This window comes from Gossypium arboreum, chromosome 10 (assembly GCF_025698485.1).
Source record: "Gossypium arboreum isolate Shixiya-1 chromosome 10, ASM2569848v2, whole genome shotgun sequence".
NCBI classification, from domain to species: Eukaryota; Viridiplantae; Streptophyta; class Magnoliopsida; order Malvales; family Malvaceae; genus Gossypium; species Gossypium arboreum.
Genome location: NC_069079.1, coordinates 2,734,613 through 2,806,669, shown reverse-complemented (window position 1 = coordinate 2,806,669; position 72,057 = coordinate 2,734,613). Strand labels below are relative to the sequence as shown.

Below are 72,057 nucleotides of genomic sequence, written 5' to 3'. Positions count from 1 at the left end.
GATAGGGCACGATTCTCAAATCGCCAATCATCGAACATCATCTTCGTTTTGAAAGGTTTTTAATAAACATGAGTGAAAACCTAAAGGAATATTCGATTGTTTTGAGCAAATGAGAAATCACAACCCAGCACGATAGGGCATGATTCCCGAATTGTCAAACACCGACTATTGCCTTCGTTTTAAAGAATTTTTAAATGAATACTTATAAAACTAGCTTAAAACGCATTAATTTGATTTGAAATAAGACGAAATTAATCATAAAATTTGGTTTTTATAAAACCACATTTCAAAAATCAAGTGGAAAACGATGATATGAGAGATATGTGTACGCATAAAACACGACAACGGAAGAGTGGAGGCAATACAATTTATTTAACCAACTAACAAGAACTTAAAACTAAGTAAAATTAAGGTGGAAACATAACTCAATTTCAATCATGCACGGAAAATAATTAACATGACAATATAAAACAATGAATAATGCAACGATAACGTGCATGGCATAATAAAAAGATGATTACTATTAGATGCACAAGACAAAATGCAAATCGAAGAAGCGATATGGTATAAAACTATTTCAAAACAATGATAAGTACATGACACATTCTATATGGATTGATGAATTGATAAATAAAAACATTTGTAAAGACAAGCTTAATAAACACACGCAATCATTAAAATATATATTGTAGGATGAATATTTTTAAAATACGTAATATATAAGTTGACAAATTTATGGAGGAACTAAGAATATATATAATTATTGAAAGAGATATTACAGAATCAAAGTTTGAATCCGATTACATGTAAATGTAAATGTTTTAAACACAAATTGGTTTAAAGGTTTACAAAATGTATGATAATAAAAAATGATACAAAAGAGTAATAAAAATTGCATGACCGGACATAATACCCAAAATAGATTTATAAAAAAATATGTACATATGAATTTATAAAAAAATTAGGTTAATAATAATATATATAAATTTTAAGCCAGTCTAAAAATCATACATATCCTTATATCAAAACATTTAAAATGATAGACTATACAAACACCAAAGCAACATAATATATATAGATATACTCAAAAATAATAATTTTATAATTACACAAAAAAAAAGGAAGTTTCAAAATTATTTCATATATGTGTAGAGAAAATACTTGGTAAATCACAAAGCAAAAATTATTTTAAAGTGAAAAATTCCATTAAAGTAATAAGTGTATTATATATATATATATATATATATATATATATAAGTTTAAAAGTGAACACATGCCAAATTTATATAGAAATGATAATATGTATAGGTTTAATAATGTATATAAATCAAATGTGTGTACTAATATAAGCAAATAGAAAAATAATTTTATACAAAACACATATACAAAACACATTATCATAACGAAATTATATGTTAAAATACATGGTTAAAATAAAAACATTATATGCATGAAAATACGTTAACTTTGCTACAAAATGTGTATATGTATAATAATCTAAAGGAGATAAACATTTAAAGTATACAAAGTATGATAATAATATTACAAGAACGAATCCACAACAATGAAGAAACAATTGTCAAAGTTGCTTAAAATACACAAATAAATAAAAAAATAAAAAAGCTATAGAAGAAGAGACCCAATTAAAATTAAGCTAAAACACATGGGATAATTAACAAATAAACAGTAATAATAATATGGACGAATATGCCATGTGCTCAAGTGCGTAAGGACCAGGACTGGAAATAATCCATGCCATAAAACGCATCACTGAAGCGCGGACCAAAACGCGAATGAGCGCAAATCACCGGGCGGATTTAAGAAAATAAAAAACCTGGACTAGACCTAATCAAGCACTAGCGCGACAGCAAGGGATTAAATGCGCAAATTTCCCTTTACCGCAGTAAACGCGCAGATCCTGAGGTTTAGGAGCTGGGTCGGGTCGGGCTCATCCATATGACACCGTTTTAAGCCATTGAAGCAGGCTCAAACGGCACCGTTTTGGGTTTTTTATAAAGGCCCCCTTTAGCCTATCCAGCCGAACTGATGAAGAAGAAAAAAAGAAAGGGAAACCCTAATGCTATGCGCCACCTAGCCATGGCTTCATCATCACGAACAGTGATTGATGGCCTCCGGTGGTGCTCCGTTTCTCCCCCGTTCTGAACCCGACGCATAGGTTTGCCAATTTTGGCCTCGAAGTCTTCTCAAACTTCGATGTCGACGAAGATGATTGACTTCGGTGGCTCAGATACGAAGGTAAGTCTTCGTTTTTATCTCCCTTTTTTGCAAAAAGAAAAAAAAACAAGCAAGATCTGGAGATGAAAGCGATTTTCAGAAATAAAAAAAAAAACTATGGCGTTCGAGATCACCTCTTAATATCGGTTGCCTTTTTTTGTATTGAATATGCGAAAAATAGTGTCTGTATTGCCTATTGCGTGTGTATTGCTTGTGTAAAAAAAAGGAAGGATTTACAGTCGAAAATCATCGGCTTTATAGCCGAATAATCAAAAAATAAAGAAAAATGCAATTTTCTCTTTGCTTTCGTATTGGCTATTGCTCTGTTTGTCTTCTTGTAGGTACGGGTGTGCGCTCGGGTACGAGGCCGTACGGAGGCGTGGAGGTTGGGACTGCTGCGGCGCAAACAAGCTGCTAGGGTTCTGCCCTAATTTTTGAATCTTGGGCCACTTGGGCCGATATAATTTGGACTAGGTTTAGTATTAGTTTTGGGCTATGGGTCATGTAACTGGGCTATGGGGTATTGGGTCTTCTGTAACCTTAGCGTTTTGGGCCTGTTGGGCCTATTCTTGTAGTTGGGTCACTAGTTTCTGTAATTGAACTGTAAGGACTGTTTATGACGTGGTTTTTATATTTATGTTTTTTTTGGGGGGGCTTGTTTTGTGTTTGCATAGGCCCGGGCCAAAATTGGTCATTACAATAAAAATAGTCATTTTTTTTGTCTCAGATTATATTTTACTCACTTATGTTTGAAATATTATATTTTAGTCACTTACGTTATTGTTTTGTTACGAAGTGGTTATTCTATCGTTAAGCTTCGTTACCTTCTTAACAGCAATCTTATGTAGCAATCCAAATAGGTTTTAAATGCCAACTTGGATGTTCAACTAGGATAAGAATAGGTTTTTAATTAATTAAAATTTAAATTAATTACATCTTGAACAGGAAAAGAAAAATCGTGGTCTCATTTTTTTTTTAGTTTTCTTTTCCATTTTGACAAAAAAAATTATTCTCATCCTAGTTGGACATCTAAGTTGACATTTAAAAACTATTTAGAATGCTACGTAAGATTACCGTTAGGGAGGTAACGAAATTTAATGATAGAGTGACTAATTCATAATAAAACAATAACGTAAGTGACTAAAACATAACGTTTCAAATATAAGTGACTAAAATGTAATCTAAGTCAAACAAAAGTGATTAATTTTATAGTTTACCCTTTTCTTTTCTTTTTTATCTTCAAGTAACTTCTCACTCTTTTTTCTTAAAAGTTTTTAATCTTGAAACACTTTGAATATTTGGTAAAAAAAAATTCAATCTAAAAGATAAAAATTTAATCTAATAAATTATAATAATATAAAAAACATAATGAATTAAAAATTGATAATATAAACAAATCTAAAAATTAAAATCTAACCTTGAAATAACTTTAATATAAGTGAGAAAGCTCCAAGAGAATGGATGAGGGATGTCTCGAAAGCTTAAATTACAGTGCCATGAATCTTTTAAAAATTGGAGTGATAAATCATTACAGAATACTGATGTATGTTTAACCTTTTGAATTAGCATTGGTTTACATCTTTCACGGATGTCCTCGAGACCTGTCCCATTTACCGACAAGTATCACGGGTGAGACTCCTGTTAAGTGTGATTCACTTCTAAGATTCTTGACAAGAGACGTACTGGCCATGCTTTACTAATCTTGTGTCTGCCTTGTAATCTGCACGTTTGTCATTGTATGGATGCTGTAAGGGCCCCTCCGCCTCTTTGCCTGCTTAGTCAAACCCATTTTCCAGACAATTCTCTCGCCTCTTTTCAGCATTAAAAAATGATAATCTCTTCTTTGATGGGAAACATCCTGGCTTGGGAGAGACTGATTATTAAGAGTTTTATTCAACAAGTGAAGTATTATTTTTTTTAGCATATGGTCCCTGACGTCAAGGCATCTTGTTAATTAGGTAGTAAACTAGAAATTTATTGAGTGGAAATCCGAATCAAGCACATTCATATTTAGCAGCATTTAAAAAACCCTAGTGGTGAGCTGTTTAATTTTGTGGTTTCGGAGCAAGGAGAGAGACTTATAGAGAAAATAAAATATCCTTCAAATTCAATCATTTTGTTTCCTTTCTCCCTTTGACTAAGTTAGGGTGAACCCAGATTATAAAATAAATGGTAAATTATATCATTAGTCATTAATTTATAGATAAGTTTTCGTTTTGGTCACTTAATTAAAAAAGTATATAATTTAGTTATTGAACTATTTAAAATTTTTTATTAAATCACTGGACTGTTAAAATCAATACTATATGGCTTTCTCTATTCGCATTACTTACACCAATCGAAAGCTCTTTTTCTTCTTCTTTTCTACAGTTCAATTTTTTTCATGAAATAGCTTTAGTTGTCATGAATCTACAAATCAAAATTCAAACATTTTTTTTAATTTTCGATATTAATCGTTAATTGACTTGGATTTAAGATATATTCTTCTACTTGTCGATAAGTATTAATTCACCATACCGATCGTTGAATCGTTGCTTTGCTACTTCCAGTGACTTAAATAAAAATTTTCGAATAATTTAATGATCAAATTGTAACTTTTTTTTAGTTAAGTGACTAAAATAAAAACCTATCCATAATTTAGTGACTGATAATATAATTTAGTTGATTGATGCAACTAAAGAGAGTTTCTCTTCTAATCCCACTATTGAAAGTGCTTCACTCCATTTTCTCGTTTTGTAAACAAGAAAACAATGCCAAAAGTGTGTGAGAATGGAGAATTTGGGAGATGGCATTGGCAGTGCATCATCATTCTTCTTTTTATCATTATCAATTTAACCATTTTTGTTTAACAAGTTAAGTTTTGTAAACAAGCAGAGTTTTGTTTAACAAGTAATCCATTTCAACTTCATATAGGACAAGTTTTCCTTTTGAAAATAGACAACCTATTAGTGGAGCATTAACTAATCTATTGGTAGCATAAAGCTAAATATGTAGTAAATTATTTTAGTTCCAAGGTCCCATCCCATGAATATTCCAATGAGAAACATATTTAAGAAAGGAAAATCCTGAAGTGTGAACCATGAATGGAAGCCCCAAATTCAGAAATGATGATTTTGCGTCCAAAGGTTGCCTTCTTATGCCTCCAATGGACTAATGACCAAACCTCACTGACATGATATGATATGATCACCTTTTGAAGTAGGCCCCTGATTTGGAAAATGGGTGTCCCACTCACTCTGGTGTGGTTTATTTGAACGGAATATCGTGAAGCTCAACCGCCAATGTGGTGGGCCTTGTTGTGGTGATGGCTGGGAATGAGTGATCTGATATTGGAGCTTTTTGATAATATCCCTACGGGAAAGTTCTCTAGAAAAGGTTAAATTCTGTTATTAGTCCCTGTTTTTTGTGGAAGTTTTGAATTTAATCCCTATACTTTAATTTGGTTATTTTTAGTATGTGTATTTTTTAAAGTTTAAAATTTCAATCATCACTAAACGATAACTATTAAATTCATTAAGATATACTATTTTCGAAATCTGATGCGATATTTTAGCTTGTTATTTTCACATATCACACACTGAAAATTTAGTTAATGTCAAGATTAAAATTTGAAATTTTGAAAAAGTATAGGGACTTTGAATGACAAATTGGAGAATATGGACTAAATCTATAATTGTAGGCATGGTACATAACTAGCAACTGAATTTAACCAAACAGATTTAACTGCTACTGTTTGGGTCGGGACTTAAATTTTAAAACTCAAAAAGTACATAGATTAAACTTAATCAAATTAAAGTAGAAGGATTAAATCCTCATCTTTTGCAAAGTACAGGGACTAATAGCAGAATTTAACCCTCTAGAAAACAACTTGCATTTCCCTTGGTTTATGTAATTCCATGTGCTGTACCCCCCCCCCCCCCCCAACCTTCCCCCCAAAGAATTCTGGTTTCCATACGCCAATTATTGGGGGAAAAAAACATTTACTCTTTTATTTTGTTTAGAGCACCCCACCTTCGAGGAATCGACTATGAAACTGGGTTTATTCTGAAGGAAAGTCTGCTGTCAAGATTCAGGCCCCCTTGACTCTTGTCTTGTAATGGCAATACCTTTGGTTTGGGTATCCTTGTATGAGTTGTCCATCACATAGCCCATTGGTCCCCCTACTATGAAAAATATATATATACATATTTGCATGATTACCTCCCTTGTAAGCATTAACCATTCCAGAATTTAGGCCAAATCATCAAACACCAGTCTCTTCCACAAAATAGTTATATGATTGCTTCCCACTTTGTCAATCATAATACACATGTTCCATTATCTCCAATTTGGTTACACCTTCTCTTTCCATTAACTAAAAGCAGTGTTTTTAGTTTGGTTTAACTAAGTTGTTATTGAGTATTATTCAGACATCTTTGACTCTATCTGTCTTAAAAGTTTCACCTTTTGACATTTATAGCAAACACAAACTGATGTTGTTGCAGTTTCTTGGTTTTACTATATTAACTATGTCTATCTACAGAAATAGAGTGAAAGTCAAGCTAACCGTCAAAACATATACCTTTTTTTTTTTCCTTCTGTTTCTTCATTTTAACTCATCTTCCCGTGAAAGCAAAATACATTTCTAGATCTATATAATACAAAAAGATCATACATTTTATAATGTTTTCGTGTACAGATTGAACCAAAAAAAAAAAAAAATTTAGTATCATTATTAATTATGATCGTCACGGGACTAATTTCTTCACTCAAAAAAGTCAATACAAAGGCCATGCCATGTGCTATTTTATTTTATATTATATTATTGGTTAAATGCTACAATTAGTCTCTACACTTTTATTTGGTTATTTTTAGTCTTGTACTTTCTAAATTTTAAAAATTTCAATTCTCACCGAACAATATTTATTAAATTCGTTAAGTAAAGTTATGTTATTTTAGAAGTGTAACGCCATGTTAGCTAGTTGCTTCCATATATTACTCACTAAAAATTTAATTAATAGATTAACGATTGCCATTTATGTCATGATTGAAGTTTCAAAATTTGAAAAGTATGGGGGACTTATAATGATTCAATTGGAGAATATGGACTAAATATATAATTGTACGCGTAAAACAAGATTAATAATTCAATTTAACCAAACGTATTTAAAAGTACAGAAATTAATATTGATATAGAGACTAAATTTATAACTTTTGTAAAATACAGGGACTAATAGAAGAAATTAACCTATTATTAACATATGTCTCATGACATGCAAGAGAATGTAATAGCAAAAGAAGTTTACAAGAAGCTTATGTTAAATAATAATAATAATATAATAATAATAATCTAACAGTTCGATAATTCCCCGAGAAAAATACCCTACACATCATATTATAAACGAATCCTTCCGAAATCTCCCACAAATTATTATTTGTAAAATTTAAAAAAGAGATTGTGGTCTACCTTATTCCATGTGAACCCACCAAGCAGCTTTTTTATTTATTTTTTTATTTTTTGTCCCTTGGCTTAATCGTCTCCTCTCTCTGTTTCCTCACTTTCAGTCTCTCTCATACACTTGTATATAAGCACTGGGTCTACAGACAAGTTTATTTCATAACAGAGCTTGTTTTAAAGACACAAAATCCCAGATGGGTTTCGGTTGCAAAACACTGTTGTGTTTGTTTTTCACAGTTGTGGTTGTGTTATTGCAAGAAGCAAGTGCAAGGCAGCAGCAATATTATTACAATGTGAGTGGGTTAAGAAACCGAAAGCAAGTGAGTGGATGTAATTTGTTTCAAGGCCAATGGGTGTTTGATCCTTCTTATCCTTACTATGATTCCTCGGGATGTCCCTTCATAGATGCTGAATTTGATTGCCTTAAATATGGAAGACCAGACAAACAGTACCTTAAGTACTCTTGGAAACCTGACGGCTGTAACTTGCCAAGGTACCCTTTTTTTCTTTTCCCTCTTTGCTTTCTTTTTAAAACTTCATTGTATACACTTTCACTGAGTTTTGTTCATTTTGATGGTAGATTTGATGGGGCGAGTTTTCTGGCAAAATGGAGGGGAAAGAAAATAATGTTTGTAGGTGACTCACTGAGTTTGAACATGTGGGAATCTATGGCTTGTATGATTCATGCTTCTGTGCCCAACTCCAAGACCACATTTGTGAGGAAGTCCCCTTTGTCTTTTGTTATCTTTGAGGTGAGTTACTGTCTTTTTCTTTTTTGAAAATTCAACTCAATTTTTACACTCCATCGGATTGGATTGGATAGTTCCTATCCTTCTCTTTCATTATCTTTTTCATGAAGTATGGTTCCAAGCTAGGATTTGAAGATATGGCTGCGTTGAGTAAAGCTGTGGGTTATAATAAAAATAGTAACAATAATCGATTAAATTTTAATTTAATTGATATTTAAGGAAAGTTCGGGTCACGTATTACCCACCTTTCTCATGGTTAAAATTCACAGGAAAATGGATGGGATACTGTAATTTTATCAGATATTTGTGCTTTCCAAGCCACTTGTAGTTCACCATCTTTAGTTGTTTATTAGGATTCTAAAAGAGGCAACTTAGGACTTAGGAGGGAGCCATAATGACAGGGGAAGTGTTTCCACCTATTTTGGGTTGTATTAATTTATATTTCATATTTTATTTTATTTCTTCACAACAAAATGGACTGTTTTATTCGAAGCCAGACATTGGCCTTTTTATCTTTTTAGACATTTTGACTTGGCAAACAACAAAACATCAATGCTTAAAACTTAGTGGCATGATTAGTAGGTTGATTAACAAGCATCACACATCTTCATCCATCACCGCACACCATAGACAGCTGTTTTAAGCGACCTGCCAACCTGTTTTATTATATAATATTTGACCTAATCTCATTATTTAATCTCATCATTTGAACATTGCTTACCGGCACTGCTGATTTTAATTATTTATTTATTTCATGTCCAAGAAATACTGATCCTTACTACGTACGCAGGATTATGGGGTAACACTCTATTTGTATCGAACACCATATTTAGTGGATATAGTTAAAGAAAATGTTGGTGATGTGCTTAATCTAGGCTCCATCAAAGGTGGCAATGCATGGATAGGGATGGACCTCTTGATTTTCAACAGTTGGCATTGGTGGACCCACAAAGGAAAATCCCAAGGGTGGGTTTTTTTTTTTTTTTTCATCTTATTCGTTTTATTAAAATAACCGTGACTATTATTATAACGTTTGTAAATATCATGTTTGATTAATTTATAGATGGGATTACATTAGAGATGGGTCTGCATTATACAAAGATATGAACCGTTTAGAGGCCTACAACAAAGGGCTTGCAACATGGGCTAATTGGGTCGACACCAATGTCGATCAAACCAAGACCAAGGTCTTCTTCCAGGGAATTTCCCCTACCCACTACGAGTAAGTCGAAAAAAAAAAACCTTAGAACATTACATTTTATTATGTTTATGTACTGATTGTGTTGGATCAAGCCAGGGGTAGGGAGTGGAACCAACCAAAAAAGAGTTGTTATGGAGAACAAGAGCCACTATCCGGTACCACATACCAAGCAGGGGCTCCACCAGCTGCTGCCATTGTGAACAAAGTATTGGGGTCGATGAACAAACCGGTTTACTTGCTCGATATTACGACGTTGTCACAGTTGAGAAAAGATGCTCATCCTTCGACTTATAGTGGTGACCATTCGGGTAATGATTGTAGCCATTGGTGTCTTCCTGGTTTGCCTGATACATGGAACCAGCTTCTATATGCAGCTCTTGGTATGTGAAAAGGTCCACATTGGGCAACATAGAATTTACCTCTTTTTTCTTCTTCATATGAATTATACAATATTCAAAGGTGATGAAAGTTATCATATACTACTTGTACGTGATAATTGGTGTGGGGGGTAAAGATCAAATGTAAAAGTGATTGATTTTAAATCAAAATAATCAATGCTCTTATAAATTTCATGGAGTTGCCCGTGAATTGTTATCAGTTTCACATGCTAAAACACCGTGTATAGTTAAAAAAACGAAGTTAGAATGGTCGGTACTTTTATACGTTTTCTACCAAGCAAAGTCTCTGGCAACTAAGCTATGCTTTGTAATTTATCTTGTTAACCAAACCAACACATGCATGAAATTGTCACTTATTCCCGGGACACATTACGCTCTCAAAAACAGTCATGAAAAGTACCTCAATTTCAAGTCAACACTGGTTTTTGTCTATGACCCTATAAACCCTTATCAAGTTCACGGTTCAGAAAAAAACCAAAATGTACATAGGTCAACGTCCAACTTCTGTGTACTTCCTACAGATTTAGGGAACCTTATGAACCCCACAAGTTAGAAGACGTGAGCAAAATGGTTTTTGGACATAAGTTATAAATTGCAGGTTTTTTTGGTCTTCCACGTTGAAACAATTGCATTCAAAGGCATTCTTTAAATATAATCAATAGGAGAAAAGTACGATTTGATAAGTCTTAAAACTATTTACACTAACTCCCTGACTCAAGGGGTCAAGGCACAATTACCAGCTGAAGTAGAACAGCTGGGTTTAGGTGATACAGTAAATTCCCAGCTTCAATTGCTGGCATTAAATGAATTGAATGTAGGTGGATAAATAGCAGCTGGCTCGTTGTATTCACAAACATGATGTTTCGATCTTTACAACAGAAAAACTGGTATTTTCTTTTCAAAAATCAGCTTGTTGTAGTAGACCTGCAAATGAATTTTTGCTGGTTTTGGCATTGGACATTGCATGATCTTGCTTTGTCTCTCAGTTCCTCGAAAGCCCTCATTGTTTCGACATCAAATCCGCCAGCAAACTGTCCATGAACAAAAGAAAAATGGGTTGCCTTCACTATGCCGTCTTGGTTCAAGTTGTAAAAATTAATGAGAATAGCTGTTACCTGATGTACACGGAATGCAAATCTAACACCTTGAACAATCAGTTCCTCTTCTTCAGGCCCACCAGTTCCAACTGCTTCAAGCTCTGAAGATATCCGTCTCATGTACTTCATCGCTAGTTTCACTGATGCCAGCTTGATCTGTCACAATTTATTTAAATATATTAATGAGTTGAAATAATGCACCATCTCTAATTAGTGTCTAATGTTATAGAACATGAGGGTTGAAAGCTTAAGTTACCTGGCTTACAATACCAGTTTCAAGCATCCAATCCATGGGAATTTGGAACCCCTTGTATCGCTTTGTAGCGGATTCTCTCATTCGGGAGAGATTGTAAACGCCATGTTCTAGCCTGCCATTATTCAGAGTAATAATTGAATGAGATATATATATTCAGATTAATAATTGAATGAGAACAAGCAAACAAACAAACAAGCACTGCAAACAGAGATATTCAGGATTATATATACTTTTCAAGCAGAGCCTGCATCTTCTTGAGAGCAGGACCACAAGGTTGTCGGGCATCATCACGAATCGATGCAGCCTCAGATTCTAGTTTCTTCAGATCACAATACCCAAATGCAGCCTCACGCAATGCATCAGCCTTCTGTTCCGGCCACTCGAAATGTTTCAGTACAGCTCTTTCATCCACCTAAACGAAGAACAAAACACTAATCATCAAAACAAAACAAGAAAAAAAATCCTCGAAAAAACCGAAAGGATGGAAAATGTATACCAAGTAGGAGAGCTCATCGTCTAGCCATTTAACAAAAGGCACAACATCCTCAATATCTGTAAATGCAGCATTCTCAACTTCTTTAATCAAAAACCTTATGAACTCTCCTTGTGTTTCTACATCTGTCTTTATCTGTGTATTAACCACAAAAATTATCATCAAATTCCACTAAAATCTTTCAAATAAGTGCCAGTCCAACATATTTTCCAAAAACAACACCCGTACAATCATATATTTCATCATGGGACCATACAAAAATGCCAAATTTGTACGATATTATTTGAACTTTAAGCTAGTTGGGCCTGAAATTGAAATTATAAACTATATGTTTACCAAAATTCGATTAGACCTTCTTTTCTTTTTATAATTTTGTTAAGTTCCAACATCGAATCTACATGCTGTCTTATCTGGCAAGAAATCAAATCTAACAAAAGCAATAAAGTCACGGACGACTAGTCACTTGTCACTGACACAAACACCATAGTGTGAGCCACAGTGGTATTATCGTAATAAACTGTAGAACCGGGAACCGGAAACCGGAAACTCACCGCGAGCAAATAAGATGACCGGTTCTCAATCTCCCCGATCATGTCCCTGGCATTAGCGGTTGCAGGTACAACCTCCGGCGCGCTACACCCACCGGCGGCTTCTCTTTTTGAGTCTCTCCGCATGAGCGAGTGATAGAACTCCACGACTTCCGGAACTCTCCTCACTTTCGCCACGATTGCTTTCGTCCCTTTAGGAGGCGGTGGTGGAGGTGGGGGCGCAATAGCTTTTACCGGTGGTGGTGGCGGAGGAGGAGGGGGTGCTAGTTGTTTGACTGCTGCTACTGGCGCCGGAGGAGGCGGAGGTGGTGGTGGAGGAGGAATTTGCTTCTCTGTAAAATCAGGGGAGCCATTAGATGAAATCAATGATGAAGATGAAGGTCTCGGCGGTGGTTTTGGGATCCTAGGAACGCGAGATCTGATGTTAAGAAGAGTCGACTCAGCAAGTTCGTCTGAATTACACCTCGAGTGTCTCTGTCTATCAGCTTCAAGTACCTCTCTTTTAAACTCCAAGCTCTCAACTTTTTCATTACTCGAAGCACTAAAAACAACAGTTTCCCAACATTTACTGTTACTTCTCTTCAAATTCTTAACCAGATTCGACTTCGCACTAATTTCCACTAACCCATTAAACCTCTGCGAAGACGAAAGCAAGTCCTCGTTTTCACCAAAAACCTCAGCTTTACCGTTACAAACAGGGTGCGACGTCACCATTTTCTTCAACTCACTTATCTCGCTCTCCATTTCTCTCACTTTCCTCTCTTTCTCTTTCCTTTCTTCTTCAACCTTTCCCTTCATTTCTTCTACCTCTGTTCTCAACTTTTCATTTTCGTTCCTCAAATTCTCCATCTCTTTCAAAGCTCGTTCCAGCTCTGCATTTTTAACAGCAATGTCATTTTCAAGAAGGGGAACAATGGAAACCGATTCTTTTAAAAGCTTGTGTTCTAGGAGCTCGGTTTTGAGCCTGGACTCTCGTTCTCTTAACTCTTCAACGAGTCGAAGGAGTTCGGTAACATCAGGTGGACGAGGCTGGACTTGAGCTGAGGATCGTGGGAAATAAACACCAAAGGAACGTGAAAAAACAGTTTTTTGGGAAGAATTGGTTTTGTTAGCTGAGCTAGGAGACGGCAATGGAGGTTTAGGTGGAGTTCCATGTTTTGGTGATTTTTGCAAACCCATTGCTAACCTTACCTTACCACCCACCATGATAAGGTCTGTTTTTGCTCTCTCACTCACTTACTCACTCTGGTTTGGGTTTGAGTTTTGGATTATAAAGTCCTATATCATCTAATATGTAATCACAAGGGGGAAGGGCAAGGAAAAAAAAGTTCCTTTGTCAGGTTGGGTTTGTTTGGTTCTCTCAGACAGTGTGGTCTTAAACTTGGGAGTTCGTGAAAAATTGAATAAATACAAAAAAGAAAAAAAGGAAATAGACGTTGAAAAGATGAATTGAAGAACCGTAGGTGGAGGAGAGAAAGGGGAACTAGGTCAAAAATAAAGAGTAGAGGAAATATAATAATAACGGCACGAATATCGAGGAACGGTCTTCTCTTCTCGGATCCAGTTTGAAAGAAGAAAAACAATTTATTCTTTTAAACGATTGGAATTTGGAGTACATTTAAGGGCAAACGGCATCTATGGTCCCTAAACTTTATTTAAAATTATATTTTAATCATTCAACTTTTAGATCTTATAGAACTACCACTAACGTTATCAGATTATTACAAAAATGATTATCTAACTATCCATTAAGTATCGTTAATGAGATAATGTTTATCTGATTAGGTACATTAAATATGCCACATCTCTTTTCACATATTTTATCACCTTATTATTTTACATTTATTATCATTATGGTAGAAGTCACCTAATTATATTTTCTTTGTTTTTGGTTACTCGGTTATGAAAAGTTACAAATTAGTCATCTAATTTTTAATTCTATTTCTATCTTTGTTATCAATTGGCAAATATAAAATTAGAAACACCTAAAATCCAATATAATTATGTGGCCAAAAGAGACAAAACTAAATAATTAAGTAACTATTTTTATAATTTTTATAATTAAATGACAAAAAAGAATTAATAAGACTACCATACTTTTTTTAGAAGTAACATGTCAATAAGGCTACCATACATAGGATAGGATAGTTGACTATATCAAACCCTAAAAACTTGTGAAGTATGGAACATAATAATCCACCACATAATCATTATAACAGTTCATAAAATCAAGCTTGTTCATCATCCAAACATCTATTTCCCTCTCAAAAATAAGAGAATTCAGGGTTTTTTACCCAATTGGATTAAAAAAAATTTTAAAATATTAAAATAGGGTGTCTGATACATTATTTACGGACATTGGTTGTTTTTTTGGGTCGAGCCTACCTGACAGGCGTGACCTATTTTTTTAATAATATAATTTATTTTTTTTAAAATATTATTATTTTATTATATTTTAATAATTTTTAAATTTTTAAAATTCAGTCGGGTTAAAACCGGGTCGAGCCAGACCCGGAGGCGCGACCAGTCGCTCCTGCTGCAGAGGCGCAACTCCCCTGCAGCCCGCCACGTGTCCCTGCCCCCCACCTCCCATGGCACCTGTAGAGACAGAGAGAAAAAAATAAAATTTTGTAATGGGGGACCATATAAGCACCGGTCCCCCAATTTTTTGAATGCAGCAGCAAAGAGAGAAAAGAAGAAGAAGAAGAAGAAGAAGAAGAAGAAGAAGAAGGAGGAGGAGAAAGAAGAAAAATGTTAGTAATTTTTTATAATTATTTTAAGATTAAAATGTTAGTAGTTTAGTGTTATGTGATAATTTTTAGTATTTGTAATTATTTTAAAATTAAAAAAAATTACATTTCTAAAAAAAGTAAAATATTAGTAATTTAAGAGTGTTATGTAATTATTGTGCTTGAATATAGTTTATTAATTGCTAATTTTTGTTTTTGTTTTTAATACTACTTGTCAAGTATTGCTTTATTTGTTTTTAATTTAAACTTTTTTTGTTGAATTTTCAAGTCCATGATTTTTGTTTTACTTTTATCTAACATCTTATTTTGGTGTTTTAATTTTTTTTTAATCTAGTTGGGTAAAAAACCCCATTATTTTGCCATTGATGCTCGATTTTGATAGCTTGATGGCAGCCTCCCTTTTAAATAAATATATAAAAAAATCAATATTTTGCCAGTTATTGTCCATTTCCGGATTTACTTGGAATCAATATTTTTTGTATTTTATTTTAAAAAAACTTTACTAGCATTCACTTCATTGTTAACAAAAAGTGAGAAATATAGTGGCTAATACATTCTAAAAAATAAAATAAAAATTTATACCTATGTAAAATGTATAAACTTGAGAGTTAATCTTTTCAAATATTCTTAAATTATAATTTAATTTAATTTCAAACTTTTAAAATTAATTAAATTTACCTATGTAAAGTGTTAAAAATAATTCTTTTAAATTTTATAAAATTTAATCAAAACTTAAGGAAAAAATAAAATATTTTTAAGAGTAAAATAGACTATTAATAAATTATGCTTATATTTTAACTTGTATAAAACACATAACAAGAGAATTAATATATATTAAAGAATTAAACACATTAATATAAATGATATGTTAAAATGCATTTGGCTTTATGATTGGAAGTAATGTAGTACTTTGCGGTTGAATAGATGCATAATTGACTAGTTGAAAGTGAGTATATGAGAAATAAGTTACTTTGAATATGGAAAGATGTTGAATAAACGATCTAAAGAGAGTAAGAAATAGAATTAAATAATTTTGAAGAGAGTAAGAAATTTTAATGTAATTTTAATGTAATTTTGATATAATGTAAATTTATAATTTTATTTATTTGATAAATTTAATTGCGATTTGCGACAAATGGGTTCGTTGATTGATAATGAAAATAAGGGTTACATATCGAGTAACATTAATGAGATGGTAATGAAAATTTTATTTGATAGTCACATTATTTGTTGAATGAAATTATATTGTATTAACCATTTTGTAAATATAATAATCTCAGGTCGAGTACCGCGTATTGAGGGGTCGTATTTATAATGTAGGGTTTCAGCCGGATGAACGCGTAATACCGTTCTTAGAGTTAGCGGGGTTCGGATCAGCAGCATTGATCTGGACTTTTGATCTGGACGTTGCAGTACAGCTAGGGCTCCCCATCGATGGGAACGTGGTCACGAGCGTAAGTTCGATCTCGAGGCCGGCTCGCCTTTGCTACGAGTTACTTGGACACTCCCCAAGTGAGGGGAAATTTGCCACATTGCGGTTTTCATGGCTAAAGGCCAATTTTGAGCATTGCCCAATATCGCCTTGAATTGGAGGTTATGCAGGCGCCGAGGTTACATTATGCACCTTATAGGAGGTGTACTGTGCGGATTCACACGGCGGTGAGGTCGGATTTGATGTACCTACCGCTCTTGTCTAATTTGCATAACACGCGTTCATACGGTTGAAGTCTGCGGTGTTAGCCACATTGTCTCGCGAACTTTGTCGGACGACAAATCCTTCTGCGATGGACATAGGCGGATGCCTTATACTGCTACAGTCTTGGGCATTTTATCGGATGCCATTCTTGGCATCCATTAGTCACCAGCCATATATATTTCCACTTGTTAATAGGTAATGAATCTTTACACGTTATAGCAATTAATTGAATTTTTTAGGTTATATTATTCTAACAATTTGTTTCCGTAGATGGAGCACGAATCCGGGTATCGGGAGGTCATACACGGTTCCGATATATCGTCTGATGATCGAGAATCATTCTGGGGAGGGGGTAGGTTTTTTCAATATCAATTTAATTTTATTATTTTTATCTCACTCAACTCACGTTAATATGAAAATGTTATTAACTGTGCAGTTCATTTGGATGTCGTATTTTGTTCCTAAGATTATGGCCGTTATTCCCTAGCATGCATACGTCCACTCAAACTTATAGTGTATTAGCGCACCCCTTATCCATTTTCAGACGGTGGAGTGGTATCATGGTGATCGAGTACTCCGACAGTTCGGTTGTATACAATATATCCCGACACAACCAGTACGATTGACTACAAAGCTTCATGGCATGACTAGAAGGGGGATGTATTGGGCAGATTGGGGAGATGTGCATGAAGAGTATGTTACGATGTGGAACAACCGGTTTGGTAGGATACTTCGATGGATCGTTGTTTGGATTCTGACCCTCGACACAGTACCTGAGTGGTACTATGAGAAGGGAAACCATTTTTATTTGGTGGGCGGTTGATGGTAGTTCCCCCTCATACGACACGGATTGGGCAATATTTTCTAGATCCGCATCATGCACCAGCTCCGAGCGAGCGAGCGAGAGCGAGCAGAGCCGAGGCGGTCACCGGACCAGGCGGCGGGCGAGCTCTGAGCTACACTCAGGGACTAGTTCTTATCATCCAGATTTGGCGGCCGATGACTATTTCTGCTCTTCATTGAGGATATTATTGATTTTGATATCTTCACCATCGCCACATCTCGCACTCTACTCCTCCGGCTCATATCCACCACCGTACTCTACTCCTCCTGGCCCATATCCAGTAGCCGTTTCTACTCCACCGGCTCGAGTTCATCAGTGTCATTTGAGACATTCTCACACCCCTACATATGGACGAAGAGAATGTTGATCGTCAGAATCGCCACAACGTGAACGTCGAGCTCCACAAAGATATACCCCTAGAACCACACCATCAAACCATCAATTTTAAGGGGTTTTGTAATATATTGAAAGGATAAGGTTATTTTTTACCCATTTTCACAACTTGTCGTTTCCAGTCTGCGTTCTTATAATCTCAATAGAAGTTAGCCGCGATTTGCCGTATATAGTAAACGGATCTCCATAGCACACCAAAACGCCTAATGGTGCAACTCGTATTTATTTATGTAATGAATATTTTGGCATTTTAATTAACAATTTAATTTTTTTGCATTTTTAAATAGTTAACTTTGTATTTATGTAATGACTTTTTTGCCATTTTATTTATCAATTTTATGGTTTTTTATTTATTATTTAAATAAATAAACTTTATACTAACTATGTAAGTCAAATTAGATTAACTGCAACAAATTGTTGACAAATTTGCGATTCAATCCTTTTAACATGTCATGAAACTACATCTCAATTTCTACCCGATTGTGACGATTGTCCAACATGGTAGTTTCGGAACGGGCATTTACTTCGATTATGACCGGCTAATCTGCATACGCCACACAGCTTTCCGTCGGATTTCTCCCTAATGTCCATTTCGTTACGAATTCTGGATGATTGTGGACGACCTTTCGGGTTCCTACATAACCCTTTATCTGGAACAAGCTCGAAGGTTGTCGGAGGTACCTCCCAAGTAGATAGGTCAAGAAGCACGGGGAACTCGTTCTCCCATACACGTAACGTGCGTGCAAGGGTGTACATTTCATCGATAAAATGTTCTACATTGAGTGAGACTTTAGCACAAGCTGCTACAACATGTGCACATGGATAATGAAGTGTTTGAAACCTCCTGCAATCGCATCGTCTATTTTGAAGATCAACTCCGTAGGATCTAGGTGGTATACCGGGTCGACAACCGATAGTCTCAGTAACTCGAAACGTTTCATTACGTCGTGAATATACTTCTACAGTCATTGACCTCGCCATCCGACGGTTTGCAGCAATTGCATCCCTGACATCTTCTACAAACACGTGTCCTGCCTCCATTTGGTTAACTTGTTGTTGACCCATTTTTGGCATTAAGGTAGCCAACCTGTAGAATGTAGCTGAGAAGATAGATGAAATTGGAAGATGTCGTATTTTTAACAACACAACGTTGATCCCCTCCACCAAGTTTGTGGTCATTTGACCATAACGAAAGCCCTCGTCAAAACTTTGAGTCCATTGCCACAGCTCCATAGTACCCAACCACTGTCGAAAAGATGTGTTTGTTTGACCCTCCATGTCGCTCTCAAGTCGAGTCATTCTTTGGCGAAAAATGTGTGGCTCTAACTCGTACGCTGCATATGTATTAAGAAAAGATAAGTTACAACACTGCCCTAAAACATTAAAACTTATATTGAAAAGATAAGGCAATCCTTTACCCATTCTCACAACTTTCTCTTCCAGTCTGCATTCTTATAATCTCGTTGGAAGTTAGCCGCAATGTGCCGAATGTAGTAAACGGATCTCCATGGCATACCGGAACGCCTAATGGCAGCAATTAATCATTTTCCTCTATCAGAGATGATGCAAATATTATCGTTGCTAATAATATACCTCCGTAGGTTGGTAAGGAAGAATTCCCACGATTCCATGTTCTCCTTATCGACGATGGCAAATGCTATCGGAAGTACGTTCCTGTTGCCGTCTTGAGCAATCGCAAGAAGTAGGATCTGTGTATATTTTCCATATAGCTAGGTCCCATCTACTTGCACAAACGGCTTGCAGTGGGGAAATGCGTGCACACATGGATCAAACGTCCAGAACATTCGATGAAAAATTCTTTTTCCCGATTGTAGTTGGTCATCTGGCCCGTAATAAGGTCGTGTTTGTAACTCAATGACAGTTTCTGGCACGTACTCCCTCATAGCGGCTATCCATCCCTGTAACTCATTGTACGATGCATCGAAATCTCCATACAATTGTTCCATTGCCATTTGTTTAGCTATCCATGCCTTTCAGTATGATACTCGATACTGGAATCGTACCTGTATTTCGGCAATCAGTACTGAAACTTTAATGGTAGGCATGTCTTTCACCATTGGCATGATGCACGTACAGATAGTTTTGGAATCAAGTTTTCGATGATCTTCTGTCATACGTGTTGAAGTGCATGTGTGAGGCCCAACAAATTTTCGTATCTCCCACATCTGCGACTTCTGGATAAATGTAGCTCGTATCGCCCAATTGCAGCCTTCCGCCGACCTCCAACACTCTCCAATGTATAATGTCGGTTTAGAAGTTACAACTTTATAGTCTACTGATATATTCATGCTATACTGCTTAATGGCAAAACACATTCTTCCTTATTTTGAATCTTTGGCCTCGAACAACTCCTCGTAATCGAATATCTGACTATCCGTAGCGGTAGTATTTGTGGTACTCTGAAACTCAGTGCGTCTTGTTGCATCGGGTCTATCCGAGACATGTGTACCCCAGGATTATTGTGTATCGCAATACGACGAATCTGGTTCCGGACTGAAGACGCGTTAACGTTTCTATCATCATTAACGCCTTCGTCGTCAATATCATCCGGGACCTCATCTACGTCGGGATCACTCTCACTATCGACTTCGTGATCAGAAGGATCACTACTATGGTATGCATCATCACCAACCACATCAGTCTCGGGTGTAGCATTAAGATCAATGTCAATCCCGTGTATAGTTGATTGGCTATCAACGTACGATATCGGAACCACCATACACGGCTCTTGAGCTCTATCTTCTTCACCTAATGAAGTGGGATCTTCAGTTGCCTCTATATAAGCTAACTCAGCAAATAACTGAATAGGTGCATTTTGGTTGCTTCGAGTCCCACAATAAAGAGCGACCATTGTCTCCACGTCTTCATCGTCTACGACTTCCATTTCGCTGAATTTTATGGGATCCGTCGAAACTGGAAACTTGTAGAAAAGTTTCGATATCCCTCTCCCACAACGTTTATAAATTTTTTCACTAATTTTTTCCTTCATATCATCAAACGAGATATTTTTACTAAATCTCATTGCTACTTGTTTGCGACATTCAAATATACATCCCATGGTTGTTGTCAAAATTTCTCCATCGAAAAAACACATACAAAAATTGATTCTCCATCTTCAATACTAGATCATTAAAAATTTTCAAATTTTCAAAACAGTTTGGATAGAAAAAAATACATAAAATTTTTAATGCAAATATTTTCATTCATAAGCTAACAAAATTAATAACCTAACAAAATAACTTTCAAATAATAAAATTAATAACAAAACTTTACATTCTATTTACAAAAAAAAATACTCCTCCTTGTTTTCTTCTCCTTTATTTTTTTTCTTCTCCCTATCTTCTTCTTTCCGTTCAACTTTCATATGCTAAATTTTGTGTATATGAAACCATTTGATTTTCGGGAGTATATATAGGGGAAAAGTTAAGCACGTGTGGGCCCCACCACAACCATATTCATTTGCGCCTCTGAGAAAGGCTCGATTAGTCGCGCCTCTCAAGTAAGCGTAATCTGATTCGTATTTATACATAAGTCATACTAACCCTAAAATAAAAAATAATATTTTATTTAAAAATTAATATAAAATAATCATTTCTTTGTCACGATAGGCGCGAATGAAAAAACCCAATTTTCAGTATATAATTGGGTGACAACCTATTTGATAAATAATTTTTTAAATTTATTTTAGTAAAAACCCTAAATAATTATTAAACTTAATAAATTTTTTTCTTTTCTCTCGGGTGGCATGGGAGGTGCAGGGCGGGGTGAGGCGGGGACACGTGGCGGGTGCAGGAGTCGCGCCTCTGCAGCAGGAGCGATGGTCACGCCTCTGCAGCAGAGCGATCGGTCGCGCCTCGGGTCCAGCTCAACCGGTTTTGACCGATGAATTTTAAAATTTAAAATTATTAAAATATAATAAAATAATAATATTTAAAAAAATTATATTATTAAAAAAATGGGTCGCGCCTGTCAAGTAGGCTCGACTCAAAAAAACAACCCATTTCCGTAAATAATATATTTGACACCCTATTTTGGTATTTTAAAATTTTTTTAACCCAATTAGGTAAAAAACCCAGAATTCACATGCATTCAAAAGTATTCAAAATAGTCCTACAATCATTAAGAGATGAAGCAAAATATTTGTGGAGGCTGAACCTTGAATGGGACTAGTGGCAGCACCAGAATCTAATTCCACAATTAAATGGTGATGTTCAGATTACAAGCAAGCAAGAGATGAGGGGTCATTGTTGGTGTTATCTTACAGTGATGGAATTAGAATGTTGTTATTAATGGTTTATCACCATCATACATCTCTTAAACTTTTTAGTATTATTAATTTTGTAGGCTTTTTTTTTTTTAATCTTTTATCCATTATATTTTTATGATAAAGGGTGTTTATTGTTCGGTTAAAATCGAGCGGTTAATCGATTCATTGATAATTTTAAAATTTTAGTTTAAAATCGGATAATTAATTGAATTAACCAATTAATAGAAATATTTATTATTTTCAAGACTAATGAAGTATTTGGTTGTTAACTTTTAATATTTATGTAGTATTTCTAATATATTATTTGTTGTTTTCACCTCTATTTTAAGTTTTTGAACTATTAAATAAAAAATTAACATTAGCAATGTATTTTTATATATTTTATATTTATTTTAACCAAAATATAAAAATATACAAAATTCAATTAATCGATCAAATTAATCAAAATATTTCAATTCAATTAATATACAATTTGATCAACTATTAAAATATTTGAATAATTTGATTAACAATAAATTTAATTCTAATATTAAAGACCTCTAATTATTATGACATGTAACTATCAAAACAATGGAAACAAACAATCTTAAATGCCATTTTAAATTTGATTTTCTTTAATTTGGTGTCTTTTCGTGTTTGTACTTTAACTCCTAATGTTTAATGAAATGTATTATTATTAATATTCTAGGTTGTAACACCACTAACTTTTTCGACCAATAAAATCGCTTTTTACTTTATAAATAAAAAACAAAACAAAAAACGAAGTAATGGACAAAATCTTACTCTAGCACCTAATACCGGTGAGAAAATAGGTAGTAGGTGCTCCATTACTTGGCTTTTGATTTAGATGTAAACTGAAAACATTGGGATTCTTTAATGGGAAAAATAGTAAGAGATATGTGAAAAAGAAACGTGACCAATGTTTTTCAGTTTATTTTATGTTTATTTAAATTTGGTCTGACTTAAAATGAGGGTTTAAAATTTGTCTAAATTTTTTAATGAGAAAAAGTGTTTATATTTAAAAAAAATTAATTTAAGCTTATTTTAAGCCCTCCTATAATATTTTTAATTTTTAAAATTATTTATATTATATTATTTTAATATTTAATAATTTTATATATTTTTATTTATTGAAATTTTTATATAGTTATCTTAACATTATTTTAATGTTTATATTAGAGTAGTATTATATATTTGGTATATGTTTATTTTTTAATGTGTTCTAAATTACATAATATATAAAATAACATAATATAAAATATTATAAACTTAAAAGCGGGCCAGGTTGAGTTTAAATATTGAATGTTCAAGTCTAAACCCATTTTTCAAATTTACTATTTTTATCTAAACTCTCTTAAATTTCGGGTAGACTTTCAAACTTAAACAGGTAACCCCAACTATTAACAGTTCTACAGATTTAGATAAGAGACTTAAATTGTAAATTTCATTAATGTTGTGGAATTTTGTTTTTTTCTTAACACATATAACTATAAAATAGACATAAATAATACGTTAGTTATAAAGAAAAAATAAATAAATAAATTAGAAGAGGATGCAATTCGGCTGAAGTTATTTGGATAATGTCATCACTGTCTTAAAATTAACGTTTTGTGATGTGGTCTCAAGGCCCAAATCATGATGGATAGAACGTTATAGCCCACTTATAAATCCAATAAGACCAAGCCAGCCCATTGATAGATTTAATTCAATCAAGTAATCTTTTAGACTTAAGCCTTATTTGATATTCCATATTAAAAAATAATAATCTATCATGATCGATAAATTATTTTATGAATATTTCTCATTACATTATTTATTGTCCTTTTGCAATTATTTAATGACATTTCAGTAATTTTCTCTATGTCATTGGCACATAATTTTAGTAATTTTTAAATATTAAACCTTGAACCTTGAATTCAGAACTTTAACCCTCGAATCCTGACCCCAAACCTTAAGCATCGGTCACGGTTTAAGGTTCAAAATTAGGAGTTCAAGGTTCAGGTTATGGGTAAAAAAATTATCAAAATTATGTGTTACATGAAAAAAATTACTAAAATATCATTAAATAATCAAAAGGACCATAAATGATGTAGTGAGAAAGATCAATAAAATAATTTTTCATAATGATCTTTTAAGCATACTTAATAATCTATCATTAAAAAAATAGAAGTTTTCGATAAAAATTGATAAGTAAATAACGAATTACTTATCACTTGATAAACTAAAATAATAATAATTAAATATTGAATTTTATAAGCATTGAATTTGTATTATAAATTTATTTAATATATTTGTAAAAATTAAGTACTAAATATAATTATTTTAATTTTTGAAAATTCATTATTTTATAATTTTAATATTATTAATATGATATTATTTATTTTATTTTGAATAGTTTCAGATAAAATTTAAAAATAAAATTTGATCTTGATAAAATGAGAAAATAATTTATTTCAAAAATAAGATTTTAAAAATAAAATCAATTTAATATTTTCAACATTAAGTGAAAAAAATTATCTGCTTACTTATCATATTCAATATATTTTTTAAATTTAATATTAAGTAAAAATTAATATGATTATCAAACACATTAAAAATCAATAATGATTTTTCAAACATACCCTTAAAGCGAATTGTTTCAATTATTTTTATTTTATTTTATTAACATTATTCTTTAAATAATTTAATTTAAAGTTATATTCGTCAAACAACACTTTTTTTATATACTTGATCATTCAATTTATCAAACAACATCATACTTTTCTTTTGAATAATAAAAATTAAGATATTTTAAAATTATTGTATTTGTGATTATATATTTTATTCATGTAAATACAATTTTTAATTACAAAGTAGTGTGAATAAAAGTATTTATAGGTCGGGCCAAGGCTGGATTCAAAAAAATTTCATACCTAAACCAATTTTTGGACTAATTTGACCACTTAAATAGCCCATTTTACTATTAAATAATAATAAAATATTAAAATTATATTTTTAACTGATATTTTACATACTTTTTAATTAAATTGAAAATTTAAAATTTAAAATATTTTTATTATTTAAATTAAATTTTCATCCGACCAACTCATAAAATTTTTTATTGACCTAATCAGGTCAAACCTACCGAGCTACTTGACCATTGGACGTGGTGAAGCACTCAACCGAAGGATCCAGACTAGTGCTTGCCACGACTATAGACAATATTTTTGATATTTAAAGAATATAATTATTGGGACTGATCATGCCATGGTAAGGCCATCTAGCAACACCCACGCCTCCCCTTGAAAAGCCTAGCAGCTGCCATCCCAGTAGCCAGCCACCGCTTCCGTCTCTCACTTCAGCGCCTGCAGCTATGCGAAGCAATGTAAGTATCATTATTTTTCTAAATATATTAAATAATATAAAAAATATATGAAGGTAATAAAATGATCTTTTTGGTTTAATTTTTATTTATTTTATATGTGAATTAAACAAAAAAGCTTTGAGAAATTTGGAAAAAACCAGTTTTTGGTGAAATTTAAATAATTTGATTAGTATAATATTCCTTTTTATAAAATCTGAACTTCCCTCTTTATTTCTACTCAAACAAGTCAATTTATATTTTAGAATTTTATTACGTATATATCAAATATAACCAAAAACAACATATTTTTAGCCAAATATGTATAAAAAATAACGAAAAGAAGATAGTTTTAGGCAAGGTATCCTTAAATTCAAAGGTAATAAATATTTCTAAAATTGGCTCCAGAGAGAGACTTCACCAAAACTGAAAGACTCAGCAAAGTATCTATCTATGTGATTAAGTCCCAACACTTGCCTTCTTCCTTTAGCAAGCATCTCTTAATCTCCTACCACATTTTCTCTCTTTTGCTAACTTCAAAGCAAAGTCACTCTATTTTAAGGTTTTCATCTGCTAAAACCTAATTCAAGCTTCTACCAAATGTTTGTCTATTGATGCATATATTCCAAAACATTCTGATTTTCTCCCAACTTTCGGTGGGAGGTAACATGAATTTCCTTGTCCAAAAACAGGTAAATGCCCTTCAAAGCCAAGAATATTAGTTTGAGGATTTTTCTTTTGTAATCCACGGAGCAGGTGGAATCTAAAATTTATTAAGAGTCGAAATTAAATTATAATTTTTTTGAACGCGTAATATACCTAATGTGATACTCAATACTAATATCAGAAGATTTATTAATTTCTGAAATTTATACGTGAAAGAAACATACCGTACATCTACATGGTTTTAAATTACTTGGGCTTATATTAAGAGACAAACGAAGTAGCCAGAAAATTCACAGGAAGAGAAGTTAATGTGTTTGGTTTTTCATGTAATGATTTTGACATATAAAACAAGCCGTATAAGTTTCCAATATGGTATTATATGATAATAGTATATGTGGTAGGTTGGTTGTATTTTCCTTTTCGAGCTGTCACTTGAAACATCGTAGTCTAAGTTCCTGTTGTAGTGCAATTAATTGCACGTCACTTTAAGAAAAATAAAGATAATCAACATATAATGATGAATTTACCTTTTACATATTTTTATATTGATTTAATTTTATTTATTTTTAATTAAATTTTACTTTTAATTTTAAAAAATTAAATTTAACTATTAATTTTTAAAAAGTCGAGTTGTTGCTTTTTTAATGGAAACACAAACTAAAATATTAAATTTTTAAACATGATAACATGTATAACAATTCACGATATTTCATGTTATTTTTTAATATAATATTTATTAGCATGACATATAAAACAAAAAGTATCATATCAATATAAAATATATATGAACCGTTATGCATGTTGCCAACTAACACTAAAAAAGTGGTTTAGCTGAAAAGGAAAATAATTAAATTGATAAAAATATAAACATTAAGTACTAAATTTATCATTATATATATAAAAGAATATAATTCTAACTTATATACGGCAAATTAGCATGTTAAACTTTACAAACTTATTTTGTTTGGTAAATGAAAAATCTAATCACTGATAGATTTTTTTTTATGGGCAAGAAAATTACATTGCTTGCATAATGGAAATTGGGTAGTTAATGTCGGCGCCAGTCAAGTTTTGGGGATATAAATAATCGATGAACAACAACATGAAGCATCCTTGAAAGGTATGGGAACACGATGCATTTCTAGGAAGTGGTTCGGAAAGAAAAACAAGGTAATGCGCAGCAGTATAGCAAAAAAATGGAAGGATCTAAGTGGCCAAAAGAATTGGGGAGAGCTTTTGGACCCTTTAGACATTGATCTCCGGCGTTACATTATTCACTATGGAGAAATGGCTCAAGCTGCCTATGATGCTTTCAACACCGAGAAGGCATCGAAATTTGCTGGGAGTAGCTTGTATGGCAAGAAAGATTTCTTTTCTAATGTGAATTTGGAGAAAGGCAATCCTTATAGGTACCAGGTGACGAAATTCTTGTACGCGACATCACAGATTCAAGTCCCTGAAGCGTTTATCGTGAAGCCGATATCGAGGGAAGCTTGGAATAAAGAATCAAATTGGATAGGGTACGTTGCGGTGGCTACGGATGAAGGGAAAGCAATGTTGGGAAGGAGGGACATTGTGATTGCTTGGAGAGGAACGGTGCAGACCTTGGAATGGATCAATGATTTTGAGTTTAACATGGTTTCACCTGGGAAAATATTGGGTGATCAACGAAGTGATGTTAAGGTGCATGAGGGTTGGTACTCGATTTACACCTCGGATGACCCACGTTCGCCCTATAACAAAAGCAGTGCCCGGGACCAGGTGAGAGATTCTTTAATTTATTGTTTATCAACAAAAATCTTGTACTAAAAAGAAAATTTTCCTTTAACCAATAGTAAGTTAATGATGTTGAGGAAATTTGATTTCATTAGAAAAAGTTTGAAAAAGTTTGTAAAGTAACATCTATAGGGAGTTTACAAATTTTTAATAAGTCAATGTTATTTTTTGGTTGGAGTTTGTCTCTCTACTCTATTAAGTATTTGTGTGCCTTAAGAGACGGTGAGTTTATAGGGTGAAATTTTCTTGATAAATGACAACAGGCAACGTGCATAGTTCGTCTTATCAGACACCAAACAAGGTGCTCCTATTTTATGAACCTATCATCTCTTTAAGTACTTGGCCACTTAAAAAGTTAGGAGACAAAACCTTCATTTAGACAATATTGACTCGTTGAGGGTCCGTCAACTCCCAATAAATAACACTTTATAAACTTCTTCCAACGAAGTCGACATCCTCTCAAAGCTGAAAAACATTCATATTAAACTCTTTTTTATTTATAAATTATGTATGATATTGAAATCATATGCTTGATTCCAGTCAAGTTCATAACTACCTAACACAAGTTGACTTAAAATGGTACAAGTAGCATCATCTATTATAAATAAAAATAAAAATAAAAATGGTTCTTGTCCTTGTACTGATTCTTTATAGGTTCTTAACGAGGTCAGGAGACTAATAGACCAATTCAAGAACGAGGAAATAAGCATCACAATCACCGGCCACAGTTTAGGTGCAGCCCTTGCAACTTTGAATGCCATCGACGTAGTTGCCAATGGATATAACAAGCCCCAAAACCAGTCGAGCAAGGCCGCTCTTGTTACAGCCTTTTTATTCGCTAGTCCCCGAGTTGGCGACTCAGACTTCAAAAAGGCATTTACAGGTTTCAAAGACCTTCGAGCTTTACGCGTTCGGAACGCCTTAGATGTCGTCCCAAACTATCCTTTGATAGGGTATTCGGATGTGGGAGAAGAATTGGGTATCGACACCCGTAAATCAAAGTACTTGAAGAGTCCTGGGAACTTATCAAGTTGGCATAATTTGGAAGGTTATTTACATGGGGTGGCTGGCACACAAGGTAGTAAAGGAGGGTTTAGTTTGGTTGTTAATCGTGATATAGCCCTTGTGAACAAATCACTCGATGGGTTAAAAGATGAATACATGGTGCCAGTGTCTTGGAGGGTTCGGAAAAACAAAGGTATGGTCCAACAAGAAGATGGGTCTTGGAAATTGATGGATCACGAAGGTCAAGATGATGATTATTCTTAAATGGTTTACCCTTGGTTATGCTTGATGACATGGGGTTCAATGGGGTTCAAAGATGAATTTCTCTGTATTTTTTTTATTGCACTAGGTGCCTAATGTCATGGTGGTGTGGCCGGTTTGTTGTTTTGTTATTGTTTGTTTTATTCATTCAAAGTTGAAGTGGTCAACTTTAGTCTTTACAAATTTCTAATTTTAAAATTTTAGTATTGATTTAAACGACAGTAGTTAAATATGACTAATTAAATTTTTTATTAATCTTATTATATGCGTAAAATTATATATTTATTTTATATTCTCCAATTAACTTGTTCTTAGTTCTTACACTCTTTGAATTTTGAAATTTAAATCTTGATACAAACTACAATAGTTAAATCCATAATTGATTTTTGTGTGAATAATATGTGGAAATAACAATTTAATTCAAGATATTATACATATAATAATATATGTTTGTAGCATTAAAACTTGAAAATAAGAGAATTTAGTAAATTTAAAACCACCATTTAATAAAAACTATTAATATAAAATATTTTATTTTTATAAAAATAAAAATAAATATAAAATTAGTTTTATATTTTATTATTTATAAACAATAAATCTGATGGAATTATGTCAGCCTGAATTGAAAAATATAAATTCTATTTCGGTCTAAAACGAATCAACTAATTCATGAACACCTAACAAAATAATATTATTGGTAACATGGTGTTTTGTTTTAAATTCCTCTAGCACCTCCTTCAAGAAAAAAAAATGTTATCACAATCAAACTTGAAGAGAAAATTTTTGGAGAGAGTTAATTTCGATGATTGTTCTCGAAGAACTTTATGATTGTTCTTCAAAATTCTCAAAAATGACTCCCTACTATTGTTTAATTGACCCTTAATGCAAATTGTATCAATCTAAAATTAAATTTCGACCATTGATTTGAAGCTTTATTTAAAATAAAAAAAAATATTACCTTTTATTCAAGAAAATAATAATAGAAAAAAAAATTTTGTTCATTATTCGACTCAAATTGTGTGTAGAATGATATATTGATGTAATGATTGAATATGGTAGCAAATATTGGTGTTTCGATAATCTTATGAGTTGGCTTTTATTTTTATTTTGTTATTTGCTTGATGGATTTGGCTGGGAGTGATGGTTTGACTAGGGATCTCATCTTTCTTTTGTTGCGAAATACCTCCTAGATCCGAGGCATGCATACCGATGTTGGTGACCATGATTCCTTACCTTAATTATTTGTTCCTATGAACTAATACTCTTAGTAAGCTCTGGGTTCTCATTGGGTAAGGCTAGGGTTTATGGCTCTTTGTTCTCTCGTGTTTTTAAGCTTATAGGGTTTAGGGCATTTTCCTTAGCGATTGAATGTATAAATCGTGAGGAAATGTTTAAAGCTTGGTGGTGAGCTATTGATTTGATCTAAACGTAGGTCTATTAGTGATTGAATGTGTTTTCTTTTGGAATGTTGTAATGTTAAATTTTCGAACGTTGTTCTGTTTATTTTTTACAACAGGATAAATCGAATAAAGCAAAAAAGAAGCATTTTTTAGATAAAAAGTGCTTTTGAGAAAACCTAAAGTTTTTTTGCTTTTTGAAAAAAAGACTTTTGGGTCAATTTTTAGCTTTTGAAAAGTACTTTTTCTCTTAGAAGTGTCTTGTTTAAAAATATTTTTATCTCAAAATCATTTTTTATTCTAAAAGTGCTTTTTAAAGGCATTATTAAACTAACCTTTAGAGCTGCTAATGATGCTATCAACCTTACCAAGACATCAAAAGATTAAGCTTATACCCACTTGACCAACTTTTTTCTAGGGTTGGTCTTGAAAATGGAAACCTATACCATTATAAAGTGACCAACTTTATATATGCTGCTACAAGTGCTGATGAAGTGGTGTGTTTTGGATATGTGGCGGTGGCCACGGATGAAGGGAAAACTACTCTGGAAATGAGGGATATTCTTGTTTCATGGAGAGGAACCATAACAATGCTCAACTTTTAGAACACTTTCGGCCTTTGTAGTGCTTGTAGGGGGTCTCCAACCAGTAACAATAGCTTGTCAAGCTTTCTCATCCATTATTGTGATGAAAGCTTTCTTTTCTACCTTCCAATAGGCATAGTTGGAGCCATCCAACATAGGAGGACATGCAACTAATGATCCTTCGATAACTTAGTAATAACAACACTAGCTAGGGATCACCACTAAATGTTGGACACTTTGATACCAATTGAAGATTCAAATAGTTGTTAGCTTGTTAAGTAAAACAGAGTATGAATGGAAGGGATAGCAGAAGTGGGCACTTCAGATGAAACTATGTAAAATAGAATAATAAAAAAAGAGACAATGAATTGTTTGTGCAATTCAATTTTCTTATATCTACGGAGTCTAGCTTAGTAAGAAGAATCTATTATCTTTAATCCCAATACAAGAAGTGATTTAAGTCCTATCACACTCCACTATAGCAACCTCACATTTGTATCTAAATACTAGATCTCTCACCTTTAAGTTCTCTCCATGAGAACTCAGGCTGTAAAACCCAACAACAAAAGGTTTTATTCTCTCAAACGCACTCTCACAAAAATGTTCTCAATTGACTAAATAAGTGCTTTATTAGTTTCGTTACAAAATCTATACAAGTCTCTCATTATATAAAAATTCAAGACTTGCTAACATAGTAGAGATCAATTACATTCAGTTCCATATTAAACAACATCTAAAATAATAATATACAATATAATTTTAAAGACCAATGTAAATTGAAGTGCTAGAGATAAGCCTTCCAAGTTTGTCTCGATCCAACATCTTTGATCCAAGGGATTTGTTTTGTATGATCCAACCTGAACTCATCCAATCTTTAAGATGTGTTACTCCAAATAAATTAATTTTCATTAATAGGCTTGAATACTTCCACAATATCAAATTTCAAAAATTGTCAACTTACAAATATGACAAATAAACTATTTGTCGTAGTGATAACTGGAGTAGATAAGGTTGTACCCTCTCTTTTCTTTTTTTCTTTTTTTGCTACATTCACACTGCTCAGTTGATAGGAACAAAGCAGAATAGTATCCAAAAAATAAAAATATAGCAAAAATTAAAGCATATTTCCAGCAGCAATAAAGTATTAAACAAAGCAAAATTCACCACCAAACTTTAAACATTTGAGTACTATTTACCCCAGTCAAAGCCAATGAGAACGTCAGGTCGTTTCCATTCCTATCTACCAAAGAGAAAACAATGGATCCAACCTTGCACACCAAGGTCTCAGCCCCTTGTTGATACACCAAGAAAACACCACCGCGGAGCCTACTTCAATTACCAGTGAATTAGAACACTTCTAGCTTGTCGATTCAAACACTTCGAGAGCAATTTTCACCGCTTCAATCTCAGCTTCCTCAGCAATATTTGTACCTGCAGCACCAGAGAATATCCCTCTTGCAATCCCCTCTAAATCTCTCAAAATTTCTCCACAGCCGGCTTTATCCTCTTTAGCTATACCACATACATTGAATTTTAACCATCCATATGGTGTACTCTCTATTTTCTACCATACAAAACGAAATGAGAACGACATGGATTGTTGATGTATATTTAATATTTATTTATAATATGTATAATTAAAAACAAAAATCAAATATATTAGTAAAGTTTAAACCCTAAATACCAAAATTATATAATCACAAACCCTACATCATAATACCCTAAACATTAAATCTTAAACCTTAATTAAAATTCTCAACTTAAACTCTAAAACTTAAATCTTAAACTATAAATCCTAAACTCTAATGTTAAAACCTAAACTTAAACTCTAAAATTTAAATCTTAAATCTTAAACTATAAACCTTAAAATTTAAATAATAAATTTTAAATGTCCATAATAATAATTTTTAAAATTTAGATCTTAACTTTTAAAACAAATCTAATGGTTGAAATTGATCCGTGCATTCCAGAAGGAATTATTTAGTACTCTTACACGAAATAAAATTAATAAATAAATAATTCTCTTGATTATTCTTGTGGCCAAGGATTGTTTGCCAGTAGGATTATCAGAATTCAAATTTCTAGAAAAGGAAATGAAAAGCATTTAGAAAGCACTTTCAAACGTGGTGTGATAATGTTGTCCGAGCATGTCTTAGTCAGAGTACTAACGCTTTGACTTCCTATCTATTAATAAGGAGAACCCGCGGCGTTGGCGGGCATTGTACGATGTTTATTTTGCATGCTTCAAGTAGGCCATTTGCACCATTACTTTGCTTCTTTATATGGTAATTTGCGCACTTACTTTACTGTTTATAATGATAAACATTTTACTTTTTTAATCTCAACAATAAACTCGCTAAGGATTAACTTTCCCTGTCTATATAAAGCAAGCTCAACAAAGCTACGAGTCGCATCCTCACCAAGAAACTTTAGAATTTATAAGGTTAAAAGAGATAAAATCATTATGGCAAGTTCTGCAATAGCATCTCGTTGGAGAGAACTTAGTGGTGAAAACAACTGGGAGGGTTTACTGGATCCTCTTGATCTTGAATTTCGCCGCTATCTCATTCACTATCTTCAAAGGGCTGCAGCTGCTAGTGATGCTTTCAATGGGACCAAGGCTTCAAAGGGTTATGCTCTTAGCCTATACCCACCTGACGAGTATTTCGCTAGGGTTGGTCTTGAAAAGGGTAACCCATACCGTTATAAAGTGACCAACTTCATATACGCTGCTACGAGCGATGATGAAGTTGCATATTTTGGTTATGTGGCGGTGGCCACAGATGAAGGAAAAGTAGTTCTTGGAAGGAGGGATATTCTTGTTTCATGGAGAGGAACCATAACAATATCTGAGTGGGTTAGCGATGCTAATATTTTTCGAACATCAGCTAAAGATTTGTTCGGAACTGGCTCTGTTAAGGTGCATACTGGTTTTTACAACACCTATATGAACTCAAATGCAAATTCCCCTTACACTAAAACCAGCGCCAGGCAACAGGTAATTCTTGATATACATAAATAATTGAACATATATTTTACTCACATTGACAGTTCAATTCGTTATTAATGACCGTCAGGCTTGTAAAGCGGTGAAGGAGCTGGTGGACAAGTATCAGAACGAGGAGGTCAGCATAACTGTAACAGGCCATAGTTTAGGTGCTGCACTTGCAACCCTAAACGCTATGGACATAGCTCATAATGGTTTCAACAAGCCAACAGACAACACGAATAAAGCGTTCATGGTGACTTGCTTTCTAGCTGCTAGCCCTCGTGTTGGAAACCTAGCCTTCAAAGGAGTTTGTGATAGACTTGAGAACTTCCATATCCTACGCATCGTAAATTACAAAGATCCTGTCCCTAAGGTTCCATTTGGACCAAAATACTTCCATGTGGGCGAAGAGTTGGAGATTGACACAACCAAGTCACCCTACTTGAAAGAGAAAATTAATCCTCACAATTTGGAGGGTTACCAGCATGGAATTGCAGGGATGCAAAAAGATAGAGATTTCAAACTTGAAGAAGAACTAGATTTTGATAATGCAGTCATAAACAAAAGTAGTGATGGCTTACTGGACAAATACAAAATACCAGATAACTGGTGGACTCAGGAGTTGTTCAAAAACATGGTTCAAACGGACGATGGGCACTGGAAGTTCAATGACACTGCCTATGTGCCAGATCCGCCGAGTGCTTAATTCGACCGGTCGATCATGTCAAATAAATAACATCCTTTTAAATGCAATCATATAAAACCAGTATTGTATCTCTGTCCTGCAAAGGACCTCTACTTACAGTCCAAATAGCAAATTAAATCCAAGTTGGACGTTAAGGTCGCTTGTCATACGCCCCATTGCGTTGGACATGATTGTGTTGTCTCAACTCTGTGTGTTTGTCTACATATTTCCATGAATAAAGTTAGTGCTTTTTTTTTTCCTTTAATATAATATTATTTTTGTTCAATGAAAATCGTTAATACTTGAAATTTTTGGTAGTAGTATGTGCCATGAAATTAATGCTATGCATGCATTCATCGCGGGAGGATTAGTCAGCATTAATTATAATATTCATTTCCTTCAAGTCGTACATTCATTTCACGAGTTAATCGCGAAGGTAATATTAGACATTAGAAATTTGGATACCACATGGGTAAAAATAAAAAAAAATCATAAAATCATATAAAATAATAAAAATAATAAAAGGTATTAAAAATATTAGCTTTTATCAACCACGTAAGAGAATGATAGTTAAAGTCTGACATCCCTAATAATCATGTTTTAAACAATGTTGATGTTTTTTTCCTCCAATTTGTTAAAAAAAAAAAGAAGCTTAAAACTGCAAGCCAAAAAAAATTAAATTTCTTTCTCCAATTATTGTGAAAAAATTCAATTAAATTCCTTTTAATATTTTTTTTCAGCTAATTAAGCTCTTCAACTCAAAAACTTGATCGATTGAATGTTTTGACTGTTAAATTTAACACGCAACTTTTAATTCTTAATAGCCTTTTTAACATTGGCTTTAACGATTGATGAGTAACCAAATTTTTGTTGGCATTACATCCCATGTAAAATCCACAGCTGAAGAGTGAAAATCGAAGACCTAGGGCTTCCACGGAAACATACGTTGGAGAGAGAAAAAAAAAACCAAAATGATATAATAACACAATTTTAGGTTAATTTATCCTGAAAAAAAATAAGAAAGTATGTTAATTTTTTAAAATTTATCGATCAATATTGTTTTTAGAGAGAGAAGAAAACCTGTCCTACAATTTTACAAAAATTAATTATTTTTATTTTTTACAGTTGGAAATTAATAGTTTGTAGATATATTTTTGTCCATGTTTGAGATAGACATAATTATAATTTTACGGAATGTTTGAATTTACGGTGGTGTTGTGGAGCTGAATGACCTATAAATTTCATCTACTATGTGAGTATGAAGCCATCACCTAAGAAGCCAAATTGCATTTCAACTCAAGATCTTAGTTAACGGTGATTTTACGATATAGGGTTCAAATTTACAAAGGTTATGCTATCAAAGAATGAAGCATAAATGAGCTCCAGTTGGCAGTGATTATGTAGGTACAACAACCAATTTTTCCTCGTCATAGAATAATATTTTATAAAACCCAAACAAGCCTACAAAGAAGAAAAATACAATAACCTTTTAGTATATTCAATTATTTCGATTTATCCAAATCCACCAACGCAGTGGCTACCTTTATATTTTGGTCACTTGAATGGAATCATCATTTTGGAAGCAATAATTTATGTTTTGGTCTAGTTTTGTGTGGTCTACTTTTGACTGTGGTAGTGTTGGTTTGGTTTGATGTTGCTGTTGTTTTGGTCTGTATGCTTTTCCTCTGTTGTTTAGATTTTCATTTTAAAAATAATAAATCTTGCCTATAAAAAAAAAAAAAAACTCTGGTTGATCTGGTTGTTTTAATATTCTTCATCATCTCTCTTATCATACCTTAAAAACAAATCATCTAATCCGTTTTATAGTTTATTTTGGCATAATAATTTGGTAATTTCATTATATTTTGCCATTTTGTAATTTCTATTTTAAGAAAAATTGTAAAATATATTATAATTTTTAAAATTTTAAAATTCTTATAAATTTCAAATAATTCTTACATTTTTAATCAATTTAAATTTTTAAATGATTTTCACAATTGTTTAAAATTTTTATTATTTTTTAATAATTTTACAAATTTTAATATGTTCAAATATTTTTATAATTTTAATAAGTCTTAAAAAGTTTAAATAATTTTTGCACATTTTATATTCTTAAAGTTTTTTTTAACATTTTACAATAATATCATTAATTTCAACTATTTTCTTTTCATCGTAATTTTAAATATTTATAATTTTAGATTATATATTTCTGAAATTTTTATATTTTTTAATGTGCATAAAAGAAAATATTTATTTTTATAAAAAGAAATCACATGCCTATGTGATTGGCCACTTACCGAAAAATAAACCGTAAAATGTACAGACAAAGTAATAAAAAACTCAATATATCTCATGGTTTTTGTTTGTAATGCTTTTGGGTGTTTAGGCTTTACTCCTTTTTGTTTGCAGACAACAGTGGTTTTCGCTTGTTATTCCTTTGGGTGTTTAGGGTTTCATTGCTTTCTAATTGAAGACAATACTGGTCTTTGTTTGTAATGCTTTTGAGTGTTTGGGGCTTACTCTTTTTGATTTGCAGACAACAGTGGTTTTCGTTTGTTATTCCTTTGGGTGTTTAGGGTTTCATTTCTTTCTCATTGAAGACAATACTGGTATTTGTTTGTAATGCTTTTGAGTGTTTGGGGTTTACTCTTTTTTATTTGCATACAACAGTGGCTTTCGTTTGTTATGCTTTTGGGTGTTTAGGGTTTCATTGCTTTCTCATTGAAGACAACAGTGGTCTTTGTTTGTATTGCTTTTCGGTGTAGCCCGGTTTTGTTAGTATTTTTCTTTTCCTATGCCGATGAGATTTTATCGAATGAAAAGGATCTGAGAGTAATTTGAAAACAATTGTACGCAACATTATTTAAAGTTAAAATAACCTGCATATAGAATCAAATCCACATGAAATAGAGGACGAAGTTATCCAGTCTTTATAAAGCATGCACAGCAAAGCTACAACCCCACAAACAAAGTTTTAGAATATAGAGAGGAGAAAATAAATAATAATGGCAAGTTCTTCGATAGCATCTCGTTGGAGGGAGCTTAGCGGTGAGAAAAATTGGGAGGGTCTGTTGCACCCTCTTGATCTTGAACTCCGCCGCTATCTTATTCACTATCTTCAAAGGGCTGCAGCTGCCGGTGATGCTTTCAACGGGACCAAAGCATCAAAGGGTTATGCCCTTAGCCTATACCCACCTGACCAGTTTTTCGCTAGGGCTGGGAAACCCATATCATTATAAAATAACTCAACGTTGATAATAGCAATATAGAATGATCGTAAAATAATAAGAAATAAAAAATTAATTTTATTTAAAAAATTTCGAAAAAAACTATAGGAAGTGAAGAAGAATATTTATTAATGTTGAAAATAAAATAATATAAGAGGAATTGCGATTACATCAAAACATTATTCTAATAAAAGTCAAATAAATGAAATTTTAACAAAAATTTAGTTTGCTCTTTGATATTATGTATGGACTAATTTGTCTATTTTTTAATAGAAAAAGTAAAATGCAATCCAACTCCTAATACAAACTAAAAGGAGAGATGAAATCAAAATTTTTTTATAGGGGCGAAAGTAAGTTGTAATTTTTACGATATTAAAAATACAATTTCACAATTTTAATAGTCTATATATTGACAAAATTACCCATAAATGCCAAAAATTTTAAAATTTACCAGATTAGGTCATTTTTTGAAAGAAGGCAGCACTATAATTTTTTAAATCCAATTTATATATTTTTCATTTAACTCTAAAAATACATGTGAAAATGCGATGGATAAAAATTTATATAAGTGTCGCCTTAAGAAGTGATGATACAAAAAATAATTTTTTTCATCTTATTATTTCTGTAATTATAAAACAATGATTGAATCATCTTTTAAGTGATACCATCTTGGAAAGCGAAGACATCTATTGAAATTGTAAAAATTAAATTACTATTCTAAATAATCTAGTTGTAAGGTAATTTTCATAATTTTTTAAAATTTTCGAGTTATTTATCTAAAGCCTCCATAGAAACTAGAAACCAAATCTCCCGGTCCACTCTCAGAGAAAAAACAGCCCCCTGTATCATTTTCCCTTATAAATTCCATTATTTTCCACTTCACCTCACATTCACATTCAAACTATTGCTCTTTTACTTCCAGACTTAGCCCAAAACAAAAAGTTTTCTCTGCATTTTTCTTCGCCAGATTTCCTATTTCTTTTTATTTGAAATGGATACCAAGATTGGATCACTTGACAACTGCAAGCCTGTTTCCAACGACGTTTGCTCTCAGGCAAACGACGCCGTTTCCACCATTCAAGGTTCCGTTTCCCCCGCCTTTGTCAACTGCTCTAAAGCCACTGTGGGCGGCCACTTGGCTAAGAGGCTTGTTCAGATTGGTGTGAACGACGTTTTCTCTGTTCCCGGTGATTTCAACTTGACTTTGCTTGACCATTTGATTGCCGAGCCTGGGCTTAACCTCATCGGCTGCTGTAACGAGCTCAACGCTGGGTACGCCGCTGATGGTTACACTCGATCACATGGCGTTGGTGCTTGCCTTGTCATATTCACTGTTGGTGGGCTCAGCATTTTGAATGCCATCGCCGGTGCTTACAGTGAGAGTCTCCCTCTTATCTACATTGTGGGTGGACCCAACTCCAATGACTATGGAACTAACCGGATTCTTCACCACACTGTTGGCTTGCCTGATTTTAGTCAAGAGCTCAGATGTTTCCAGACTGTTACTTGTTATCAGGTTATATTCTCTCCTATCTCCTGTTATTAAATACTATTGCTGTAGTTTTTTGTTTAATCAGGAAGATGCTAAATATGGGGTCTTTGGTTTGCACTAGGCTGTGATTAATAACTTGGAGGATGCTCATGAAATGATCGACACAGCTATTTTAATTGCTTTGAAAGTGTTAGGGATCGACCCGATTAAACAATAAACAAGAAAAATAGCGAAAAAAATTGAGAAATTGAACACACAAATTTAATAGGGAAAAACTCCTCCAAAGAGGATAAAAACCACGGGCAAAGATAATTTTACTATAATGGCAAAAGAACGAAGAGTACAAAAGATGGAGATAAAAACTAAATCCTGAAAACCTAAAAACAAAGAACCCTCAAAAAGTAAACACAAAATTCTCTAAATGTGTTATGAGTTCTAATCTCTAATGGGTATATTTTCTAAGGTTATAAAAGAGCCTATTCATAGGCTAAATTCATAGATCAAATAATAATAAAATAATCTAAATTAATCAGTGTTTGATTGAAACAAGTAAACAGAGTTTAACTGAAAGATTATTTTTCAAATTTGACTAAAAATAGGAGTCATATTTAACAAATCTCCACCTTGACTCATATTTCTACAACGCCATCTTTGCTAAAACCCGTCACGAGCCTATCTTGAACTATGCAGGGAATTAACTGAGTCGAATTTGTGCTTAGAAACTGGAAGACTTCTAGCATTCGACTTGTATACTGCCAAATCAAAACTAACTCGGGTTTGATTTTCACGAACACAGTGCCCTAACTTTTCAAAACCTGCATCCAAAAGAGAACCTCTCTTCAACGAAACGGTCATATCTTTTTCCCTCCTATGACCAAGTTGCTTCCGTTCCAAACGAGTTGACTTCAACTCCGTAACGGACGAGGGACGTCCGATTTCACTGGTCACTGTAGAACCTTCCAGAATATTGTAACACCGCTTTAACCCCAAATCGTCGTTGAAATAGGGTTACGAGGCATTACCTGTAACACCCTTTTAACCCCAAACCGTCTCCGAAATAGGGTTACGAGGCATTACCAGACATATCAGACAACTTACAAAATAATTCACAAATAAATAATAATATTCATAGTATAATATAATATTTAGGTCCTAATAATAGATGCTCGAAGCCAAAACGTAAATTTAAAAGTGAAACGGAACTTGTTCAAATTCTCCGGAAATTTTTTGTAATTAAAATTTTTTTTTAAAATTTTGACAGCATTTCCACTTATTTTCACATAAAACCCTCTGCAAACTTTAAACCCAAAACAATCCAATATCAATACTCCAACCAATGATTAAGTATACTCAATTACATCCAATTTATCTTAAAATAATAATATAATACCTTAGTTTAAACAATATAACATGTTAGTATATATGTGTAATTAATAATATTTATTTCATTTCAATTATTTAATACCAAATCTACCATTTCATAACTTTATATCATATTCATAATCCGAAACATTATAATCATTTATATACAACCAAAATCATTTAACTTAATGTATATACATAATTTATATTCAACTACCTAGTACATGCCACTTAACAAAAGGAAGAAATACATCACCAAAATCTTTTTGTTGGAGTCAGGTTTGTTTTGGATGCTAGACCGGATCCGAAACTTTAATGACTTGCGCACGGAAACAATGTACGCTGAGTATTTCATACTCAGTAGTATTACTATAAATCAAGACTATTTAACATTAATAAATTACAAACATCAACCATAAATTTTATAATCATTTAAACTAATTATATTACTTCATAAATCTTAAATTCATACTTCATTTTTCACATACCAACTCAATTCATAATTTAGTTCATACATTCTTTCTCATACTTTTCAATAGTGCCAAAACAATTAATCTCATTTTCAAAATTTCATTTCAATTATTTACCCTATTAACAAGGCTCGGACTTTGACAGATACGCGGATTCTACCCAAACACACCAGAATGTCCAACCCAAACACATCCGAAATATTATAAATCCTCCATAACACACCAGTAAGGCATGAAATGCCTTTTCGGATAAACCGAAGTATATAATAACAGAAACATCTTCTTGGCCGAACTACAATCTCCTCATCACATTACAAATCCAATGGCATGCCATTTGTATCAAATCTAGTCTGACAAGTTAATAGGATATTATTTTACTTTTCCAATTTCAATTTCATTTACACACAAATTTTCAATTCATAATCAATTCAAACATCTATTATCTTAATTCATATATAAATAAATTTTCACACATACTCATATTTAATTTCAAATATATTACTTACCTTAACTTAATTATTCCATAACTATAGATTCAGTATACATTTAGTAAATAGTTTGAGTTATAGTAATAGAAACCCGGAATACGAGTTTACTCCTCAACGATCTTTTTTTTTCCTTTGGATGCCGATGCCGATGCCTCGTTTTCCTTGTTAGCTACGAAAAAAAATAACAATTTACATTATTAATTACAGCATTTAATCCTAATTAACTCTTTTATTTGTTTAACTTAATTTATACTTCATTTCTACTCGATTTCCTTCCATGTTCACCCTAACAATCTAATGTTCATTATAAAACCCTAATTTAAAACTCCTTTCAATTTAATTTCCTAAAACACAAAACTTATAGCTTTTTTACAATTTAATCCCATTTTCAATTTCTAACTTAAAATTCATTCAATTAAATCCCTAATTCTTCTTTTTCTTCAACATGAACTTTGTTTAAAAGCTCATAAACTTTCAAACTATCAAATTAATTTCATCAAAACCTTATTTTAAGACTTCTAAAACATCAAATTTAAAAGAAAAGGACTAAATTTAGCTTACCAAACAACCTTGAAGCATTAAAATCTAGATTTTCCCCTTTTCTTTTCTTTCCCTTTTCTTCCCTGTTTTTCGAGTGCTCTCTTTTACTTATTTTGTTTGTTAGCTTGTTTCTTTTTCCTTTACTTTTGTTTTGTTCTATTTACTTTTATTTATTTTATTTGTTTTATAATAATATAATAGCTTAATAAATATCTATTTATTAATCAATATATTTCTTACAAGTGTAATATTCTTATATTTACACATGTACTATATCATCATCATACATTTGTCATATTTTAATTTATTTATCACATAAAAATCTTATAATATAATTATTTAATAAATATCTATTTACTTAAATAGTAAGTAATTTAAATTCATGAATTACAAGTGTATGCTTATTATTGTTACATTTGTATTTTTATCACCATCCACTTGTCAAAATCATATTTTATTATCATATAAAAATCTAATTATTTTAAATTGATTTAATAAAATTTATAACTAAATTAAATATTTCTATAATCATTGTTTTAAAAAATCTTAGATTTTTACTCCCTTTTGTCGCCTCATCTTCCCAAATAGGCTTAATTACCTATTTGGTCCTTATTATTTCCTATTAATTTATAATTAAAATTTTACTCCTTATTCAATTTAGTCCTTTTTACTAATTACTATAAATTAAACTAAATTCGCTTAATTTAAACCTAATTAAACACATCGCTAAACTCATAAATATTTATAGTAATTATTTTCGAACTCAATTTACTAAGAAGGAGGCCCGTTAATGTATTTTTTCGATGCCCGTGAATTTTGGGTCATTACAAATATAAAGACTGATGGTTCTTTTACCTTTTAATAAGACGAGAGCTCCACGAGATACTTTAATGCCGCTCGACTCGGTGTTGATTCTGCATCCTTTCAAGTCTAAAATACTCGAGGAGATGGGATTCTTTCGTAAATCAGGTACATACCTGACATCTGAGAGTGTCTTAATCGTCCCATCGTGTATCCTAATTTTAACAGTACCAATACCAATTACCTTACTAGATGAATCGTTTTCCATGCGCACAACTCCACCTTCAACCGAACTGTATATGGAGAACCATTCTCTATTGGGACACATGTGGAAAGAACATCTTGAATCTAGGATCCATTCGGACGTGAGCTTGGAGTTATCGCTTGTTGACACTAACAAGAAATCATCACCATTCTCATCGGCCAAATTAGCACCAGCTACATCTTCGTCGTTACTCTCAGCAGCTCTTTTATTTCACAGTTTATAACAATCTGCTTTGACGTGACCTAACTTTTTACAATAGCAACACCTTTTGTCTCGTTTCTTTGATGCTACCAAAACGGAAGGTTGCCTATCTGCCTTGCTATCCAAATGAAACTCATTGTCGAGTTTATCTCTACTCAACAAATGACCCTTCACATCTTCGAACGAGAGTTTTTCTTTGCCATAAATCAAGGTCTTCTTGAAAGACTTGTATGAAGGGGGTAAAGAGCACAATAATAGCATAGCCTGATCTTCATCGTCAATATGAACATCAACATTATTTAAATCATTTAAAAGAGTAATGAATTGACTGATGTGTTCTCTAAGAAGCTCACCTTTGTTCATGTGAAACGTAAATAGACGTTGTTTCAACACTAAACGGTTAGCCAAAGACTTAGTTGCATAAAAAGTTTCTAACCTTTTCCACAAGGCAGATGAGGTCTTCTCCATCAATACCTCCTGCAATGCCGTATTCGCGAGGTACAACTGGATTACAGACAAAGCCTTTTCATCAAGCTCTTCTCATTCTGTTTTATTTAGATTCTCAGGCTTTTTCCCGATAATAACATTTTTCAAGCCTGATTGAACTAGAATTGCCATCATCCGAACTTACCACAGATTAAAATTTGTCTCACCATCGAACTTCTCAATTTCAAACCTTGTTGCTGCTATCTCTGAACGAGTTGATCTATGAAAATTGATCTAGCTCTGATACCACTTGTTAGGGATCGACCTGATTAAGCAACGAACAAGAAAAATAGCAGAAAAAATTGAGAAATTGAACACACAAATTTAACGTAGAAAAACTCCTCCAAAGAGGATAAAAACCACGGGCAAAGATAATTTTACTATAATGGCAAAAGAACGAAGAGTACAAATGATGGAGATAAAAACTAAATCCCGAAAACCTGAAAACAAAGAACCCTCAAATGTAAACACAAAATTCTCTAAATGTGTTATGAGTTCTAATCTCTAATGGGTATATTTTCTAAGGTTGTAAAAGAGCCTATTTATAGGCTAAATTCATAGATCAAATAATAATAAAATAATCTAAACTAATCAGTGTTTGATTGAAACATGTAAACAGAGTTTAACTGAAAGATTATTTTTCAAATTTGACGGAAAATAGGAGTCATAATTTAATCAATTATGTTTGAAATAATTATGTTTGAAATGTTACGCTTTAATCACTTGCTTTATCGTTTTATTACGAAATGGTCACTTTACCATTAAGCTCCGTTACCTCCTGAACAGCTGTCTTACGTGGCAATCCAAATGAGTTTTAAATGCCAACTTAGATTTCCTACATGACAGTCCAAATTAAATTTATTTAATTAAAAATATATTTTCATTCCAGCAACTGGACATTCAATTTGACATTTAAAACCAATTTGGACTGCCACGTAGGACCGTTGTTAGAGAGGTAATGGAGTTTAATGGTAGAAGGACCATTTCGTAACAAAACGATAACATAAGTGACTAAAATGTAACATTTCAAATATAAGTGACTAAAATGTAATCTAAGACAAACAAAAGTGACTATTTTAGTAGTTTATCCTAAATTGATTCACTTGTGTATAATGTTCTTGCTTTGGGTACATCTTCATAATGTTGGTGGTGATTGGTTCAATAGGTGACCGCACAAGATGTGTCCACAATGCTGCGATGTGGGTAGAAAACCATAATTTTCCTCATAAACAATGGTGGGTACACTATCGAAGTAGAGATTCATGATGGCCCATACAATGTGATCAAGAATTGGAACTATATTGCCTTGGTTGATGCAATTCATAATGTTGAAGGTAAGTGTTGGACAACCAAGGTGAGTCAAATTCAAACCCCGTACATTGCTTGAATGAATTAAATACAGTTCCTGACATTGATAAAATTGCTTGATATACTACTAAAATTTTGATATTGTTTCAGGTATTTTGTGAGGAAGAGCTCGTAGAAGCAATTGAGATGGCAATAGGAGCCAAGAAGGACTCCTTATGCTTCATTGAAGTGATAGTTCACAAGGATGATACTAGCAAAGAGCTGTTGGAGTGGGGCTCCAGGGTTTGTGCTGCGAACAGTCGGCCCCTAACTCCTTAGTAAATTCTTGACCCTGCCATTAGCACATGATGCTTTATGCTTTGACCTATTTAAGTTGATGAAAATTTATGGTATGAATGCTGAGTTAAAAGTTTTTTTCAACGTTTTTCCAAAATTTGCGGAGTGCTTGCTCATATTTGTGTACATTTGCTTTCAATGTCGTTTCCAGTAATGAATGCTATGTTCTGGTTTTATATATCTTTTGTCTTTTGTTAACAATTTGATGAGTAGTGTAAGGTACCATTTTGCATGATAAAATGCGGGAAGGCAATAGGTATGAAAAAATTTCGAGTTAATTGAGTTAAAAAATCTTATTTTATCATCCTAACTCGATTTAAAATTTTTTCGAATATAAGTTGAGTAAAATGAAATTCGAGTTGAATCGAATCGAGTGAAATTGTTCGAGTTAAATTAAAAAATTAAACATGTTAAATTAAAATCTTGTTATAGTATAATTAATTCCATATTGGAGCACATAAATTTGAAACCATATATGTTTGAAATTTTTTCAAAGCAAAATAATAAAAATAAGATAAATTTAAAACATTAATTAACTTATTTAAGTCTCAAAATTATTATTTTAGAAAATTTTAAATTTATTTATATATTCTTTAATTTTTTAAAAAAATATTATAATTTTTAAAAATATAAATTTTATAAATATTTTGAATTTTTGAACCTTATTTTGAAATTGTTTTTGTAATTTTTGTTGAGAGAGAAATTAATTTGTTCATTTTCAAAATTGATAGAGACAAAAAAGTATTTACACAAATTTCTTATTCGAAATATTCGAATTGTAAATTCAATTAGATTTGAACTCAAAACTCAAATTATTTATTCGAGTTGACTCGTGTAAAACTAAACACTGATAATGACAATATCGAATGATGGCAAAGCAATAAAAAAGAAAAATAAAACACATATTTTACGTGGAAACCCTTTTGGAAAAAAAATCATGGGCAGAGAAGAAAAAAATTTACTAATGTTAAAAATCAAATGATACAAGAGGAGTTGCGACTATATTTATTTAAAAGTTCAAAAACTTCATTCTAATCAAAGTTAAATAGAGGATGTATAGTCTTATACGGATTCTACTTGTATTTTATGGTCCGTATTATTTTTTTAACAGAAATTTGGGTCACACAACTCTAACAATCTCCACCTTGACACGAATTCTCAACAAACAAGTTTTTCACCACGAACTCTCAACGAACAAGTTCTCCACCTTTTCCACAAAACTCTTAAAGGGGTATTCTTCAACAATGAGCACCAATAAAGTCCAAGAATACTCAAACTTGGTTATAGGAAGTGATTTAGTCATCATATCTGTAGGATTATCATGAGTACTAACTTTACTCACAACAATATCACCATGAGTAATAATATCACATACAAAATGATACTGAACATCAATGTGCTTTGTTCTCTCATGAAACATTTGATCCTTCGTAAGAAAGATGGCACTCTAATTATCACAAAACACTATATTGATCTAAAGGTCTTTACTGAGTTCACCAAAGAGTCTATTAAACTAAATAGCTTCTTTACAAGCCTCAGTAATAGCCATGTTCTCGGCTTCAGTAGTAGACAAAGCAACTGTAATCTATAAAGTGGCTTTCCAACTAATTGTGCAACCCCTAATAGTAAAAACATACCCTGTGAGATATTTTCTTTTATTAAGGTCTTTAGTAAAATCAGAATCAATATACCCAATGACTCCATCTCTAATTCTTCCAAACTGTAGGGAAACATCACTAGTACCTCGTAAGTATTTGAAAATCCACTAACTGCTTTCCAGTGTTCTTTACCGGGATTCGCCATGTATTTACTAACTGCACTAACTACATATGATAAATCTGGACGTGAGCAAACCATAGCATACATGAGAGATCCCATTGCACTAGAATATGAAACACGTGACATGTAGTTAATTTTATCATCTGATTGCGAAGACAAACCAATGAAAGTTTGAAGTGGGCTGCTAATGGAGTACTAATAAGTTTGGCACTTTGTACTTTGGACTTGCAAAGAACTTTCTCAAAACTTAAGTCCAATTTAAATGCTTTTCTATCTTTGAGAATCGACATTCCAAGTATTTTTTTTTACTCCCAAATCTTTCATCTCAAATTCTTTACTAAGCTGGGTTTTGACGTTTCTTATCTCTCCTTTATCTTTGGCTGCTATCAACATGTTATAAACATAAAATAGTAGATATATAAAAGAATCATCAATGTTTTTTTTTTTAAATAAACACAACTATCAAAGCTGCTTTTTTGAAATCATGAGTAGTCATAAAATAATCAAACCTCTTGTAGCACTGCCTTGGTGACTGTTTCAAGCCATAAAAGGGACTTTTTCAACAAGCAAATATAATCTTCTTTTTCTGAGACTATAAAACCCTTTGGTTGCTGCATGTAAATATATTCCTCAAGTTCTTCATACAAGAACATTATTTTTACATCAAATTACTCAAACTCTAAATCATACATGACCACAATACCAAATAAGGCTTGAATTGAACTATGCTTCATAACTGGAGAAAACACATATGTGAAGTCTAAATCTGAAATCTAACTGTAACCTTTTGCAACCAGCCTCACTTTATACATGGGTTCCTCAATTTTTGAAGTTCATTTTTTCTTTTTGAATACCGATTTATAGCGAACAACCTTTTTACCCTTAGGAAGCTTCACTAGGTTTCATGTTCTATTCTTATGGGACGATTAAACCTCTTCTTACATAGTAAACATCTACTTTCCTAAATCTTCACAGCTAATTACCTCATAATAAGTAGATGACTCTTGATTTGCATCTATATCTTCAACCATATTTAAAGCATAAGTAACTAGATCAGTCTCAGCGTACTTCTTTGGAGATTTAATTTCTCTTTTATGTCGATAAAATATTATGGTGAAATGGTGAAAAAGCAACTCTACTCTGAGTTTCTGTACTAACTTGAGGAGTAAACTCTGTTATAGATCCTGGATCAATATGAAACTCCACCTACTTCACATATGTGTTTGAACTTTATTGGTCTTTATTGGAAGAGTCTTTAAGAGATAAGTTAGACAGTATAATAATTTCATAAAAAATCATATCTATATTAATCACAACTTTTCTATTTTTAGGATACCATAACTTATACCCTTTAACACCAGTCTTATAACCAAGAAAAACACATTTAATAGATCTAGGTTCTAATTTCCCATTATCAACATAAGCATATGTAGGACACCAAAAATATTCAAATTAGAATAGTCAGCAGGATTACCAAATCATACCTCTTGTGGAGTCTTTTTCTCAATGGAAACGGGCGAAGATCAGTTAATAAAGAAACATGCAGTAGAGGTCGTTTCAGCCCAAAAAGACTTTAGTAAATAAGTATTGGACAACATACATCGAACTTTTCCATGATTGTTCTATTCATCCGTTCTACAACTCTGTTTTTTTATAGAGTATGTCGAACTGTCAAGTGTCTCACGATCCCTTCTAATTTGCACAATTCATTAAACTAATCAGAACATAATTTCAAGCCATTATCTGCGCGGAGGTGTTTTATCTGTTTTCATGTTTACTTCTCGATCATAGTTTTTCAAGCCTTAAACGTGGAAAACACATCACTTTTCTGCTTTAGGAAGAATGCCCAAAATTTTCTAAAAAAATCATCAATGGTCATCGGCATGTAATTAGAGTCACCTCTCGAAAGCACTCTAGATGGTCCCCAAAGATCATAATAACTATAATCCAGCGTTTCCTTCGTGTTATGGATACTTATGATGAATTGAACTCTCTTTTTCTTTTTAAAAATGCAATGCTTATAAAATTTCAGTTTGCTAATGTCTTGTCCATTAAGAAGTCCTCTTTTGCTCATTTTGTCATGTTGTTCTCACTCATATGCCTTAGATGCATATGCCAAAGTCTAGTAATATCATCATCTGACAAAGAAGAGAAACCGATGGCTGCGTCATCAGTAACAGTCAAACATTCCAAAACATATAACTTGGCAATCTTTCTCTACCCTTTCATTACAACAAGGGAACCATTGCTAATCTTCAAAACCCTACTTTCAGTTGTGTACTTGTACCATTTTGAATTAAGAGTACTCAAAGAAACTAAATTCCTATTTAATTTTGGTACGTGTCGTATGCCACTAAGTATTTTGGCAACTCTATCGAACATCTTAACTTTGATTGTGCCAATACATGCGATTTTACATGAAGCATTATTTCCCATCAAAATAAAACTTCCAGATATTGTTTTATATGTTGTAAACCAATCTTGATTGGGACTTATATGAAAGGTGCAACCAAAATTGAGGATCCACTCATTGCTCACTTTAGAGTTGTTGGGAGAAGCAACTAGGAGTTTACCATCGTTATAGTCTTCTACAACATCAGCTTTATCAGATTGTTTTGGTTGTTTTCCCTTTTGATTTGTCGCCTCCCTTTTGATTTTATTCTACAACTTATAACACTCAAACTTAATGTGCCCTTTCTTCTAGCAAAAGTTACAGGTTTTACCTCAGTTTAAAGATCTCGATCTACCCTTAAATTTATTGCGAATTTTTCGTTCCTATGTCATCCGACAATTATTATCAGTATTTCGTTCTTATCTCCTACGAATAATAAGACCCTCTCCCTGAAAGTCGGATTTAGGCACAAGATGTTTTATCTTGTCATATGAGGCCAATGAAGCATAAACTTCATCAACTGTGAGAGATTTAGAGCTATAAAAAATTGTATATCTAAAGGTTGAATAAGACGAGGGCAATGAACAAAGTATAATTAACCCTAAATCTTATTTATTATACTCAACCTCCATGGTCTCTAGATCCAAAAGAATTTTTTTAAACACAGTTAAGTGTTCGTGCACAGACACACCTTCTTCCAAACGATGAGCATAAAAAGATTGTTTCATATGTAACTTGCTAGTTAGGGTTTTTGACGTGAATAGTTGCAGTAGCTTTGCCCATAATGCAACGGCGGTATTTTCCTTCAACATGTCCTATAGAATTTCATTCTACAGATGCTAATGTAATTGCGTTAAAACCTTTCAATCTTTACGCTTCTTCTCTTCCTTTGTCAATATCGAAGGCATCTTATCTAATCCTAGTAGGGCATCCTTCTATTCCATCTATGTAAGAACTATCTACATCTTTACTTGTCATAATGCGAATCCGGTGTTATGATCTAATAGCGGAATATCATACTTCATTGTCACCATTACCGTGATCGATACAAGCAACCCGAAAATTTTTTATACCAGTTTGTAAAACTAAACGTCGATAATAGAAATATAGAATGATTGAAAAGCAATAAGAAAGAAAAATAAAACACACAAATTTTACATGGAAACCCTTTCGAGAAAAAATCACAAGTAGAGGAGAAAAAATTTCACTAATGTTGAAAATCGAATGATATAAGAAAAGTTGTGACAATATCTATTTAAATGTTGAACCTCGGTTTTAAGCCCTCCATAGGTCCCCTAGTTTTACCACTGTATTACTTCTTTAACACGAATTTGGGTCACACAACTCTAACATATTGCTATAGGTGCTGATGAAGTGACATATTTTGGTTATGTGGGGGTGGTCACTAATGAAGGAAAAGGTACTCTGGGAAGGAGAGACATTCTTGTTTCATGAGAGGAACAATAACAATGACAGAGTAGGTTTAAGATGTTAATGTATATTTTTCAAACATCAACTAAATAATTGTTCGGAACTAACTTTGCTCATGTGCAAAGCTTATCAGCAATAACTTATGTTGGCTGCGTCCAACATGATTGTACTGTCTGAACTTTGTTTGTTTAAATATTTTAATGAATAACATTAGTCCTTGTTAGATTCTAATATACCAGTGTTTTTGTCCAAAGTTAATGCTCTACATACATCATTTGAATCATTGCACGTGGATCATTTTTTTTTTTTGTCTTTTTGTTTGACAAACCAAATTCATGGTTTTAATAGCGTATATCTGTTGAAAAATTTGGACATCACATATATAATAAGGATAATTACATGTTATTATTTACTATCATGATAGGTTAGCGCAAATTAAAAGTGGTCTAATTTTGTTAGAATTTTATTGGCCTTTTAATTATTAAATAAATAAAGTATGGGTCAAACATGTGTAGATACTCTTCTAATCAAATTCTAATTAATGATGGGCTAATTAGAATTTGATTAGAACTAATATGCTAAGGTTATAAATATTAGGGTTATGGTCTCCAAATTATACACAAGATATCTTTTTTAATATCCCATCATTAGGAAAGAAATAGCAGATATTCTCTGAGTTTCTTGTGTGCTAATTTGGAAGATCAAATCCCCAAGTTCCAAAAAGTTTCAAGGAATCCATGGATTCAGGTACGCTTCCGCATTTAGTTTTGTTCTTGATTTATTCTTAATGATTTGACATGACAGATCCTGGTTTATTAAGTTATATTGTAGATTTATTTTATAAATTCTAACAAGTGGTATCAGAGCCTCGTCATATCGAATCATTGGGAAATGATTCAGGTTCTTCATTTGAATAATTGATTCATGAAATTTCATGGGTTTTATATTTCGGATATATATGTTGTTTTTTGAAGATTTATATTAAAGTTTTTTTTTATCTTGAATTCATATTAAAAAATTTGGGTGATTTTCATATTAAAATTGGGTAATATTATTTGATACCTATGTTTTTAAGTTTTATTTGAAAATATTGCGATTCAGTTCTGTGTATTTGCAAGGCATGTGATTATTATTATTTTAATCCATACGACATTTAAAATATATATATATATATATATATATATATATATATATAGAAATTGATTCATATCTATGTTTTGTTTGTTTATATAAATACATAAAATATGCATGCTTTGATTGGTTTAATGTTTTGGAAAATAATATAAATATATATTTATGTTTTATCTTTTACTTTGATTGAAAGATGAAATTAAGGTAAATATTTTGGAACAAATAAATTCAGATTTTGGCTTTTAATTAAGGATATCTAATATTTTAAATAAATTAGTTGAAACAAAATACCGCCAAAGTGACCTCTTTTGTGTAGATTGGTTTATTTGAAATATTAAGATGGTTATATGTTTTTGTGATTCATGCGTTTATTGATTGACCCAAAGGTAAGTTAATATTTGGCAGAATTACAACGACATCTGTAGTGATAAATATGTGACAATTATAAGTTATTTTATGTAAGCAATAAGTTAGTGCAAAGATTAATTCATTGCTTGACATAATTTATTGTCAATGTTTGATTGCTACAACAAGAGTACCATTTACTATTAATATTATTGTCCAAAGACTTGATATTAATGTAGTGTTTGGTATCTTGAGATGGGATTAGCCATTATATTGAATTTATTGTTTACTTATGAATATTGATTTAAGTTTGTTTTTGTTCTCTATTCAGCTAATTCATCTTCTGCTGCTACAATATCTGCTAATATAAATTCTATACCCATGCTTAATGGAACTAATTTTAAGGAATGGAAAAGGCACTTACTTATAGTGCTTGGCTGTATGGACATAGACCTTGCACTAAGGGAAGAACAACCTGCACCTCTCACTACGGAAAGCACCCCTGTTATTAAGAGGGACTTTGAGAGGTGGGATCGTTCAAAACGCATGAGTCTAATGATCATGAAACACAGCATTCTAGAAGCCTTTAAGGGCACAGAATCTGAAGAGATTACTCAGGCCAAAAGTTTTCTTGATGAAATTGAGAAACGTTTTGCTAAAAACGATAAGGTTGAGATGACATCACTTCTGACTTCTTTGATGTCTATGAAGTATAAAGGTCAAGGAAACGTAAGGGAGTACATTATGGAGATGTTCCATACTACTTCAAGACTTAAGGCACTTAAGATCGAGCTTTCTGAGGAATTGCTTGTTCTTATGATTTTGGTATTGCTTCCTGCACAGTTTAACCAATTTAAAATTAGTTATAACTGTCAAAAGGAGAAATGAACCCTAAATGAGCTCATTTCTCATTGTGTGCAAGAGGAAGAAAGGTTGAAGCGTGATAAGTCTGAAAGTGCTCATTTGCCCAATGCTCCTAAGGACAAGGGCAAGAAAAGAAAATATCAGAATGAAGCTGCTAAGGGTCTAGCCCAAAAGAAACAACAACAAGCTACAGAGAGTTGTTTTTTTTGTAATAAGTCTGGACACGTAAAGAAAGATTGTACCAAATATCATGCTTGGCGTGTAAAGAAAGGTATAATTCTTAATTTGGTCTGTTCTGAGATTAATTTAGCTTCAGTACCTAGAAACACTTGGTGGATAGATTCTGGTTCTACTACTCACATAAGTGTTTCTATGCAGGGTTACCTGAGTTACCGAAAGCCAAGTGATGGTGAAAGACACATCTTTGTGGGCGATGGAAAATCGGTAGAAGTGGAAGCAATTGGGCATTTTAGGTTGTTATTAGGAGCTGGTTTTTATTTGGATTTAAAAGAAACTTTTGTTGTACCGTCATTTAGACGGAATTTAGTTTCTGTTTCTTCGTTGGACAAATTTGGATATTATTGTTCATTCGGAAACAATTAATTTAATTTGTCTTTAAATTCAAATGTTATTGGAACTGGTTATTTAAATACTTATGACAACCTTTATTTGCTAGAAACAGTTGTATCATATAATGAAACCTTGCATATGGAATCACGGGGTATTAAACGCAAATTAAATAAGGAAAATTCAGCATCATTATGGCATAGGCGCTTAGGTCATATCTCAAAAGTTAGAATTGAACGCCTTGTGTCTGATGGTATTTTAAAGTCCCTTGACTTCACAAACTTTGATGTTTGTGTCGATTGCATCAAGGGAAAATAGACCAAAACCAAGAGATTGCGTGCCAACAGATCTTCAGACGTCTTAGAATTAATTCATACAGATATTTGTGGGCCATTCTCTATGGCATCATGGAATGGTCAACAATATTTCATAACATTTATAGACGATTACTCACGTTATGGGTACCTATATCTCATTCATGAGAAATCTCAGTCTTTGGACGTGTTCAAAACTTATAAAGCTGAAGTTGAGAATCAATTCAACAAAAGGATTAAAAACGTTAGATCTGATCGTGGTGGTGAGTACTACGGTAGATATGATGGCTCAGGTGAACAATGTCCAGGATCATTTGCGAAATTCCTAGAGGAATGTGGTATTGTCCTACAGTACACCATGCCAGGATCACCTAGTATGAATGGTGTAGCTGAAAGACGAAACAGTACTCTTAAGGATATGGTAAGGAGCATGATTGCTCATTCTACCTTACCTGAGTCCCTCTGGGAGAAGCATTAAAGACAGCAGCTTACATTCTAAATAGAGTACCCAATAAAGCAGTTGCAAAAACACCTTATGAGCTTTGGACAAGTCAAAAGCCTAGTCTAAAGCACTTTCACATTTGGGGATGTCCAGCTGAGGCAAGGCCTTATAGGCCTCATGAAAAGAAATTGGACTCCAAAACAATAAGCAGCTACTTTATTGGCTATTCTGAGCGATCTAGGGGATATAAATTTTATGATCCCATAATAAAGAATATTTTTTAGACAGGAACTGCAACATTTTTTGAGGATGTTGAGTTTAGGGGGAGAAATAAGATTAGAGACATTGCTTTTGAGGAGGAATTGGATTCTAACTCAATTCCTACTATCACTTTTGATGATGTTCAAGTTCTTATACCTATCATTGATCAAGAAGTGAATCTAGAACCTCTACAAGACAATGTTGAACAACTCCTCATTCAAAATGAGGTAATTGTTCCAGAAGAACAAACTCAACAACCTCAAGAACAAGTGCCATTAAGGAGGTCTACAAGAGAAAGGAGAAATGCTATTCCAGATGATTATATTGTATTTCTCCAAGAACATGAGGATGATAATGGAATGATGGAAGATGATCCGATCAACTTTCATCAGGCCATGAAAAGTTCTAATTCTCAAAAGTGGATTGATGCCATGAAAGATGAGTATAAATCTATGTAAGACAATAAAGTTTGGGAACTTGTCCCATTACCTGAAGGTGCAAAACCGATTTGTTGTAAATGGTTATTTAAAACCAAGAGGGATGCAAATGGTAATGTGGAAAAGTATAAGGCACGTCTTATAGCTAAAGGATATACTCAGAAAGAAGGCATTGATTTTACAGAGACATTCTCTCCAGTTTCATCAAAAGACTCCTTTAGGATAATCATGGCACTTGTTGCTCATTTTGATCTTGAGTTACATTAGATGGATGTTAAGACTGTGTTTCTTAATAGCGACATTGAAGAAACAATTTATATGGTGCAACCAGAAAATTTTGAGTCGAAAGACTCAAAGAATATGGTTTGCAAATTGACAAAATCCATCTATGGACTCAAACAAGCTTCCCGTCAATGGTACCACAAGTTTGATCAAATAATTATTTCGTTCGGTTTTGAAATGAATATTGTTGATGATTGTGTGTATCACAAATTCAATGGGAGTAAGTACATATTTCTGGTTCTATATGTTGATGGCATTTTGTTTGCCACTAATGATTTAGGCTTATTGCACGAAACCAAGAGATTTTTATCCAAGCATTTTGAGATGAAAGATCTTGGGGATGCCTCTTTTGTTTTAGGAATTCAGATACATCGAGATCGATCTCGAGGTATTCTTGGATTATCACAAAAGAGCTATATTGATAAAGTACTCAAAAGGTTTGGCATGCAAAACTGTCGACCAGGTGACACCCCTGTCGCTAAAGGAGACAAATTTAGTCTTACTCAATCCCTAAAAGTAACCTTGAAATTCATGAAATGCAAAAGATTCCCTATGCATCAGCTGTTGGGAGTTTAGTGTATGCTCAAGTATGTACGCGTCCGGACATTGCGTACATTGTTGGGATGTTAGGCAGATATTTAAGCAACCCTGTTATAGACCATTGGATAGCAGTCAAAAGGGTTATGAGATATCTTCAGAGAACAAAAGATTACATGCTTAATTATAAGAGATCAAATCTTTTGGAGGTCATAGGGTATTCTGATTCTGATTTCGCTAGATGCCAATATAGTAGGAAATCTACATCAGGCTATATTTACCTGTTAGTCGGAGGAGCTATATCTTGGAAAAGTGTCAAACAGACACTTGTAGCTTCGTCCACTATGGCAGCAGAGTTTGTAGCATGCTATGAGGCATCAAACCATGGAATACGGTTGCGGAACTTTGTCACAAGGCTGCGCATTTTGGAGAATGTAAAAAGACCACTCAAATTATTTTGTGACAATAAGTCAGCAGTGCTGTATTCCAATAACAACAGGAGTTCATCCAAGTCAAAGCATATTGACATAAAGTTTCTAGTTGTAAAAGAAAGAGTGCAAAATGGTCAAATCTCCATAGAGCACATTGGGGCAAACTCCATGATAGCGGATCCGCTCACAAAAGGTTTACCACTCAAGGTCTTTCATGAGCACACTGCTTACATGGGTGTTACATTGTTTGAGGATATCATGATTTAGTGGGAGTTTATATTTCAGACATTTATGTATTTAGTTATTTTCTGATCAGAAATAAAGTATTCAGTTTATTCACTCTGTTTATTATTTTGAAATTGACCTCACTTAAGTTTAAGGAAGGACCAGTTGGAAATAGACATGTTTAGATCATATTGCATGTAATTTCCATGCTACACATCCATACTTGATCTATGTCATTTGGTTGTGTTAATATACGTGATCATGGATGGATTTAGTTATGATATTTTTAACGAAAGTTGCCTTGGTTCTATGTTAACATAATTAATGGACGAGATTGTACGGAATGCCTTTTGGATATGATAGTAAAAATTTTGAGCTCATAAGGTTATATAATGACATGTAATTATAAAGTAATTAGTATATATATGTGGTCCAAGTGGGAGATTGTTGGAAAATTTGGACATCACATATATAATAAGGATAATTACATGTTATTATTTACTACCATGATAGGTTAGCCCAAATTAAAAGTGATCTAATTTGGTTAGAATTTTATTGGGCTTTTAATTATTAAATAAATAAAGTATGGGTCAAATATGTGTAGATACTCTTCTAATCAAATTCTAATTAATGATGGGCTAATTAGAATTTGATTAGAACTAATATGCTAAGGTTATAAATATTAGGGTTATGGTCCCCAAATTATACACAAGATATCTTTTTTAATATCCCATAATTAGGAAAGAAATAGCAGATATTCTCTGAGTTTCTTGTGTGCTAATTTGGAAGATCAAATCCCCAAGTTCCAGAAAGTTTCAAGAAATCCATGGATTCAAGTACGCTTTCGCATCTAGTTTTGTTCTTGATTTATTCTTAATATAATTTGACATGACAGATCCTGGTTTATTAAGTTATATTGTAGATTTATTTTATAAATTCTAACATTATCAACTTTTTAATCCTAGCAGTAGTGTGTTTATTGTTTAAAACAAAGTTATATGTTGGAAAATGATTAAGGTGTTTATGGTCCAGTATGAGTTTGAGTTATGCTAATTCTGAAAAAAATAATTTATAATCTCAAATATTATACTTTTTTGTGAAAAAGGAGCGTTTATGGGTTTAACTAGTCTTAATCAATTTTAAATATAATTGCATATAGGGGAAGTTGAAAATTTTATTTCGCTCAAATTAAGTTGTATAATTTTATTTTTAAAATATTAAATCAAAATTTTATCATTTTAAAGGAGACAAAATATAGTTTTATCTTTAACTAAATTAAAATTTTGTAAAAATTAAAGGACGAAAGTAAAAATTTTCATTTTTAAGGAGGTCAAGACCCTTGCCATCCCTTGGCTTTGCCCTTAGTTGCTCAAGCCAAGTCTCACTCAAAATATAATGTGACATTCAAATTTTGTCTAAATCTATTAATATTTATAAATAACTAACCCAAATCCTTTTAAATCCTTTCATTAAAACTATTTTTAATAATATATGTTAATTTTAATTATACTTAATAATATTTGTATATACAGTTTTCTTTTATTACAGTTATATATTTTTCTTTCGTTAAATTTTGAAATATAAATAACTTAACCTAACATTATAGTACAATATATTTAATTTTTTTTACTTACAATATAATTAAATTATATATGGTAATGTATAAATAATAGAAAATCAACATATTATAAATTTAAAATGAACTTTGTGCTTTGAATATTAAAATTCATACTTGATTCATATTTTAAACATGCCTAATATTTTTATTTAAATTCTAAAATTTATAATAAAAAACCTTCAAACTTAAAAAGAGTATTCTAATTATTCATCAAATTCTTTTTTCTTTTTGGTAGAATAATTATTCAAAATTATAACCAATAACATTAGACTAAATATAGCTTATGCCAAAAAAATTACTAAGAATACAATTTTAAATAGTTACTAAGATGTCATTCACATTAGTGAGTGTTAACTGTATTTATTTACGATATATATTGATAAAAGTAATATTTAGTTTTTAAATTATTTTAACTTTTTTATTTTAAAATTGACAATTCTTTTATTTGATATTTAAATTTGGATTTTCTTAAGAAATGATGACATGCATTACGAGATTATGTTATACTATCACCTAAAAATATAATTATTTTATAGTTTTTCACTATAAAGAGAAAAGCCAAAATATTGAATAAAGGTGAGCAAAACTCAATTTGTGTAAAAAAATTGAAAAAACCTCAATTTTGAGTTAATCAAGTCGAGTTATTAGGTTTTTTTTGGATCAACTCAAATAAGTAATTTTATTTCACAACTCGAATAACTTGAATAATAAATTGATGTAAACACCCCTTAGATCTCTATGAATTTTGAAAATGAGTAAATTGGTCCCTCTCAATAGAAATTACAAACAATTTCAATATAACCTTAAATTTTCAAAATATTTATAAAATTTCTAAAATTTTTATAAAATTTAAAAAAAAGGTTATATAAAATTCTAAAAATCTTTAAAAATTAAAAAATAAAAATGATAAATTTAAGACCTTAAACAAGTAAATTATCAAATCAAGTTTACCATATTAAATTATATTATTTTTCTCTAATTTTACTTTGAAAGAATCTTCAAATATATATGATCTAAAATTTATACGCTCTAGCTAGGAATTTAGTCACATTGCCATCAATAGTTCAATTTGACTTATTTAATTTCATTAATTGAACTCGAATACATTTATTCAACTTGACTGAACTCAAATTTAATTTCACTCGATTTAATTAGAAAATAATTTCAAATCGAGTTACAATAATAAAATAAAACTCGTCAACTTGATTAACTCAAATATTTTTTATTCGAGTCAATTCTTGTCAACTTGACTAACTCAAATATTTTTTATTCGAATCAATTCAATTCAATCAAATGCTTACTAAAAGAAAGAGTAAACGCATATTTCAATGCACTTAAACCTATATACTTTTATATTAACAACAATATTAATATTAATTAAATTAAGATTTAGGAGTAATTATTCACTAAAGTATGCCTATAAAGATTAACTTTGGGATAACTTTTAAAGAGAGTCAGAGATATGCGTCGGTTGGGTTTGGACTTAATAGTTAAATGTATAATTTTTATTAATTGGCCTGTATTGCTGATTCAACCCTACCATTTTGAATTAATTGATAATAAGGGCAAGCAACCAATATCCAAATCTGTAGAAATTTACAATTTCTATCAGCTACTAATAAATATAAGGGTAAATTATCCCAGCCTCATTCTAAAATAGGGTTTATCTTAGTTTGGTATTTTCAAAAAAAAAAAAATTCTTATTTTAGTCACTTCTTAATAAGATAATTGTGTGAATTAGTCACTGCTATTAACATTTCCATTTTCTTTTAACGAATTGCTGACATGACACATTAGCCTATTGAGTTACTGACATGTGATATTTTTTGTGTTGGTTTTTTACTACAGTTTAGGGATCTCTCTATAAAGTTTACAAGGAAAAAGTTTTGGATTAATTATAGGGAGATCCTTAAACTTTAGTCAAAAGTGAACAAAAAAATATTATGTGTCAGTGATCACTTAATAAGCTAATATGTCATATTAACAATCCGTTAAAAATAAATAGAAATTTTAACGGCAATGACTAATTCATACAATTATTTTATTTAAAGTGACTAAAATGAAATGATCAAAATAAAACAAACCCTATTTTAAAATCACAATGGTTATAATTTACCATAAATATAATGATTTGCTTTCCATAATGAGCTTGTGTCTGTGAACTTTTTGGTCCAAAATTGTAAATTTCTTTTGTTGAATCCATATATTCTAATTACCAAGTCTTCATATAAACTCACATGATTAATAGGCATCCATCATTGAATTCTATTGGCCAATCCTGATTTTGGCCAACTTTTTAGTACAATTTCTAGGAGCTTAGCATCCATGCTAATTAAAAGATGCTAATCCTCAGTAATGATGAGATTTCCTTGTGTATAGTAACATTATGGTTATAAAATTATGCAAAATTTTGTGGTTATTGTAGAATATGGTACTGAATAATGACCATTAAAGTAGCTTTGTTGGCGTGCACAAATAAACAAATATTGGACTTTGAACAACATATATAAAATAAAATAAAATAAAATAAAAATCATAGCAATTCAAATTTCCTCTTTGATTGTTGAGAAAGAAACACAAATAATGTTAGTTAGAATCTCAATAGAGTCCCACTTACTTTATTTGAATACTCCTTACCCAAAGCAATATTTAAAAAGATGCATGATTTTACATTTTTAAATAATGAAATATATATTTTTATTTTTCAATGTATTTATCGAGCTTATCTAATAATTAATCATTCGCATTCTGTAAATTAATTAAGGAGGTAGATGCTGGCCACAAGTTTTAAATTTCAGAACGAAAATCGAACCTTCAACCACTAATTAATAAAATATATATATTTTTAATAAATATTTTAAATCATTCAAATTATAATTCAATCAAATTTGACATGGTTCATGAGTATTACTTTTTTTTTTTTTCAAATTTTATATATGTTTCTCCCAACAACGTTTAAACTTAGATTTTTTTTCTATTAATACTAAGCAAGCATTAATCATTACTTTGGTTTGGGTATCTCTTGTGCCTATCAAGACATAAGGTATACTTTAAGCTTGATTGCAAACAATTTGTGGAAATTACAGGGAGCAACAGCTCTACAAAAGTAGGAGATTGTTGGAGGGTTTACTAGCATCATAATATGACTTGATTTCTCTTGCTTCGACGGCTTGCTATAGCAAAGTTGGTCCATCCGCTTTGATTTGCATCAATTCCCAGTACACGAGTTTGATATTTTTTAATATAATATTTATATTGTGGTACTTTTATTTGATTAAGTTAATATATTTTAATAGTCAAATATAATCAGTATTAATTTTTAGTATTTAATATAGGTCTTAAGATTGATTTGATGAAATTTATTAGTAATATTGTTAGGTTTGAATTTTTATGGTTTTTGTTAATAGGATAAATTTAGTGTTAATTGTGAACAGGGTGAAGGCAGAAGCTTTTTTTTGGAGCTAAAATTGAGTTGAAAATCAAAATACAATTTTACCATTATATTAACTTATAACTTTACATTTTTTAGAAATTAGTTAAAATTTAATCATTTCGGAAGCCAAAATGTAATTTTACTATATAATTTATAACTTTCAAAGGGACCAAAACATAAACTTTTAATTTAAGGGGAGTCAGAGCCCTACTAGCCCCTTGTCATCTCCCTTGATTATAAAATTATTTAAGTTTTTGTTTTGTTAAATACAATATGATCACAGCGATTTTTAGATTTTATGGTTGATCCAATAAAAGTTAATTGCTCATATCATAAGGTAATTATGAAATTTTATCAAATTAACCCTCAAATTCAAATTAGAAACTAAATAATTAATATCGTTACCATGGGTTCCTATGTTCTTAATTTCATATGCATTATATTATTATGGATTTGAATTTTCAACAAAATTAAAAGTTATATCAACTGTGTGAAATATGATATATTAATATAGGAATAATTACTTATATTAAGATAATCCTAAAAATTAAGGTTTTAGGCATCAATTCAAATTTTCAATTTTAAATTATACTTATAATGTGTCACTTAACTGTGTAATTAATAATTTTAATAACAAAAATCTAATTAACATAATTGGGACATCAACCTATGTTACTTTTGTGTCGTGTGTTAACAAGGGATCTTAATTGGAGTTCACATTAAATAAATTTAACATATAGTACTTGTCATTTTGCTTTTGTCTTTTTTTTTTTTAATTTGTTTTTCTTATTCAATTTATTGTCCTTTTTTCTTATTATATACTCAAAATATTTATTTAAAACCAACTCACCTTTAACTGCCCACACCACACATCAATACATATATTATATTACCTTTAATATCACCCACTACCCATAAGCCATTGACTTAATTCCTAATTACTGTTTCTAAAATAATAAGGAATTCGATCAGGACAAGGTTCCATGCATAATTAAGCTTTTGTTTTTTCAATTATAACAAGAATCATGCTAAATAAATCACATCTAATTTCTCACGTTGGTGAGAAATTAGATTTTTAAATTTGAATGAAAAAATATTAAACAAGTTTTGTCCATGTTTTTTATATGTATTTTTACAATTATTCGAATTTGACTTTATAGATTTATTTAAAATTTATTTATTCATAAATTATTTACAAATTATTATTTAAATTGAATCCTAATTAAATACTATTATTTGTCAAACATTCAAATCTAAAAAAAATATTTTTAAAATTTTTAATTTTTTGGTTCCAATAATAAAAATGTAAACATTTTGTAACAGATGAATTTATATATTCAATTCTATTTATATTATCCAAATAAGTAATGTAAATTCAATTCATAATAGTAATTTTAAAATTTAAATATTATCTAAATTTATATTATCCGAATTTATAAAATATAAATAAAATATCATAAATATTCAAATGTGCAATGCAAATTGGGGAGGTCCAAGAAAAAAAAAAAGAGGTTCTGATGATATATAAATATTATGTTGGTGTGAGGCATGGACGCATGGTTGGCCCAGCAAAATTATGAATGCTTTCCCCAATTGCCATTAAAGCTAAAATAGAAGAAAAGAGATGAAAGTCCTGATGCAGAGAGGGGAAAGGTATAGGTAGAGAAACTGTTAGAGAAAATATATAGATCATTGATAGGCAATTACTCCATTAATTTCAGTTACTTCCTGGTATCACAAACAACAAGACAGAATTTAATGTAAAGTCCAAAAACAGTCACATCAACTACCAACTCAGACTCTTCACAGTTTCAGTCTTTTACGTTTTTAAAATCACATCCTTTCTTTAATCTTAACCTGATCTTGTCAGTATTTCCCCTCTCTCTCTCGTGCAACTGAGTTGGTGGTGAGAATTTAATAATACCCAAACTTTTTGTAACAAAAATACAAAGGCAATTTAGTGTTGTTGTTAAAAGTTTTTGGTTCTTCTTCTCAGATCTCACAGTGTTCTCTGAAGAAGATTTTGATCATTTTTCTTTTTGCTACTCAAACATGAGGCCGACGATCTATCTTTTTGGAGACTCAATCACAGAGGCTTCCTTTGCTGACGGTGGTTGGGGTGCTGCTCTCGCCAACCATTTCTGTCGGACGGTATATATATTGATTATCAGTTATATATAAAGTCTTTATTGATATTGAATATGTGGGTTTTCTGGTTTACAGCTTGATGTGGTGCTGAGAGGGTATAGTGGGTACAATACAAGGTGGGCGCTGAAGGTACTTGATAGGGTTTTTCCCACGGTGGGTCACGACGGTGCTGCTGCTGCGCCGCCAGTTGCGTTAACCGTGTTTTTTGGAGCTAATGATGCTTGCCTCCCTGATAGATACGCTGCTTTCCAACACGTCCCACTTGATGAGTACAAGCAGAACCTACACTCCATCGTCTCTTCCCTCAAGGTTCACTTATCACATCTTTATCTAACTTTTTTCTACATCAAGTAAATATGGTAGCACATTAAGCATGTTAAACTCATTGACGATCAATTTTCTACTGCGTAAACAGCAGATGATTGTAAGAACTTTAGGATCAAAAGGCAGGCACTGTGTATTTTTCAAGTAACTCTCACGTAGACGAAGAGACAAAACAATGGGTGGAACTGTGTGATCTTTTTGTTTTTGGCTTTTTGTTCTTTTCTTATGATCTGAATATTCGTATGATAATTTAGGACATTGCGTGCTTGGCACTGTGTTGTGGTCTAGTAAGACAGTTTCCTAAAGTTATTTGGTAGAAAGAGCCATGGACTTTGTTTGGTCAGCCATGAAAGAGTGGGTGGGTGAGGCCCAGTTGTCGCTGTTATTGTTCGCCACTTGGCTTAAATATATATCTCTCTTTAATTGTTTTTATATTGAAAGAAAAAACTTGAATAATCTCATTCAAAACCATGAGCAGTGAGCAGTGATCTTTCTTAGAATTTAGCAAGTACTATATACTGTGCATTAGTTAAAAATGTGATGGAAGTTTCTATATTACATATTAGGTCTTGGAGAATATTTTCTTACTAATTAGTCTTAATATATTAGATCAAAATTAGATTTTTTCTTAAAATTTTATTCATTTTATTATTAAAACTAACATAGTTGACAACATAATTAAATAATATCATATGTATCTCACACTGACGTATAGAGACTGATTTGTTAAAATAGATAAAATTTTTAGCAAAAAGATTAAGTAACACTAATTTATTAATTTTTTGTCAATAATCATGTGAATTACAAAGGCTAAAGGGTAGATGAGACCAATTAATTGGTATAAATATCATATACTTTCTGTATGGGGCTTTTCAGTTATATATGACGCCCAATGTCACAAGCAATGTTGCTTTTTGTTGATTGTGATGAATGGTTTTGTCTTCTCTTGATTGGATGAAAAATCTTTTACATATTCATGTTTAAAAAAATCTAATGCCTTTATGACTCTACTTCATGCCCCTCGATTAATGAAGTTAATCGATTAGCTTTTTAAAGCAAACGTGGGAAGCTCAACATATTGTGGAAAGACTGATTGATCCATTTTAATATGCCTTTTGAAATTGATTCCACTAACAACGTTCTGGCTTTGAAATCATAGAATATATATAAATATATATGGTCACCAAAACAGTAGTATGATCTTATGGATTAAGTGTATATATATGTGCTGATCCTACTTATAGATTTTTTCCTCTTTGCCTTGTCTTTTGGGGGTTATAGAAGCGGTGGCCAAAAACACTCATACTCCTAATTACCCCTCCTCCGATTGATGAAGATGGACGCCTTAGGTACATATGTTCTTCCACTTTGCCAGCATGGGTACATTGCACAATATCTTTAATACGCATGTACTTGAAAGAAAACGAATTTGTGTTGATGCAGACATCCTTTTGTTGAGAACCCATCGGGTTTTCCCGAGAGGACAAATGAAGCTGCCGGCTCTTTTGCCAAGGCATGTGTTGAAACAGCTGAAGAATGTGGGATCCCTGTGGTGGATCTGTGGACCAGGATGCAGCAATATCCTGACTGGCGCAAAGCTTATCTTAGGTAGTTTTCAATAATTTTCAATGCATACTTTTACTCTCACATACAGATTCTAATGTACACATTCTAGTACTAGATATCAGCTTCTAGACCGAGTACGAAAATTAGCCTTGGGGGGTCTCGATTGTTGGTTTGTGGCAGAAATAATCATATGCCATTTTTGCTGATATGCTGTTTAACTGGAACTGCAGCGATGGTTTGCACCTCACAAAGGAAGGCAACAAAGTTGTATTTGAGGAAGTGATGAAAAAGCTGGAAGAGAGAGGTTTAAGCCTGGAAAAGCTAAAAGCTGATCTCCCACTTTTTGCTGATATTGACCATGATGACCCACTTAAGGCTTTTCAGCAGTAGTTAAAAGACTTCAAGACCTAAAAAAGTTAATAATACCAGTGAATATTTCATTATATATCAGCAATAAATAAAAGAGTTTGTTTTTCAATTCATAGCTCGTTTATTTTGTTTTGCATATCCATGTCAGCTTCTGGACTTCTCTAAAGAATGGGGAATTTTGATAAGTATGGGCACAACATTGTATGTCTTTAGTCCTCGATAAAGAAGTAATAGTGGTAGAAGAATTTGTTTCTTTCTTCTTTTTTTGTTGTTGGGGGTATGCTTCCTTGTTTGAAGGCAGGAGAGCAATATGAGATCTTAATGGTGAGTGGTTACTTGATAATTAATAGGATTTGTGTTAACTTGGCAAGAGATGATCCTAGGGAAGTCGAAAAACTTGAACAAACGAATCTTACCTTCATGCTCTTGTTTTTTGTGATGTTTAGAGATTCTCTTCAAAGAACGTAAAATGGGCCTAGATACGTCTCCTTTTTCATTCTTTTAACACCCCATCAAGCCCTTCCTGTTCCACCATTTAAAAAGTTCCCACCACAGCAGGACATGATTTAGCTCCTCTACCTGCACTTTGACACCATGGGCACCTCACTTTGTCCACTAATAATCAAAACTCTATCCAATTCTATTTCACTATTAGACGTACTCATGGGGACGTTGACATGTATTAAGAAGTTTTGCGTTTGTCAAGTTCAACCTATCCAAAATATGAGCATTTACAACCCATAATTTTTGAAGGCATATTCAAGTCTCATCTCGTCCATATTTCTTTTACAATATAAGAAAAAACATTCTTGAACCGTTATTACACTAGAAATGAGAAACCTTTTTTTTTTTAAGCTTAATTACAAAATTGACTTTTAAATTATACCGTTTTCTCACTCAAGTATTTAAAGATTTTTTTTGTCAAAAGTGGTACATATAATATCAATTTCATTTTATTTTATCTAAAAAGCATATAAATCTAATAAAATATCGTGTTTGAGAGTAAAATGAGATAAAATTGATAATTTTTTATTAAAAAAGAAATTGATAGTTTAAGATTGACTTTAAAAAAAAAACTTTAATTATCTAAGTAGAAAAAAAATATGGCCTAAAAGCCGATGTTACTTTATAAGAAATAATGATCAATTAACAAATTCTCTAATAATTGTATTGTCTCAACCAGTCACCTGAACCTTCAATATTTTCGTGCTCTGTGGACAGCCAACGTGTCGTGAGCGGCTGCTCTGAAAACCTAAATCACAAAGCTAGAAGCACCTTGATCATTCGCGGACATATAATCACCCACCAAAGGGAAGGGACATGAGTGTCTCACCCTTCGTGACCTATGACCTCTATGCATCAAGGTGGTTTCTCCATCCTGTTGACTGAAAACCATATCACTGCTCTTGCTTTCTCTTCATTGGCAACGATGGCCTGAATCAAGCGAATTATGTTCTTTTCTTGAAAATGAAGTTTTAAGCGTATTCTTCTTCTGTTTGTACGATTTGTATCGAACTTATTATACTTGATTTTTTACTGCTTATCTTGTACATTTATTTGAGACTTGATCCTCGATAACTTGTAAGCTTGTTCTATGAATTTGATGAAAAAAGAAGTTCTGGCCAAGTCAGATAGGACCGTGGAAAGTAGCCCATCATGATTTCACAGCACAGGAAAGAATCATATTGCGTATGCAAAGTTTGGAAAATTTCCAAGGGATATATTTTGTTTTTGTTTTCCACGAAGGGTTGTATGGCTCTTCCTACCATTACCTGATAAGCTTTAATTATCCCTCAAATTGCACAAAGGTTGAAGCATTTGTTTCAAGATCCCCACATGATCTTTAGGTTTGATCATTCCTTTCCATTAAAAAACTTGTCTGCACCGTCATCTTTGCATGAAGTCATTCTCAAAAAGATTTAAAACCCCAAACTTAATTGAACTCATTCTTGCCTTTGATTATTTTTGTCTTCTGTTGATCCCAAATTAAAAAGTGACTTGTTTTCGCCATATGTAATGAATTTCAACATATAAAATTCATATTATCTGCAAATTACTTAGAATAGCTTATTAGAAAACTATAAGCAAAAAAGCGAAAACATTCATAATTTCCATCCATCCCTCAAAGATAGTATACAAGCATATGTGAACCTACAATGTTCTATTAGAATAGGAATTTTTCATATTTCCCTTCTTTTAATGTGGATTTTACCTTGTTTATATATATATTTCCTTTCTTTCTTGAATATAGGGAACAAAGCATCAAAATGTGGATTTTTTTTCACTTGAAACATGAGGGACAAGACACCAATGTTATATTTAACCTGTTGCAAGTACCACATTTTGATGCTTTGTTCCCCCATATTCAACAAAGAAAGTAGAAAGCAAGATATGAACAAGACCAAATCCACTTTAAGAAGGGAAAATTATATAATTTCTAGTTATATATTAAGTGATGGTGCTGATCAGGTCCCCCAGGACTTGTTCTCTTAACCTGCTCAAACTGGTTTTTCTTAGCTTCTTCATTCAGGTACTGTCTTAAGGCCAGAATCGGTTGATTTCGACTCCTATTCCCCGTCAAGGGCGGACTCTCCGATCCTGCAGACAAAAGAAAGACCAAGGTAACACATACCAGACACCTAAAGATCAACATTGTTGTTGAAGATGCTAAAATGACAACCTTTGTGCTTTGACATGGAAGTTTGAGAGGGTTTTATTTCCATATTTATATACTTCCTATAATCTAATTTTATTACAAAGTGGATGAGTAATTGTTAATCAATCACCCCACTGTAAATTGTCATCTGACAGGCAAAGCCATATTTTCCACTTGATAGAACCAAATGAAAATACAAAGGGATTTTGTTCTCACTAAGCTCTTGCCAATAAACATGTCAAACAGCAACGAGCCAACATTAATTTTGGCTTATTGTAAGTTCGTGGAGTATTACAAACTACTTTTAGCCGATTGTTATTGATACTAGTTGATATTTAGGTATGGTTTCGGGTTTTGTTCAATTCAGGTTTCCATATAATTACAGATTTCTCTTTCTGTTTTACAATCAAAGTCTAATCCTGTTTAAGCCATGCTTAAGTGATATTTAGATAAAACCCTTCTAATAATAATGACTTCAAATTCGAATTTAATCCAAATATTTAAAAAAGAGTTCCACTTCCACTTATACAATCATCTGTTGGTGGGTTCAAGCATTTTTATTGCCTTAATCTATGCCCAATACTTGGGATCGGACAAATTAGATTTTGTCTATATTGCATACTTTTAATAGCTACCAAACAAGCTTAATACCAATACTAATGTGATCTGTTCATTTGTTTGTCTCTTTTTGGTGTTAATCTTCTATCCACATAGGCATGGATGCAGCTGTAAGCACTTCAGGAATTAGATTCCACTTTCTAGCAAACTATGAACTTTTAATTCAAGTATTCTTTTCCATCAAAATATGCAGTTCAGTAGTGAAGTTCCTAATTGTTCAACTCAGCAAAATTATAAAAGGGTTTTATGTATGTATGTATGTATATATGTATCTTGTCATTGATTACTGTGAGAAAACACAGATAATCTTGGGGGCTTAAAAAATAGCCAAGTTGCCTATCTTTGCGCCTTATCCAATGGGGGAAAATATAAAAAGTCACGTCTTTCACGTTGCATCGAAGTGGTGCACTCACAGAACCAATATTGGCCTTGCTCGATTCTTGAGTGCTCCATAACCATCTTCCTTATTGTCGTCATCATAGATTGAAAATTATTGTAATATTATGTATGGAATTCACTTTACAATTACCATGATAGAAAAAGATTGAGAGCCATCCCATATAGAAAATAACCTACTCCTTTCCTTCTGCCTGCATATTCCAACACAGCCTTACCAGCAGAGCTTCTAATATGCATAAACATACATATTTCGCGATAAAAGTATTATAGAGGTCCTTGTATTAGGAGTCAAATTATATTTTGTCCCATTTACTTAAAAAATGAGCAAATTAGTCCCTATATGTTAGATCTAAGATGAAACTAGTCTTTTTATTAAAATTTTATTCATTTCTACAAATAAAAACTGGTCCATGTAAGTCAAAATGAGGTACACGTAACACAATACGTACTACCGGTTATTTATCAACCACGTCAGTTTTTAACTACAGAAATGGATGAATATTTTCACGAAAGGATTAATTTGTTTTTTGATCTAACACACAAGATAAATTTGCCCATTCCTTTTATTAAAAGAGACAAAATACAATTTGAATCCAATTACAATGCCTTCATTGTACTTTTACCATATTTAACTTTTCTGGTAAGTATAGATGTAAGGATTCCGGGATGGGAATCCGATGAAAGAAGCAGAGGAATTTTCAGAAAGAAAAATGTCTACCAAAGATAATGCACAAATTATATTCAAACAAAACGGATCAAAGATACATATTATGTCAATAAAAACAACCAGTTCTAATGACAAAGTTATTTCTTTCATTGGAAGATACATGCATGATGCCGATAACTACATATAGCTCTCACGAAAAATACTGCTACTAAACATGGAAATCAGTGATGTTTCGGGTCCGGACCGCCTGGACTTCGGCGTTTTGATTCGTAGAGGTTCTCATTTCCAGACTCATCTCCGATCCCTATATTAAACTGATACACCTTACCTGAAATAGTGGCAAGGGACAACATTCGGAAAGAGCCTGTTGGGTTTTTCCCGTCAATGTTTGGATTAAGAAGGCGACATTCGGAGCTTGAAACTGAGTACAAAATCAGTATCAAACATGCAAGAAATCGCCAGTTACCCATTTTCTTCTAACGTGTTTAGATACTGAAATCTTATTATGGGTCCAAGCATGAATATTCGGTGTATATATAGGCGTAAAAAGCATGAGATTGTCATCATAAAAAGTGTAGTTGACCCCTGATTCACATTCGCAAATTGATATATAAATGGATATTATATATAATTCAGCATTGGAGGATTTTGATAAAGCTACATTATTCAAATGCAAATTTATGAATTACAAAAAAAATTACCTGCATAACTTTAAGGTTTTGTCTCTCACCTCTAAAGAGAACGTAAAGAACTCTTT

At 32.2% G+C, this 72,057-nt stretch overlaps 6 protein-coding genes and 1 pseudogene across 6 annotated transcripts; 6 read left to right on the top strand and 1 right to left on the bottom strand.

Annotated features, from left to right (window-relative positions):
• Positions 1 to 7,593: 7,593 nt before the first annotated feature.
• On the top strand, positions 7,594 to 10,302 carry LOC108487462 (protein trichome birefringence-like 38). Its single transcript, XM_017791817.2, has 5 exons — positions 7,594 to 8,165; positions 8,253 to 8,424; positions 9,212 to 9,387; positions 9,485 to 9,643; positions 9,719 to 10,302. Exons 1-5 carry the CDS (start codon positions 7,867 to 7,869, stop codon positions 10,008 to 10,010), a joined length of 1,098 nt encoding a protein of 365 aa, XP_017647306.1. The 5' UTR covers positions 7,594 to 7,866; the 3' UTR covers positions 10,011 to 10,302.
• Positions 10,303 to 10,661: 359 nt separating this feature from the next.
• LOC108486958 (protein CHUP1, chloroplastic) lies at positions 10,662 to 13,988 on the bottom strand. The gene is made up of 6 exons (XM_017791127.2): positions 12,418 to 13,988; positions 11,870 to 12,001; positions 11,604 to 11,785; positions 11,374 to 11,485; positions 11,136 to 11,273; positions 10,662 to 11,051 (listed from the first exon to the last, which is right to left on the bottom strand). Exons 1-6 carry the CDS (start codon positions 13,618 to 13,620, stop codon positions 10,926 to 10,928), a joined length of 1,893 nt encoding a protein of 630 aa, XP_017646616.1. The 5' UTR covers positions 13,621 to 13,988; the 3' UTR covers positions 10,662 to 10,925.
• Positions 13,989 to 27,444: 13,456 nt separating this feature from the next.
• On the top strand, positions 27,445 to 29,616 carry LOC108488678 (phospholipase A1-IIgamma). The gene is made up of 2 exons (XM_017792968.2): positions 27,445 to 28,152; positions 28,822 to 29,616. The coding sequence occupies exons 1-2, from the start codon at positions 27,514 to 27,516 to the stop codon at positions 29,434 to 29,436; spliced, it is 1,254 nt and encodes a 417-aa protein (XP_017648457.1). The 5' UTR covers positions 27,445 to 27,513; the 3' UTR covers positions 29,437 to 29,616.
• Positions 29,617 to 33,766: 4,150 nt separating this feature from the next.
• Positions 33,767 to 35,358, top strand: LOC108488794 (phospholipase A1-IIbeta-like). Its single transcript, XM_017793081.2, has 2 exons — positions 33,767 to 34,412; positions 34,492 to 35,358. The coding sequence occupies exons 1-2, from the start codon at positions 33,879 to 33,881 to the stop codon at positions 35,107 to 35,109; spliced, it is 1,152 nt and encodes a 383-aa protein (XP_017648570.1). The 5' UTR covers positions 33,767 to 33,878; the 3' UTR covers positions 35,110 to 35,358.
• Positions 35,359 to 39,306: 3,948 nt separating this feature from the next.
• LOC108488053 (pyruvate decarboxylase 4-like) lies at positions 39,307 to 46,046 on the top strand (annotated as a pseudogene).
• Positions 46,047 to 56,845: 10,799 nt separating this feature from the next.
• Positions 56,846 to 57,544, top strand: LOC128281804 (secreted RxLR effector protein 161-like). Its single transcript, XM_053019923.1, has one exon. The coding sequence runs from the start codon at positions 56,846 to 56,848 to the stop codon at positions 57,542 to 57,544; it is 699 nt and encodes a 232-aa protein (XP_052875883.1).
• Positions 57,545 to 64,308: 6,764 nt separating this feature from the next.
• On the top strand, positions 64,309 to 67,205 carry LOC108487548 (GDSL esterase/lipase At5g45920-like). The gene is made up of 6 exons (XM_017791919.2): positions 64,309 to 64,459; positions 64,550 to 64,704; positions 64,777 to 65,010; positions 66,307 to 66,374; positions 66,469 to 66,633; positions 66,822 to 67,205. Exons 2-6 carry the CDS (start codon positions 64,606 to 64,608, stop codon positions 66,979 to 66,981), a joined length of 726 nt encoding a protein of 241 aa, XP_017647408.1. The 5' UTR covers positions 64,309 to 64,459; positions 64,550 to 64,605; the 3' UTR covers positions 66,982 to 67,205.
• The last annotated feature ends 4,852 nt before the right edge of the window (positions 67,206 to 72,057 follow it).

What these genes read in the sequence shown, in the direction of transcription:
- LOC108487462 (XM_017791817.2), top strand. Translation starts at nt 7,867, where the DNA reads ATGGGTTTCGGTTGCAAAACACTGTTGTGTTTGTTTTTCACAGTTGTG. An exon ending in CACAAAGGAAAATCCCAAGG is followed by an intron (nt 9,388 to 9,484) that starts GTGGGTTTTTTT and finishes ATTAATTTATAG; the next exon opens with ATGGGATTACATTAGAGATG. An exon ending in ATTTCCCCTACCCACTACGA is followed by an intron (nt 9,644 to 9,718) that starts GTAAGTCGAAAA and finishes GGATCAAGCCAG; the next exon opens with GGGTAGGGAGTGGAACCAAC.
- LOC108486958 (XM_017791127.2), bottom strand. Translation starts at nt 13,620, where the DNA reads ATGGTGGGTGGTAAGGTAAGGTTAGCAATGGGTTTGCAAAAATCACCA. An exon ending in ACGATGAGCTCTCCTACTTG is followed by an intron (nt 11,786 to 11,869) that starts GTATACATTTTC and finishes TTCTTCGTTTAG; the next exon opens with GTGGATGAAAGAGCTGTACT. An exon ending in TTGCATTCCGTGTACATCAG is followed by an intron (nt 11,052 to 11,135) that starts GTAACAGCTATT and finishes GTTCATGGACAG; the next exon opens with TTTGCTGGCGGATTTGATGT.
- LOC108488678 (XM_017792968.2), top strand. Translation starts at nt 27,514, where the DNA reads ATGGGAACACGATGCATTTCTAGGAAGTGGTTCGGAAAGAAAAACAAG. An exon ending in AAAGCAGTGCCCGGGACCAG is followed by an intron (nt 28,153 to 28,821) that starts GTGAGAGATTCT and finishes GATTCTTTATAG; the next exon opens with GTTCTTAACGAGGTCAGGAG.
- LOC108488794 (XM_017793081.2), top strand. Translation starts at nt 33,879, where the DNA reads ATGGCAAGTTCTGCAATAGCATCTCGTTGGAGAGAACTTAGTGGTGAA. An exon ending in AAACCAGCGCCAGGCAACAG is followed by an intron (nt 34,413 to 34,491) that starts GTAATTCTTGAT and finishes AATGACCGTCAG; the next exon opens with GCTTGTAAAGCGGTGAAGGA.
- LOC128281804 (XM_053019923.1), top strand. Translation starts at nt 56,846, where the DNA reads ATGCAAAAGATTCCCTATGCATCAGCTGTTGGGAGTTTAGTGTATGCT.
- LOC108487548 (XM_017791919.2), top strand. Translation starts at nt 64,606, where the DNA reads ATGAGGCCGACGATCTATCTTTTTGGAGACTCAATCACAGAGGCTTCC. An exon ending in CCAACCATTTCTGTCGGACG is followed by an intron (nt 64,705 to 64,776) that starts GTATATATATTG and finishes TCTGGTTTACAG; the next exon opens with CTTGATGTGGTGCTGAGAGG. An exon ending in TGGCGCAAAGCTTATCTTAG is followed by an intron (nt 66,634 to 66,821) that starts GTAGTTTTCAAT and finishes CTGGAACTGCAG; the next exon opens with CGATGGTTTGCACCTCACAA.